Raw genomic sequence first — 72,089 nt, forward strand, 5'->3', positions numbered from 1 at the left:
GTGCATTATACTTTGTGGAGCACTGTGAGGAGTGTATTGTGGTATATGGAGGACTGAGGAGTATATTTTAATATATGGAGGACTATGAGGAGTGTATTATACTATATGGAGGATTATGAGGAGTGTATTATACATTTTACAATATAGAGGACTGTGGTGCACATTATAATATATGTAGGAGTATGGGGTGTATTATACTAAACAAGCAAAATGCAGCATATCCATTGGGTGATTAGATTGTTTATGCCGGAATAAAAATCCTTTTCCTCAGCAGCACATTGCCGGTGTAAACTGTAGGTGTGCTGCTGATAGCATGATACTGTATGGTGATCTGTTAGTGATCTATTAGTGATGGTTCTGTCCCCATCATTCTTTCTCAGATGGTGGAAAGAAACCAGAAAACAAACATCCAACGACTTTAGTAATGTCGATCACACTCGTTTAGCGGCCTGAGATCAGTGCATGTAAGTACAACCGAAATTCTTCTGTGTGATGTGCAATAAAACTGTAGTGAAACACTTGGGGGTTCAAAGTTCTCACAACACATCTAGATAAGTTCCTTGGGAGGTCTAGTTTCCAATATGGGGTCACTTGGGGGGTTTCTACTGTTAGGTATATCAGGGGCTCTGCAAATGCAATGTGATGCCTGCAGACCAATCCATCTAAGTCTGCATTCCAAATGGCACTCCTTCCCTTCCGAGCTCTGCCATGCGCCCAAACAGTGGTTTACCCCCACACCCACAGAACGGGTGTCAGCGTACTCAGGACAAATTGCACAACAACTTTTGGGGTCCAATTTCTTCTGTTACCCTTGGGAAAATAAAAAATTGGGGGCGAAAAATCATTTTTGTGAAAAAATATGATTTTTTTATTTTCACGGATCTGCATTATAAACTTCTGTGAAGCACTTGGAGGGTCGAAGTGCTCAGCACACATGTAGATAAGTTCCTTAGGGGGTCTACTTTCCAAAATGGTGTCACTTGTGGGGGTTTCAATGTTTAGGCACATCAAGGGCTCTCCAAATGCAACATGGCGTCCCATCTCAATTCCAGTCAATTTTGCTTTGAAAAGTCAAACGGTGCTCCTTCCCTTCCGAGCTCTGCCATGCGCCCAAACAGTGGTTTACCCCCACATATGGGGTATTGGAATACTCAGGACAAATTGCACAACAGTGTTTAGGGTCCAATTTCTTCTCTTACCCTTGGGAAAATAAAAAATTGGGGGTGAAAAAATCATTTTTGTGTAAAAATATGATTTTTTTTAAGGCTCTGCATTATAAACTTCTGTGAAACACTTGGTGGGTCAAAGTGCTCACCACACATCTAGATAAGTTCCTTAGGGGGTCTACTTTCCAAAATGGTGTCACTTGTGGGGGGTTTCAATGTTTAGGCACATCAGGGGCTCTCCAAACACAACATGGCGTCCCATCTCAATTCCAGTCAATTTTGCATTGAAAAGTCAAACGGCGCTCCTTCCCTTCTGAGCTTTGCCATGCGCCCAAACAGTGGTTTACCCCCACATATGGGGTATAGGAGTACTCAGAACAAATTGTACAACAACTTTTGTGGTCCATTTTCTCCTGTTAACCTTGGTAGAATAAAACAAATTGGAGCTGAAGTACATTTTTTGTGAAAAAAAGTTAAATGTTCATTTTTTTTAAACATTACAAAAATTCCTGTGAAACACCTGAAGGGTTAATAAACTTCTTGAATGTAATTTTGAGCACCTTGAGGGGTGCAGTTTTTACAATGGTGTCACACTTGGTTATTATCTATCATATAGACCCCTCAAAATGACTTCAAATGTGATGTGGTCCCTAAAAAAAATGGTGTTGTAAAAACGAGAAATTGCTGGTCAGCTTTTAACCCTTATAACTCCCTAAGAAAAAAAATTTGGCTCCAAAATTGTGCTGATGTAAAGTAGACGTGTGGGAAATGTTACTTATTAAGTATTTTGTGTGACATATCTCTGTGATTTAAGGGGATAAAAATTCAAATTTGGAAAATTTTCAAAATGTTCGCCAAATTTCTGTTTTTTTTTCACAAATAAACGCAGGTAATATCAAATAAATTTTACCACTATCATGAAGAACAATATGTCACAAGAAAACAGTGTCAGAATCATCAGGATCTGTTGTAGCGTTCCAGAGTTCTAACCTAATAAAGGGACAGTGGTCAGAATTGTAAAAATTGGCCTGGTCATTAACGTGCAAACCACTGTTGGGGGTAAAGCGGTTAACCCTTTACAGGAATTAATGGAATGTGGAAGGAAAAAATGAACATTCATCTGTTTTTCACAAAAAAAATTTACTTCAACCCAATTCTTTTATTTTCACAAGGATACAGGAGAAAAAGGACCCCAAAACTTGTTGTGCAATTTCTCCTAAGTATGCCGATACACCATATGTAGGGGAAAACCACTGTCTGAGCGCACAGCGGGGCTCAGAAGAGAAGGAGCACCATTTGACTTTTTCAACACAAACTTGGCTGAAATTGAGAGCAGATGCAATGTCGCGTTTGGAGAGCCACTTATGTGCCTCAACAGTGGAAACGTCCCAGAAGTGACCACATTTTGGAATTTAGACCCCTGAACTTATCTAGATGTGTTTTGAGCACCTTGAACTCCCAGGTGGTTCACAGAAGTTTATAACGTAGAGCCGTGAAAATAAAAAGTCACATTTTTTATTCAGATCTTTTAGCCAGAATTTTTTTTATTTTCACAAAAGTAACAGGAGAAAATGGACGCATAAAATTGTTGTGTGATTTCTCCTGAGTATGCCAATACTCCATATGTGGGGGAAGACCACTGTTTGGGTGCTTTGACTTTTTTAATGAAAAATTGTCTGGAATCGCGAGCAGATGCCATTTCGCGTTTGGAGATCCCCTGAAGTGCCTAAACAGTGTAAACTCCCTACAAGTGACCGAATTTTGGAGACTAGACCCCTCAAGGAACTTATTTAGATGTGTAGTGAGGACCTCAAACCCCAAAGTGCTTCCCAGAAATTTATAACGTTGAGACATGAAAATAAAAAAAAGACACTCTAATACGCTACCTAGATACCTATAAAACTACTCTGTATGATTATTTGTTTCTCTAAAGCAAAAATCGTACTTCAATAGCTGTTTGACATTCTCTACACTAATAGGATACCTTTGAAACTACACTGTACTAACTACTTTTTTTCTAAAACAAAATCGGACGTCACTAAAAGTGTGATGTCCGCTACTCTAATACACTACCTCGCTATCTATGAAACCATATGGTACTAACTACTATTACTTTTTTCCATAAAAATAAAATCGGACATCACTTGCACTACGACATTAACTACTCTAACTGAAAAAAGAAAAAGTCCCTTGGTGCAGACTCAGCAGCGATACTGATCAGAAAGCTGCGGCCATGTGAAGAGCACGGATGCTCAGCGCACACACAAAAAAAGCGCAACAAATTTATTTGGGAGGGCAGGGAGCGATGCGGGGGAATTTAACAGAGATTGAGGAAATGCTGCTGCTGTGATCACAGATCAGTCAAACAACAGTCAGCACACAGCACAGCAGACCGCAGCATTGGAGGTCTCAGGAGCAGGAGGCACAGATTGCAGGAAGATCACACTGGCCACCAATAAGTCTCTCTCTCTCAAGGTAACACAGGGGGTCTCACAACCACTCTGCATGCCAACTCTGAGGAAAAGATGATGTGCAGAGTGCGGATAGCTATTTTATTTTGACCCCTTTGGCGCTGATTGGTCAACAACTATTGCTTAGCCAATCAGCACCAAAGAGGTTAATCAGGAGAGGTGACATCGTGATCACCCCACCCATTGTGAATGCTGTGATTGGTGCAAAATATTTTAAAAAACTGCCCGTCACTTCCAAACAGAAAACACGTGTGAACAGGTGCTTACTAGTGATGAGCGAATATACTCGTTACTCGAAATTTCTTGAGCATGCTCGGGGGTCCTCCGAGTATTTTTTAGTGCTCGGAGATTTAGTTTTTTTTTTTAGTTATACTGTATAACCAACAAATAAAGTAGCACTCTGTAGCGCTATAGCATTAAAACATGAAATATATAACATTTGAACTGCATTAGTGCTCTAGAATATTAGAAAAATTGAGAATACTTAGCACATAAATTGGCCAATTCACCAGGCGCTAAGTATTCTATTTTTTGCAAAAGAGAGATGTCACTAACTGGATTCGCTGCAGAATTGAAAGCCAGTGAAAAGACTGAAATAGGGCAGAAGAAGAGGTGTAGTGAGGAGAGAGTTGGAGTAATTGGGCAGAAGCATTAAGGACAGCCTGGGGAGGTGCAAGCGTGCTAGTTGGGAGGCCACACATGAAGATATTGCAATAGTCGGAAAAGAAGATTATGAGGGTATGCACTAACATTTTAGCAGATTCTAGGTTGAGAAAAGGCTGAATTTCTGACACTTTTTGAGTTGAAAGTGGCAGGAGGTGGTAAGGACTTGGATGTGTGGTTTGAACGACAGGGCAGAGTCAATGGATACACCGAACTAGCAGATGTGTGATACAGGAGAAAGCGTGATGTCATTTATTTTTATAGATCAGCCTGGTAAAAGGTTGAGAGAGATGGAGGAAACGTTATGAGTTCAGTTTAGTTCACATTGAATTTTAGAAAACGTAATAGAACACATGCCCATTATATTACATATCAGTATTTTTTTGTCGTCTATGTTTCTGCTACATACTTCCTGAGACATATCTGTTTATTGGGTTTCAGTTAAAGTTTAAAATTACCCATAATAATCATTAAAAATCTGAATAATACTAATAATACATTTTATTCAGAGTGTAAAATAAAAAACAAGCTGGATTCAGTAAGATGTGCGTTTTTATTCATTCCAGCATCTAAACAAATTTCATAACGAAACATAAATTAAGTTAAAATTTCTCTGTAAACACAATTAAATGTATAGTCATTTTTGTCATTTTCAAAGATCTATCCTTGACTTCTAACAGGTACAATTTAATGTGTGGGGACAGGATTGTGTGTGGTAATGTGGTGGGGGGCGTGATTATGCGTGGTAATGTGATGGGGGCGGGATTATGCGTGGTAATGTGGAGGAGGTAGGATTATGTGTGGTAATGTGGTGGGTGGGATTATGTGTGGTAATGTAGTGGGGGGCAGGATTATGTGTGGTAATGTGGTGGGGGGGCAGGATTATGTGTGGTGATGTGGTGGGGCAGGATAATGTGTGGTAATGTGGTGGGGCGGGATTATGTGTGGTAATGTGGTGGGGGGATTATATGTGGTAATGTGGTGGGGGGATTATGTGTGGTAATGTGGTGGGGGGCAGGATTATGTGTGGCAATGTGGTTGGGGGGTGGGATTATGTGTGGTGATGTTGTGGGGCGGGATTATGTGTGGTAATGTGGTGGGGGTGGGATTATGTGTGGTAATATGGTGGGGGGAAGGGATTATCTGTGGTAATGTGGTGGGGGGCAGGATTATGTGTGGTAATATGGTGGGGGGAAGGGATTATCTGTGGTAATGTGGTGGGGGGCAGGATTATGTGTGGTAATGTGGTGGGGGGTGGGATTGTGTGGTAATGTGCTGGGGGGGCGGGATTCTTGGGTGATGTGGTGGGGGGCAGGATTGTGCGTGGTGATGTGGTGAGGGGCGGGATTATGGGTGGCAATGGGGTGGGGGGCAGGATTATAGTTGTAATGGGGTGGGGGGGCAGGATTATGGGTGGTAATGGGGTGGGGGGCAGGATTATGGGTGGTAATGGGGTGGGGGGCTAGATTATGGGTGATGATGGGGGCAGGATTATGGGTGGTCATGGGGTGGGGGCAGGATTATGGGTGGTGATGGGGTGGGTGGCGGGATTATGGGTGGTGATTTGGTGGGGGGCGGGATTATGGGTGGTGATGGGGTGGGGGGCAGGATAATGGGTGGTGATGAGGTGGGGGGCCGGATTATGGGTGGTGATGGGGTAGGGGGTGGGATTATGGGTGGTGATGGGGTGGGGGGTGGTATTATGTTGGTGATTTATTCAAAATTGAATGCATACTGAACCAGCATGGCTACCACAGCATCTTGCAGCGGCATGCTATTCCATCCGGTTTGCGTTTAATTGCACCATCATTTATTTTTCAACAGGACAATGACCCCAAATACACCTCCAGGCTGTGTAAGGGTTATTTGACCAAGAAGGAGAGTGATGGGGTGCTAGACCAGATGACCTGGCCGCCACAGTCACCAGACCTGAACCCAATCGAGATAGTTTGGGGTGAGCTGGACCGCAGAGTGAAGGCAAAAGGGCAAACAAGTGCTAAGCATCTCTGGGAAATCCTTCAAGATTGTTGGAAGACCATTCCCGGTGACTACCTCTTGAAGCTCATCAAGAGAATGCCAAGAGTGTGCAAAGCAGTCATCAAAGCAAAAGGTGGCTACTTTGAAGAACCTAGAATATAAGACATAATTTCAGTTGTTTCACACTTTTTTATTAAGTATATCATTCCACTTGGGTTGAGCGAAACGGGTCGGCAATTTTCAGAAGTCGCCGACTTTTGGCAAAGTCGGGTTTCATGAAACCCGACCCGACCCCTGTGTGGGGTCGGCCATGAAGTCGGCGATCTTCTGAATCTGGAATCGGAATTCCGATACCGATTCCAGATATGTTTAAGATATCGGGAATTGGTATCGGAATTCAGATTTAAGTGTAAAATAAAGAATAAAAATAAAAAATATCGCTATACTCACCCTCGGACGCGCCCTGGTAGTAACCGGGAACCTTCCTTCCTTCGAATCAGCGCTTCCAGGACCTTGCGGTGATGTCGCGGTGACGTCGCGGCTTGTGATTGGTCGCGCGACCGCCCATGTGACCGCTCGCGCGACCAATCAGAAGCCGTGACGTCACCGCAAGGTCCTGCAAGCGCTGATTCTTAGGAAGGAAGGCTGCCGGAAAGAAGCAGGGCGCGTCCGAGGGTGAGTATATACCTAATAGGAATATACTCACCCTCGGACGCGCTCTGCTTCTTTCCGGCAGCCTTCCTTCCTAAGAATCAGCGCTTGCAGGACCTTGCGGTGAAGTCACGGCTTCTGATTGGTCGCGCGAGCGGTCACATGGGCGGTCGCGTGACCAATCACAAGCCGCGACGTCACCGCAAGGTCCTGGAAGCTCTGATTCGAAGGAAGGAAGGTTCCCGGTTAGTACCAGGCCGCGTCCGAGGGTGAGTATAGCGATATTTTTTATTTTTATTCTTTATTTTACACTTAAATATGGATCGCAGGGCCTGAAGGAGAGTTTCCTCTCCTTCAGACCCTGGGAACCATTGGAAACCCAATGCACTGCATTGGGTTTCGAGTTTCGGCCGACCCCGACCCCAACGTTTTTATAGGATCAGCCGATTTCACTCGACCCGACTTTTGAAAAAGTTGGGTTTCGTGAAACCCGACCCGATCCTATAAAAGTAAAAGTCGCTCAACACTAAATTCCACATGTGTAAATTCATAGTTTTGGTGCCTTCAGTGTGAATGTACAATTTTCATAGTAATGAAAATACAGAAAAATCTTTAAATGAAAAGGTGTGTCCAAACTTTTGGTCTGTACTATATGTCAAAGAGAGTTAGGTAGCAGGATAGCCAATAATTCAATTGTCAGCGTCTGTACAATCATTGCAGAAGCCGACAGGATATGAGACATGGTTTACATGCAGTAAACCATTGCATATCCGTTAGATTTTTATATGTAATTCACTAATAATGTTAGTTGTGTGTGTGTAAATTTTTGGAGCTGTAGGTGTTAAATTAAAGGGGTAATTCACAGAAAAACTGTTGTGGGCTCCAGCGCAATTTTCTCCACCAGAGAGGGAAATCCAGTAACTGATAGTAGACATAAATTGCCTAGAGAAAGACCATGGTTATTGCCCCACCCTGGCTAAAAAAAATCTGCCCCCAATCACCCCAGAAATGGCACATCTATAAGATGTGCCTACACCGGCACTTAGCCTCTCTCTTCCCATTGTCCTGTGGTGTTGGCATATGGGGTAATGTTGTGAATTCTGTTGTCGAGCTCCCTCCTGTGGTCGTGAATGGTACTTCGGCGAGTTCTGTCTATGGGCTCCCTCTGGTGGCTATGAGTGAAGCTGCGGCTTCTGAGGTTCCTTACACAGGGGACGTGGTTTATCCTTTGGTTGGCTGCTCTATTTAACTCCTCTCAGATCGTTACTCCATGCCAGCTGTCAATGTTTTTGCATTTGTTCAGTTCGCTCCTGGATCTCTCTGGTGACCTGCCTTCTCCTGCAGAAGCTAAGTTCCTGATAGTCATTATTTGTTCTTTGTTTTCTTGTCCAGCTGGTTATCATGATTTTGTCTTGCTAGCTGGAAGCTCTGGGATGCAGAGTGGTCCCTCCGCACCGTGAGTCGGTGCGGAGGTCTTTTTTGCACACTCTGCGTGGTCTTTTGTAGGTTTTTGTGCTGATCGCAAAGTTACCTTTCCTATCCTCTGTCTATTTTGTAAGTCTGGCCTCCCTTTGCTGAAACCTGTTTCATTTCTGCGTTTGTGACTTTCATCTTTACTCACAGTCAATATATGTGGGGGGCTTCCTTTACCTTTGGGGAATTTCTCTGAGGCAAGGTAGGCTTTATTTTCCATCTCTAGGGCTAGATAGTTCTTAGGCTGTGACGAGGCGCCTAGGTCTGGTCAGGAGCGCTCCACGGCTATTTCTAGTGTGTGTGATAGGATTAGGGCTTGCGGTCAGCAGAGTTCCCACATCCCAGAGCTCGTCCTGTATGAGGTTTAACTATCAGGTCATTCCGGGTGCTCCTAACCACCAGGTCATAACAGAGTAATAAGGGGTTAATGTCACCTTGCTATTATAAGGTGACATTAAGCCTAGTTACTAATGGAAAGGTGTCAATAAGACACCTATCCATTATTACTCCAATAGAATGAAAGGGTTAAAAATGCACACACAAATCAAGAATAAAGTCTTTTAATTAAATAATGAAACACACAGGCTTAGCATGTTTATTGCACTCTCAATCCAAGCGAAGCTCTCATTGTTCTGTAAAAAAAATCCAAAAGAAACAACCAACAATATCCCATACCTGTCCGCCGTACAGTCTAGTCCCACGCTGCAATCCATCTCAAGGGCATAAATAGTTTACAACCCGGAGCAATGCTATTGCTACCGGCCGGGCTGTAAACTACAGAGGAATGAATGAAAAGCTGCCTGTGCAGCTTCCCCGCCTGACCGGACATGAATTCATTAGCGTGGGAAAGTTTCTGAACATTTTCGCTTGCTGTGAGTTCACCACGGGTCAGGCAGAGAGTCTGCGCAGCCTCAGTGATGTCAGCGGTAGTCACTGAGGCTGGCATACTCCCCGCCTGACCCGCGGTGAGCTGACAGCGTGGGAAAATGTTCAGAAACTCTCCCATGCTAATGCCGGTCAGGCAGGGAGGCTGCGCAGGCAGCCTTTCATTCATTCCTCCGTGGTTTACAGCCTGGCTGTTAGCATTAGCACAGCTCCAGGTTGTAAACTATTTCCTTGAGATAGATTGCAGCATGGGACTTGACTGTACGGCGGACAGGTATGGGATATTGTTGTTTTTTTTTTTTTATTTGGATTTTTTTACAGAAGAACAAGGGCTTAAACCTGTATGTAGAGCCTGTAGCTATTAAATTTAAGGGTTAAAGCGGGGAAAAAAGTGGCGTGGGTCCCGCGCAATTTTCTCCGCCAGAGTGGTAAAGCCAGTGACTGAGGGCAGATATTAATAGCCTAGAGAGGGTCCACGGTTATTGGCCCCCCTGGCTAAAAACATCTGCCCCAGCCACCCCAGAAAAGGCACATCTGGAAGATGCGCCTATTCTGGCACTTGGCCACTCTTTACCCACTCCCGTGTAGCGGTGGGATGTGGGGTAATGAAGAGTTAATGTCACCTTGCTATTGTAAGGTGACATTAAGCCAGATTAATAATGGAGAGGCGTCAATTATGACACCTATCCATTATTAATCCAATAGTATCAACCCATGTTGATATTGGGTCATGAGGTTATTCCTCTTCAGATACCCCAGTATAGCATCTCCTAGAATACCCTCCAGGATTTTACCCACAGTAGAGGTTAAGCTTACTGGCCTATCATTTCCCTGTTCAGTTTTTGTCCCCTTTTAGTGGCAGGAAAAAAATTAACATTTTACTTTTTTCACAAAAAATTTATTTTAAAACCAATTTTTTTTTTTCACAAGGGTATCAGGAGAAAATGAGCCACAAAATGTGTTGTGCAATTTCTCCTGAGTATGCCGATACCCCATATGTGGGGAAAAGCCACTGTTTGGGTGCATTGCGGGCTCAGAAGAAAGAGAGCAGTGTTTGACTTTTTGAACGCAAAATTGGCTGGAATCAATGGTGGCGCCATGTTGCGTGTGGAGACCCCCTGATGTACCTAAACAGTGGAAACCCCCAATTCTAACTCAAACCCTAACCCCAAAACACCCCTAACCCTAATCCCAACCCTAACCACAAACCTAACCCCAACACACCCCTAACCATAATCCCAACCCTAACCATAACCCTAACCACAAACCTAACCCTAATACACCCCTAACCCTTGAACTGCTCTGAAGCTGGCCAGATCAACGAAATGCAATTCCAGCCAGTTTCAGTGCCACTGTGCTCCTCTGATGCACCAGAGGCAAAACAGCTTAACATAGCGCATCAAAGAGTACACTGTTCAAGTCAGCCGTGCAAAAATTTTGCCGGTCCAGAATGTCAATCAAGCAGGAGCACACTGCCATACAGCAAGTAGAAAGTTGAGAGGTAGGGAAGGAAACAGTAATAACAGAAAACAGAAACAAAAATAATATGGTCGACTATTACAGAAGTTTTATTTCTTTTCTTTTTCTCTTTAAGTAGTTTTTCATCAGTTTTTCATTTTAGGTAACTTTCCCTAATAGATATGGGGTTTGAATTATTTTCATGCAGTGACTGAAAATTTAATAGAATCGGTTTTGTCTTGTTCTCAGAGCACATGTACACAGAAAACATGATGGGGATCTACCCATTATCATAGTTTTAAATTGAATTTCATTAAAAGCTAAAGCCGTTGTCTCAGATGGCATCATGCAAGCTCCAGTTACTTTTCAGAGCAGAAATAACTCCATCATGAACCATCTCAATGCTCAGGAGGCTTCATTTCATATCTCAAATGCATCTCAGTGTTATAGTGGTCAGTTAATTAAGGTTATACCGAAGCGATACCCTATTTTGATAGTAAAAATTGATACTGCAGCACAATGACTTCATAAAGCATATTTTCCTCTTTGAGTTCATGTCTACAATCTCAGCGCAAGAGATTACACATCCCTGTGGTGATTTGTGCAATATTTTGTCAATCTGATTGAAATGTGTGATGTCTGGTCCCCATAGTTTAATTTAGAACAATTAAGGTTCAGAGTACACGAGCCGGCAAAGCACATTACAAACAATGACTGCAGAATATACTGCAAATCAATCCCCACTAAATCACACTGAAAATCTCTGCTAACACAACAAAGACATTCAAAGGCTAGCTCCGTCAATATCATCTCTTCTGCTCCGCAGCATCCCAAGTGCTGTGTGCTCCAACACATATTAGGCTCAAATACTTTACTTCATAATAAATAAAGGTTATGGTAATTTCATATTTTTGAAAAAGAAGGTTAGATTGTGAAAATAGCGTGTCTCCCTCCGCCCGATTGTCACAGAGCATCTTGATTCATTGTGGATGTAGTATCCTGTATCGTAGATTAACCTGAAAAAAACAAATGTTCTTGTTAAAACATATTTATTCTAATCTAATCTATTTTATCCCCTTAAGGACAAAGGGTATTTCTGTTTTTGCGTTTCCATTTTTAGCTCCCCTTCTTCCCAGAGCCCACATTGCTTTGTTATTTTTCCCCAATATTGCTGTGTGAGGGCTTGTTTTTTGTGGGATGAATGTATGTTAAATGCCGCTGTCAGAGATTGACAGATGCATTTAACATGTTAACAGCCGCGGGTGGATCGCAATTCCACCCGCGGTTATTAGGGGCACATGACAGCTGATCGGATCAGCTGTCATGTGCCAGAATAGTTGCAAGTTCATCACCCTAGCCCGCACCAAAGAGGGGAAGGCATCTAATGTAGGATATATCTGTCAATGAGCATTAAGGGATTAAAGCGGATGCATCCGATAGGAGAGCATACTGCCTCTTACCTCCTTTTGGCTATTTTGGCTATCAGAAAATGACAAAATAAATTGTCGTTATCTAAACTAATACCATGATCACAACATTCATTGCTGAATGATAAACTTTTCTGTTGCTTAAAGATAACCCATGAGGACTTGGGAGTTGCCCTTTTTAGTTAATAAAAGAATGGGCAACTCCAGACTGGTGAATTTTCCAAACATAGCCATGTCGTTCATGGATGTAACACATACCCATTACAGTCTATGGTGCTAGTCACTTGTCCATATTGTTTCATAGACTGTGTGTCACATAGACATATCCGTTTTTCTCCAGTATCATGGATGACAAGGGCCAATACAAGCCTATGGATCCATGAAAAACACGTACATCTCACAGATGGTGTGCAGTCCGTGTTCTGTCGTGTGCTGTTCATATTTAATATTGCAAAGGATAGGAAGACCATACACTGATGCCAAACTGATCCAAAACACTGATGACCTTATGCTGGTACCATATTTTCACGGATGTGTTTAAACATAGACGTGTAAATAAGGCGTAAGGACTTTATTGATAAGGGGCAGAGTGCTATGGAAAGGATCATTATAAAGTCTTGGGACATTTTAGAAAGTCAGAGGCATCTGGTACACACTGGACCTTTTAAGAGAGATGTTTCATGCATGTAATACATGGCCAGAATGAGGGGAAAAGTGACAGCTTGAAGCAGGTAGCTGGGTGCCTCTATGGTGAGCCAATAAACTACTACAGCTCCAACCAGTATGAATCCAGTTTAAAGAGCAACAAAGCCTTGTAATTACTGATCAGCCTTTACAAAGTTCAGATTTTTTGTAACCTACCCATCATGCATCTGTATTCGATCCCTTCAGCCTGTGCTTGCTGGTTGGCTTCTCTGCCTGCCGAGTCACAGTAGATACACCCATTCTCAGAGTGTTTAATTTCTGTTTTCCTATCTTCAGTCTTTTTAGATTAACAGGTGTTTTCCTTTACACATTTGTCTGCCTTATCACCTTTCAGTGCAGCTTTATCTTTCACCCTGCTGGTACTTGCTGCTGGTGATAATCTCACTGGGATGTTCAGCCATAATGCTGTAGTTTCAGCCAGTCAGTGAAAGACCAGCTAAGGATTATCTCTCTGCTGTTTATGTTCTTTACCTGCAACTACCTTTTGTTTCTTTTTAGAAGTAGTCAGCATATACTTTAACAGTACGTACTTAATCCATTATTTTGTATATTGTGGTTTATTTTACTCACTCTTTCTATTTCAGCACACTTTCCCTTCTGTAGGTAATTTCCGCTCTTCTCTGCCCCCAGTTCTCTAGGAGGAATGTGAAGTGCTCGACAGCCTTTCAGGCAACATAAGTCCAAATTGCCATTATTTAGTCAGTGGTTAACACTATCTCAGCGTACGCAGGAACCACTAAAGACCATAGGGTCATGATCTTTAGTCTGCACAGGAAATAGCAGGGCTAGTTGCAGTTTTTAGTTTGATACCTATTTTTCTGAGTGAGTTACCACATTAGCATACCAATACCTCAATATTTTATTTTGCCTCATTCTCTCCCAAATACTATACTGTAGTACTGTTTTAACTGCCTAGTTGAAACTACTTAACAATCTATTTTCTATTCTTAGGGCTCGCTCACACAACCGTAAAAATCACATGAGTGCTATTTGGACCAATGTTTTTCAATGGAGCAGTGCTGATGACCGATCTATTTCAGACAGATTCACTGAATCTGTAAGTGAAAAAACAGCATGCTGCAATTTCACTCTGAAGAAATTGGATGAGAGTCACCCATTCAAGTCTATGGGTACGAGAAAAAAATTGGATACCGCAGTATGGCATCTGATTTTTACGGATACAATGTAATTTTGTAACATAGGAAATTGAAAATGGTCCTATAAGTGATTACTTCTAATGTAAAGTTGGATTGCACACGGACAGCACAAGGATGCAAACGGATGACAAGTGATAAAGAAATTCTGGATAAAAATGGGACAGATTTTTTTATATGCTTGTGTGACCCTTGTCAAACTATCCATGTCTGAGCCTCTCTGCTCCTCTCCTCCATACTCAAGCAGGAAAAGTTCCTAACACATATTGTTTGTAAATGAAGTACAGTTTCTTGCTGAGCAGCAGTTAAAAGCAGATTTTTATCTGCTTAATTAATTAATTTGCAAAAATGTAAAACTTTTCAAAAGCTGATAAAAAAAATGCTTAGTTAGGATCAGAGAGTAAATGAAGATGGATTGATAGGTGAAAAATGAAGCCATTTTGGTAATCACCCGGTTACCACTGGTCTGGCTATTGAATTTCCCAACAATCACCTTATTAGCAATTAGCTGTTCTAATTAAAGGAAGTTGCAAGTGGCCAACCATTTCCAGTGCAGTGACCAAAGCATTGAAATTTAATAGTACATTTAGGTTATTCACCAAATGAACCATAGTATAATATGTCATCTCTCCAAGTTTGCCCAAGTGTCTCTTCTTTCTAAGGAAGGGGGTCCCAAGGTGGATACAATTTCCTTAAAATGGATGATGAGCTATAGAGATTCATAGGCTATGGTCAGTATTGGGCTTTAAAATATTACTTCTTTCAAGTTTCATTTTAGTTAGTAAACCTATCTACAGATAAAATCCTTTGTAGTTACATTTTGCCTCAAGTACTTCTCCTGAAATATTGTCTTTCGTCTCAAAGACATTCATGTATGTTTCCTGTTATGATCAATACATAAAAAGGACTCCATGTGGACAGGCTGTATAGAAGAGGTGGTTACTAAAAGGCTCCACTTTACTTATAAGTGCAACAAGAAATGTGAGAGACTGAAAGCTTACTCCAGATGACGAACCCACAGCACAAGTTTACAGGGAGTAGATTTACATTAGAGTCGTATGTGGCCATTTGGAACCTTTCTGACTTTAAGAAACGAGCCCGGAGTATTGATCTTCTGTGGATTTGTGCAAAGCCTCCCTTTCAGCTTGATGACAATAAGCTATTCCTGACAATCACAGTTTGTAGGAAAAAAGAGTTTTGAGGTTGAGCTGAAGATATTAAGCCCTATGACTGCTTCTGACACATTTGGATTAACTTAACACAGAATTATTCTCAGCACTTAATAAATAAATGGAATTACAGTTTGGAGCGTCTTGCATATAAATGTATATCAGACCACCCACATGAAATAGAATGAAATAGAATGGCATATAATATACTATGTTGGATTATTTTGGTTTCTCTATGAAATTGATATTATATTAAGGTATTACAATCATTTATGCAAGCATCCAGTACTCAAAAATACATATTAAAATATTACTATGCAGATTTTTTGTCTTGGCAGATCAGGCACACTGGAAATTGAACAATTTTCTCGTCACTCATTGTTAGGGGTGTCTGCAGTCCCAAAGAGCACATTAACTACCCAACTAAATGACATACCTGTTACATGGGGAGTGTGACCATCAGAAATCTTGGTATAAAATTAAATAGTAATACCATGTTGTATAGCAATGTTATATGATTACTGTAAATAAGGAGCGGCTATTAGATCACAATATGCTGCAATAATCTCTGAATTTAAAGGAGTTGTCTGTAACTTTTATATTGATATGCTATCCTTAGCATATGACATCAATATCTGATAGGTGAGTTTGAGATTCGTGGCACCCTCAGCATTTCCTGTATTGTCAGAGGCCAGATTTGCTGAATTGCAGAGCTGCACAGTTACATCAACTGCATAGGGGCTGCTGCCAGATACTGCACATCTGCCACTATTAGGGAACACAGTCATGGCCACTATTCCATTGATGGAGCTGTGTAGCATATCCGGCTGCTGCTTGCATCAGGGACAGCTGATCAGCATGGGTGCTGGGTGTCACACTACCACCCATCAGGTAATGATTTTGTTCTATAAGTCCAAGCGCAAAATCGTCCAACTATATATTTATTTATATTAACTATAAAATTACCTAAATTCAGGAAGAGTATCAGGATGGCAGCATTCAGGATCATGTGGTTGCTACAGTAATAACTTCAGTTCCGGCATGAGTATAGCAAACATTAGTATATTAGAAACAAATTTACTTTTGCTGAATTAATAACTAGTTATGGCGTCAACATGTCAGTCATGGAAACCCCTTTAAATGGAAACAGAATCACATCATCTTCAAAATGCCTTGACATGTTCAGAAAACTAAAATCCAAAGTTTGCAACAAACAAAGGACACAGAGCTCTGCACACTGTGAAGACCAGAAGAAAATGGCACTGGAAAAAGGGCGGAGTTTTTTTAGGAGTTTTTTTTTATTGTTGTTCCATTATTGACAATTTCCTTGCTTTTTTTTTCAATTTTATTTACAATTTCCTTTTTTTCCCCCAACTTTTCAAAACCTATTCCAAACCAGAAAAACGGCAATCCAAGAAGATTTTTGGGGCCCGTTTTTGCGGCAGACCGTGAAAATTACGGCAATACGGCTAGCAAAAACAGGCCGCCAAAAAACACAGCAAGTGTAAAAAAAGCCTAAGACTGATTAATCCTGTAGTAAGTGGAGCTACATCCAGAAAGGAGTAATAGTAGCAGTCTACTTTGAACAGAAGAACTTGCAATATCCTGTCCTAATGGGAGCTATGAAACCTATGATAGGGATACTGTTATTGGGTTTGCAAACATCAAGTATGTCAAAATGGCACAATACGTTGCTCTTTCTTAAAGTGTGTTCCAGTTTTTCTTGTTTCCTAATCCTATATACCTGATGCCTTTTAGTCACCAATCAGTCACTTCTTAAATTTAAGAGAATGTATATGCTCTATGATCTGGCCAGTTCTTGACTACTGGTCTCCACAATTTGGACTATCTTCAACTTCCTCTAACCGTTGACAATCCATAACCTGCCCTATTAAAACAGATCCTAATGGATCCCATTAATTTAAACAGGATCCATCAGGTTTCCATTTTTTTGAGTAGAATAACACAGCAAAGTTCTATTCTTAATGACAAAAACATGGAAACTTGATAAAACATTCTCAAAGTACAACCAACTGATAGTTGTTAGGACTGGCGGAACGCACCAAGACAGATGATAAAGGTGCGTTCGCAGTCCGGGGTCCACCGTGCAGGTGAGAACCTGCTGCTAGCAATTAGCAGACAATATGGCGGTACACTAAAGTATACACGCGTGGGTTAAACCTCACCCAGCGTGAAGAAAGCGATCCTGTTAATTCACAGGACCGCAGTACCGCACTAGTGCGCGAGCAAGTGGTCAGCGGACTTAACCCCAGAAGGGATTGGAGCCCGATTAGACCCTTGCTGGCGTAACACCGCAACTGGGTGTGTAGAGAACCTTAAGCAATCTGTGCACAAGAGTGCGAGCGATGCCGCACTAACGGACGCCACTAACCACCCAGACTCGGGTATGGAAAGCGCAAGGCAGGCGCACGGCGCCGTACTGGCAGGCACAGCTACAGGACGCTGTGATGTGTGTTAGTGCTGTAGGCTAAGTCGGGCGCTAGGTAGCAGCCATACACCTTCCGCGAACAGACATTCAATAGGGTAGGGGTTTCCAAGGACGACTTGCACTCACAACATACACACATAAGCAATTGTAAAACAATACTAGCGCATGGCCGTGCGGTCATGCGCAGTTTATATAACAGCAGCACAGGAAGTGGCCACAGCACTTTTGCCCTTCTAGGACCTGCCAAGAGGACCAATGGAATGTGCTGCAGAGCCTGAGCACATGACCCTCGATCTCCAACGGGAGACCTTACGCTGGGCATGCTCAGTACATGCAGACAAGGACTTAGTCCCAGAGAAGTCCGCTCGCTGCTGACCAGCACTGACTTTAAAGGCAGAGACTGGAGAAGCAGCACTAACTCTCAGAACAGAGTGAGAATGAGCAAGACGCTGGGACCGACGTCCTTGCTGAGCAGGCTCCACTGCGGCTGGACAAGAATGGGAGACCGCAGCGGAAGTGGCTCGAGATTCCCCCTGTGCAGAAGCGGGAACTCGACCCCTAACATTACCCCCCCTCCTAGGGCCCCCCCCTCCTTGGGCCTCGCTACGTTCGAAGGCAGCAATGAGCTGCGGGGCCCGAATGTGCTCAACAGGTTCCCAGGACCTGTCCTCGGGGCCATAACCCTTCCAGTCCACCAAATAAAATTTTTTACCACGCACCACCTTGCACCCCAAAATAGCGTTCACCTCATAATCGTCCGTAGACGAACCCGATGTCCCAGCAGATGACTCGGAAAAGCGGGACATATACACGGGTTTCAAGAGGGACACATGAAAGGTGTCGGTGATACCCAGGCGTGGCAGAAGGGCCAAACGATAGACCACAGGATTAACCTGCTCGAGGACCTTGAATGGACCCAAGTAGCGAGGAGCAAATTTAGTGGACTCAACTCGCAGCCTGATGTTACGGGCGGAGAGCCACACCAAGTCGCCAGGAGCAAAGGTCGGGGCGGGGCGCCGATGAGCATCAGCGGAGGACCTCATTCTCTCCTTAGAGGCCCGAATGGCATCCTGAGTGCGGTCCCAAATATCCCGTGCCTCCACAGCCCAGTCTGCCACCCTGGAGTCGGCGGAAGACACGGGCATAGGCACAGGTACCCGTGGATGCTGACCATAGTTGAGGAGGAATGGGGTTTGTCCAGTGGAGTCGGCAACGGCGTTGTTCAGTGCAAACTCTGCCCATGATAGCAAGGATGCCCAGTCATCCTGCCTGGCTGAAACAAAATGTCGCAGGTATGTGACCAAGGTCTGGTTGGCCCTCTCTACCAACCCATTCGTCTCGGGATGATAAGCGGAAGAGAGATTCAACTCAATACTGAGAAGACGACAGAGCTCTCTCCAGAACCGAGACGCAAACTGGGGACCCCGGTCACTGACAATTTTGTCTGGCATACCATGTAGGCGGAAGATATGTCTGATGAACAACGCTGCCAAGGCCCGTGCAGAAGGTAACCGCGGCAGCGGCACCAAATGCACCATTTTTGAGAAATGATCGGTGATGACCCAAATGATGGTACAGCCGCGAGACTTGGGCAAACCCACAACAAAGTCCATCCCGACCATCTCCCAGGGCCTATCTGCCACCGGCAAGGGATAGAGCAAACCAGCTGGCCTTTGACGCGGAGATTTATTTTTGGCGCAGGAGACACACGCCAGAACGTAATCCCTGACATCCCGGACCATATGCGGCCACCAGTACGTCCTCGCCAGTAGCTCAGATGTCCTCTTTGTCCCAAAGTGTCCACCCACCCTGGACGAATGAGCCCAAGAGAGAACCTCCGGTCGCAAATTAATGGGCACAAAAGTCTTGCCCGGAGGCACAGACTCTAGCGATACCGGCGCCACGGTTCTCAGGCTCTCGGAAGGGACAATAAGCCGAGGCTCCTCTTCCTCCTCCTCAGTTGACATAAGGGAGCGAGAGAGAGCGTCAGCACGGATATTCTTCTCCCCGGCGAGATAATGCAGGGAAAAGTGGAACCGGGAGAAGAACAGGGACCATCTGGCCTGGCGAGAATTTAGCCGCTGGGCTGTCTGCAAATAGACCAAATTTTTGTGGTCCGTGTAAACTTGGAAGGGAAACCGCGCACCTTCCAGAAGGTGTCTCCACTCCGAAAAGGCCAACTTCATTGCTAGCAACTCCCTGTCCCCGATGGAGTAGTTCCTCTCCGCTGGCGTGAAGGTCTTGGAGAAGAAGAAGCATGGATGCTTCCGACCTTGAGCATCCTTTTGGTAGAGGACTGCTCCAGCACCAACGGACGAGGCATCCACCTCCAGTAGGAATGGCTTATCCACATCGGGACGATGTAAGATGGGAGCGCTAGCAAAGTGGGACTTAATAGAAGTGAAGGCCTTGGAGACCTCTTCCGACCACAATTTGGGATTCGCTCCCTTCTTGGTGAGGGCTACCAAGGGAGCCACCAGAGTTGAGAAGTGGGGAATGAACTGGCGGTAATAGTTTATGAACCCCATAAAGCGCTGCACCGCTTTAAGAGAATGGGGCTCTTGCCAGTCCATCACAGCCTGTAGTTTGGCAGGATCCATAGCCAATCCCTGGGCGGAGATGATATAGCCCAGGAAAGGTAAGGACTCCTGCTCAAACACACACTTCTCCAACTTTGCGTAAAGAGAGTTTGCCCGTAGGAGGTCGAAGACTCTGCCAACATCTCTCCAGTGGGAGTCAATATCTGGAGAAAAGATGAGAATATCATCCAGATAGACTACAACCGAGGTGGAAAGCATATCCCGGAAGATGTCGTTGACAAAGTCTTGAAAAACGGCAGGTGCATTACAGAGCCCGAAGGGCATCACCAGATACTCATAGTGCCCATCTCTGGTGTTAAATGCCGTTTTCCACTCGTCCCCCTCACGGATGCGAATCAGGTTGTAAGCACCCCGCAGATCTAGTTTCGTAAACACTCTAGCTCCCCGAAGCCTATCGAAAAGCTCAGATATCAACGGCAAAGGGTACTTGTTCTTAACTGTGATAGCATTAAGACCCCTGTAGTCTATGCATGGACGTAGTTCTCCATTCTTCTTCTGCACGAAGAAGAACCCTGCCCCAGCAGGTGACACTGACTTCCTAATGAACCCTCTTGCCAGATTCTCTTGTATGTACTGAGACATTGCCTCCGTTTCCGGGAGAGATAATGGGTAGACTCGACCCCGGGGAGGCTCAGCACCAGGCAAGAGATCGATAGGACAGTCATAGGGGCGATGGGGCGGAAGGGTCTCCGCCGCCTTCTTGGAGAACACGTCTGCATAAGACCAATATTGCTTGGGGAGAGAGGATAGATCTGCGGGTACCTCAGTAGTAGCAACCTGAACGCACTCTCGGTGACACCTACCCCCACATGATTCACCCCATCCCAGAATTCTGCCTGAGGACCACTCGATGTGAGGAGAGTGGTACCGTAGCCAAGGTATCCCCAACAGGACCTCATCAATACCCTCAGGAATGACGAGTAGAGAAATAATCTCCTGATGGGATGGCGACAGGGACAGAGTAACAGGGATGGTCTGATGTGTTATCTGTGCGGGGAGTGTCGACCCATTCACCACTCGTACCGTTACTGGTTGGGATAGCATAACCAGGGGTATTGCGTGATGTTGGGCGAAGGCAGAAGACATAAAATTGCCCTCCGCCCCAGAATCCACGCAGAGGTCTACCGAGTGGGAGGATGAGCCAAAGGTAATTGTCCCCTTAAAGGACAATTTGGAGGCAAACGTCGCAGTGTCTAGTGCACCTCCACCTACTACCACTAGACGCTGACGTTTCCTCGACCGCTGATGACATCTGGTGGCAAGATGTCCTGACTGTTGGCAAACCTGGCAACCCTGGAGTGCATGAGCAGTCTGGGACTTAGATCCCGCTCGTGACACCACCTTAGGTTCCTGAACCTCAGGAGCCTGAACTGGAGATTCCAAAGGTTTGGCGAAGGTGGGAGCCAGCCGAAACCTCTGCCTACACTGGGCTCGCTCTAACCTCCGCTCGTGAAAACGGCGGTCAATGCGAGTAGATACTGCTATTAACTCCTCCAGTGTGGCGGGAATCTCCCTAGTGGCCAGAGCGTCCTTAACGTGGTCAGCCAGCCCCCTCCAAAATATAGGGATAAGGGCTTTATCCGACCACTCCAGCTCAGATGCCAGAGTGCGGAAATGGACGGCAAAAAGGCTGACCAAGGATGAGCCCTGAGTCAGTGCCAACAGTTGGAGCGCCGTGTCATGGGTGACACGAGGTCCAAGAAAGACCTGTTTCAGAGTGCTCAGGAATAACGGAGCACTCTGCACCACATGATCGCCACGCTCCCACAGCGGCGTAGCCCACTGCAACGCCCTGTCCGACAATAAGGAAATTATAAAGCCCACCTTAGCCCGCTCTGTAGGGAAACGAGAGGCCAGAAGCTCGAGATGTATTGAGCACTGACTCACGAAACCCCTACAGGACTTACTGTCACCAGAAAATCTCTCTGGTAGCGGGAGGCGAGATAGCGTCGGTACAGAAGCGGCAGTGGACAAGGTAGCTGCAGCCACACTTGCAGCCTGAACAGCGACAGCAGTAACATCCACAGCTGAGGTTGAACGCTCAAAAGCCGCCAACCTTCCCTCCAGCTGCTGGATGTACCGCTGTAAACGCTGATCGTCCGCCATTTTACTAGCCAGACCCTGGCGCTAGTATTCTGTTAGGACTGGCGGAACGCACCAAGACAGATGATAAAGGTGCGTTCGCAGTCCGGGGTCCACCGTGCAGGTGAGAACCTGCTGCTAGCAATTAGCAGACAATATGGCGGTACACTAAAGTATACACGCGTGGGTTAAACCTCACCCAGCGTGAAGAAAGCGATCCTGTTAATTCACAGGACCGCAGTACCGCACTAGTGCGCGAGCAAGTGGTCAGCGGACTTAACCCCAGAAGGGATTGGAGCCCGATTAGACCCTTGCTGGCGTAACACCGCAACTGGGTGTGTAGAGAACCTTAAGCAATCTGTGCACAAGAGTGCGAGCGATGCCGCACTAACGGACGCCACTAACCACCCAGACTCGGGTATGGAAAGCGCAAGGCAGGCGCACGGCGCCGTACTGGCAGGCACAGCTACAGGACGCTGTGATGTGTGTTAGTGCTGTAGGCTAAGTCGGGCGCTAGGTAGCAGCCATACACCTTCCGCGAACAGACATTCAATAGGGTAGGGGTTTCCAAGGACGACTTGCACTCACAACATACACACATAAGCAATTGTAAAACAATACTAGCGCATGGCCGTGCGGTCATGCGCAGTTTATATAACAGCAGCACAGGAAGTGGCCACAGCACTTTTGCCCTTCTAGGACCTGCCAAGAGGACCAATGGAATGTGCTGCAGAGCCTGAGCACATGACCCTCGATCTCCAACGGGAGACCTTACGCTGGGCATGCTCAGTACATGCAGACAAGGACTTAGTCCCAGAGAAGTCCGCTCGCTGCTGACCAGCACTGACTTTAAAGGCAGAGACTGGAGAAGCAGCACTAACTCTCAGAACAGAGTGAGAATGAGCAAGACGCTGGGACCGACGTCCTTGCTGAGCAGGCTCCACTGCGGCTGGACAAGAATGGGAGACCGCAGCGGAAGTGGCTCGAGATTCCCCCTGTGCAGAAGCGGGAACTCGACCCCTAACAATAGTAAAGCAAAACAAATAGGGAGGATTTACTTGTGACTGATATGGAGTCACATTTTAATCTATTTCAAGCAATGAGTTTGATTACAGACTAATTAGACTGGCGCAGTGAAAGTCTCCAAATTTTCCTTCACTGGTGGCTTCATATGTCCTTGGTTATTGCCTTTTTTTTCAAATTATTTTCTGTGACATTGGAAGTGAATCTATCTGTACCAATAAAAGTCATTTTACTACTATTGACTGACATTTCTTCTCTAGCTGATAATTTATATGCTCACTGATTTGGACTGAGTCACAATCATTTTTTTCCATCAGCTTTCTTAGAAATTGTAGTATACTGCTGCTAATAAAACAGTACTTTGCCATTAGAAGGGGATTTTATGATGCATAACCCCATAATCCAAGTGGATCTGGTCCTTGGAAGTTGACCTTTCAGCAGCTGTCCACCTTGTAAAATCCCAATAACTGCACTCTTAACACCATTGCTGGTAAACACATTGCTCTTTAGTCCTAAAATTAGATAACTGCAAGGAAAGTAATTAATAGCTACATATATATTTAATTAGAGATGAGTGAATCTTTTGAATTTGTAAGCTTTGCCAAATTTTACCTAAATATATAAATTTGCCTCACATCTTAGCACTGCAAAGCCTCCAGTAGCTCAGAAAAGATATGTATAAGACTATGAAGTCTCCTAGTAATTTACTCTACCCTTTTGAGCTCTTCAATGAATGTGTTATAAAGGTGCAGTACTACACGCTTTAATTTTAATACATTTGTAATATACAGTACATGTTTTTTGCACAACATGCAATATTTGTTATCTTGTATGAAGAACTTTTTATAAATCTATGCCCAATCAAGTGAGTTTTCTATGATTTATCTAAGGCTGTCCAACAGTATATTTGTCAATTAATTGATAGTGTAATGTGCTGCTGCAGTGCAGTATAGAGCAACCTCCACCAGGGGGTGCTGATTAAGGAAAGGAGGCTGCACACACAGCACAGCAACACTGAACAACAACACAGGTGTCACAGGTAATGAAAGGGACATGAAACAAGCCAAGGTCATACACGGAGATAGCAGCGCAGTACAGAAGGGGCGAGCAGAGAATCGTCGGGGACAAGCAAGATGTCAGAACCTACCGGGAACGTGGTGACCAAAACGTGAGACGTAATACGGAGTCGGGGTACAGGCCAAAGGTCAGAACAAGTAACAAACGGGTGCAGGCAGTCAGAGGCAAAGAGGAACACTAGAACAGGGATCCAGGTCAGGAGCTCAAACAGTGCAGGATGAACTATAGCTGACACTGGCCCACAGGCTGCAGAGGACTTAAATAGCTCAGCCAGCTCCAGGGTGAGGCAGAGAGGATTAACTCCCACATGACCAGTCCAGAGACAAGAGAGCTGAACATAATCTCAGAACTGGATCATGACAGATAGTAGTAGTGCGTAGACAGTAGAGATTCATTAAAAGGTTTTATTACTCATAATTAAAGATAATTGTTCTGAATTGAACTTCATTCAAGTTTTATGAAACTTACTGGCCTCAGTGAATTCAAACAATTTGCGATTCCATTTGTGCGAATCAGCAAAAAAAAGTCTGCCAATTTTTTACACAATATAGGAGATTGCATCAGACATAGAAGGCTGACATGACCACAGGGATGACTGCGGGACCTAATCCATAGTGCCTTATAGCCATAGCATCACTTGGTACAGTGGGTACACAAAGTATTCAAACCCCTTTAAATTTTTCATTCTTTGTATGTATTGCAGCCATTTGGTAAATTCAAAAAAGTTCATTTTTTTCCTCATTACTGTACACTCTGCACCCCATCTTGACTGAAGAAAAACAGAACTGTAGTAATTTTTGCAAATTTTTAAAAAAAGAAAAACTGAAATATCTCATGGTCATAAGTATTCAGATCCTTTGCCCAGTATTGAGTAGAAGCACCTTTTTGAGCTAATACAGCCATGAGTCTTCTTGGAAATGATGCAACAAGTTTTTCACACCTGGATTTGGGGATCCTCTGCCATTGTTCCTTGCAGATCCTCTCTAGTTCCATTAGGTTAGATGGCCAACATTGGTGGACAGCCATTTTCAGGTCTCTCCAGAGATGCTCAATTGGGTTTAGGTCAGGGCCCAGGCTGGGCCAGTCAAGAATGGTCACAGAGTTGTTCTGAAGCCACTCCTTTGTTATCTTAGCTGTGTGCTTAGGGTCATTGTCGTGCTGGAAGGTGAACCTTAGGCCAAATCTGAGGTCCAGAGCACTCTGGAAGAGGTTTTCATCCAGGATATCTCTGTACTTGGCCACATTCATGTTTCCTTCAATGACAACCAGTTGTCCTGTCCCTGCCACTGAAAAACACTCCCATATCATGATGCTGCCACCACCATGTATTACTATTGGGATTGTATTGGGCAGGTGATGATCAGTGCCTGGTTTTCTCCACACATACTGCTTAGAATTATCACCAAAAAGGTCTATCTTCATCTCTTAGACAGAGAATCCTATTTCTCATAGTCTGGGAGTATTTTGTGTGTTTTTTAGCAAACTCTATGCGAGCTTTCATTTGGCTGCAGTGATAGTTGATTTTTTGGGACTTTCTCCTATCTTCCTAATGCATTTCTGGAGCTCAGCCACAGTGATCTTGGGGTTTCTCTTTACCTCTCTCACCAAGGCTCTTCTCCCATTATTGCTCAGTTTAGTTGGATGGCGAGTTCTAGGAAGACTTCTAGTGGTCCCCAAATTCTTCCATTTAAGGATTACGGAGGCCACTGTGCTCTTAGGAACCTTGAGTACTGCATAAATTCTTTTGTAACCTTGGCCAGATCTGTGCCTTGCCACAATTCTGTCTCTGAGCTCCGTGGCCAGTTCCTTTGACCTCATGATTCTCATTTGGTCTGACATGCACTGTGAGCTGTGAGGTCTTACATAGACAGGTGTGTGCCTTTCCAAATCAAGTCCTATCAGTTTAATTAAACACAGCTGGACTCCAATGAAGGAGTAGAACCATCTCAAGGAGGATCACTAGGAAATGGATATCATGTGACTTAAATATGAGTGTCTGAGCAAAGGGTCTGAATACTTATAACCATGTGATATTTCAGTTTTTCTTTTTTATTAAATTTGCAAAAATTTCTAAATTTATGTTTTTTTCAGTCAAGATGGGGTGCAGAGTGTATATTAATGTGAAAAAAATAACTTTTTTGAATTTACTAAATGGCTGCAATGAAACAAAGAGTGAAAAATTTAAAGGGGTCTGAATACTTTCTGTACCCACTGTACAATGCAGTAAATCAGGAAGTCCACAAAAAAGCCTTGGCAGGGAATGCAGCAGCTAGAAAAAAAACAAATAAAAAAAAAGGTATACATTTAACCATGTACATTTGTTTTTGCACAATTGTTTTAATAGTCTAATTTTACACAATAAACACCACACCTATAGTGGTGAAAATACTTCTACTGTGAGAAGACTGTATGGCTTAAATATGTGCAAAAGAAATAGTTAAGTTTCTTTTAGTTATCATCTGTTTTTGTTATATCTTTGTTTTACAGTTTTGGCTTGAGAGAGTGGAAGTTTGGTTGGACCAAGTGGAGATAAAATTACCTTTTGGTTGAAAACGTCTATGTCTACACCTAAATTTCAGTTTTCAGTTCTGTCTGGGACGCAGTTCAGGCATCATAAAGTCTGTACATCATATCACGCGTATTTTTGATAAATCATTGTTTTTTACCAATAATTACGGAACTATTATGAAACATATTAGGCAACCTCTTATGCAACCAAAAATCCTATACAAAGGTGGGTCTTTGCCATAACAAACAAGACTCTCTGTAGAACAACCTGGTGTGAACGTCTTTGCTCCTTGATGGAAGACTCGGGTATACCTTATGCCGATCTGCCTGATGGATGTCAAACAGTCTTTTGCACATGCTAACATGGCATGTTTATCACTGGACTTTTCTCCCAACATGCACATCTGGGACTTCATTGGTCGTCAATTGCAAAGGGAGTTGCCAGCAACAGATCTTGATGATTTTTTTGGCCAAGTGAATTCAGTGTTGCAGAACATTCCTCACACACCCATTAATAACCTCACAGATAGCAAGCCAAGGTGTGTAAATGCATGTATTTCTGCTTGTGATGCTCGTACTTGATACTGAATAAATCAAGATGTTTTGAAAATTTTGCTTCCATTTTCTATCATTTTCATATCATTAAGATGTCTATCAATATTGTGATTTCCATAATTCCACGACTTTTCCTTCTTGGTGCTGCAATTTAAATGTTGAGGAGTGTTAAATGTTGAGGAGCGTATGAACTTCAGACCTCACTGGAGTCCCACAGATCCTGAGAATGAATGGACTGCATTGATGATGCAGCATTTCACCCCCTCCAGTGTTTTCCTTTAACAACATTTCTAAATAAGCACTGTGGCTCCTTATTTCTCAGGATCAGTAGAGTCTGATCTCTGGAACATAAAGTAATGGCATAATTTTATAAGATATTGAAAGCCATCTAAAGAGCATCTCCACCAAGTAAACATTATGCATGAATGCAATCAATATCCATATGCACAGGATATAAATTTCTAATAGGCAGAGGTTCCAGAGCTGGTTTCTTGACTCCCATTTCAATCAAGAAGGGATATATTCAAAAACTTGTTTGTGTAACTATCATTAACATGAGTGGAGAGAACCTGGTACATGCACTGTCACCTTCTCATTCAATCATCACCTAACCTGGAAGAATAGGGGTCCAAGGATCCAAGATGTCCTGATATCCCATGCCATATTAATAGAATATTTTATGTACTAGATAGTGGCCCGGTTCTAACGCATCGGGTATTCTAGAATATGTATTTATGTATGTATATAGCAGCCACATAGTATATAGCACAGGCCAAGTAGTATATAGGAGCCATGTAGTATATAGCAGACAAATACTACGTGGCCTGTGCTATATACTATGTGGCTGCTATAATCATACATGTTGTAGAATACCCGATGCATTAATACAGGCCACACAATATATACCAGTGGCCATGCAGTATATAACACAGCCATGTACTATATAACACAGCCCACACAGTATATAGCAGCCACGCAGTATATAACACAGGCGATGTAGTATATGACACAGGCCACGCAGTATATAACACTGGCCACGTAAGATATAGCACAGCCCACGCAGTATATAACAGGCGACGTGGTATATAACACAGGCCACGCAGTATATAACACTGCCCACGCAGTATATAGCAGCCGCGTAGTATATAACACAGGCCACGCAGTATATAACACTGCCCACGTAGTATATAGCAGCCACGCAGTATATAACACAGGCAACATAGTATATAACACAGGCCACGCAGTATATAACACTGGCCACGTAATACATCGCGCAGCCACACATTATATAGCACAGGCCACGTAGTATATAGGAGCCATGTAGTATATAGCAGACAAATACTACGTGGCCTGTGCTATATACTATGTGGCTGCTATAATCATACATATTGTAGAATACCCGATGCATTAATACAGGCCAAACAATATATACCAGTGGCCACGCACTATATAACACAGCCCACGCAGTATATAGCAGCCACGCAGTATATAACACAGGTGACGTAGTATATGACACAGGCCACGCAGTATATAACACTGGCCACGTAAGATATAGCACAGCCCACGCAGTATATAACAGGCGACGTAGTATATAACACAGGCCACGCGGTATATAACACTGCACATGCAGTATATAGCAGCCGCGTAGTATATAACACAGGCCACGCAGTATATAACACTGCCCACGTAGTATATAGCAGCCACGCAGTATATAACACAGGCGACGTAGTATATAACACAGGCCACGCAGTATATAATACTGGCCACGTAATACATAGCGCAGCCCACACAGCATATAGCAGCCACGTAGTATATAACACTGGCCACGTAGTACAGAGCATGCAGTATAGAACATAGCCCACATAGTATAGAGCACAGCCACGTAGTATATAACACTGCCCACGTAATATATAGCACAGCCCACGCAGTACATAACACAGCCCACATAGTATGTAACACTGCCTATGTAGTATATAGCAGCCACGCGGTATCTAACACAGCCCACGTAGTATACAGCAGTGTGGGCACCATATCCCTGTTAAAAAAATAATTAAAATAAAAAATAGTTATATACTCACCCTCTATGATCCACTGAAGCTCCGGAGATACGCGCGCGGCTGCTGCCATCTTCCGTTCCCAGGATGCATTGCAAAATTACCCAGATGACTTAGCGGTCTCGTGAGACCGCTAAGTCTTCTGGGTAATTTTGCAATGCATCGCCGGGAACGGAAGATGGCAGCAGGTGCGAGCGGCTCAGCGGACTACGAGGGTGATAATAGAAGGTTTTTTGTTTTTTTATTTTTTTTAACATTACATTTTTTTACTATTGATGCCGCATAGGCAGCATCAATAGTAAAAAGTTGGGGACACACAGGGTTAATAGCAGCGGTTACGGAGTGCGTTACCCACGGCATAACGCGGTCCATTACCGCCGGCATTAACCCTGTGTGAGCGGTGACTGGAGGGGAGTATGCGGGCTCCGGGCACTGACTGCGGGGAGTAAGGAGCGGCCATTTTCTTCCGCACTGTGCCCGTTGCTGATTGGTCATGGCTGTTCAGCAACTTGGATTTCCATGACAGACTGAGGCCGCGACAAATGAATATCCGTGACAGACAGACAGAAGGACATACGGAAGTGACCCTTAGACATTTATATAGTAGATGATGGAAATACCTATTTAAGGACATGTTTTCATGGTTATTCAATTTTGAAATGTTATGTTTTCCTGCACGTAACCAACAAACAAAGGCAAACTGCTCTCTTCATTTCTCATATAGAGCTTACATAACATTCTAGAGGTTCAATGAACCTAATTGTCATGTCTGAAAATGGGCACGTCTGGCGGATGGCACAACATATAGGTACAACTAAATGACAAAGGGAGAGGAAGGCCCTAATGGTAGGGAGCAAGGGATGGGACACCTCCTGACACCAACCTGTGTCTGTCCCTAAACTCCCCCTAATGGCCCTTGTGGGTCCTTCCCCGCCGCCATCACGTGCCTAGTCCCTGGCTGTCACCTCTACTAACCCTAGCTAGTGCACTGACCAGCAAAGATGCTAGACTTGTCACTGCAGGTAATATACAGGGAAGGAGACAAACAAGAGACTGACAGAATGAATACAACTTAGCTCAGAATCTGCTGCTAAGCTCCACAGCAGCAACATAAATGGCACCAGATAAATAGGACTCCAACAGCGGCAATACCACAGTCACAAAAGCGCTCCACACCCCTAGCTGGTCTGCATAGAAGTAACTCCATAACCGACGATTATCTGATGGGTCATGTGACTATTTAAAGGGAGGTGGGAGTGGTTACCAACGAACATCAGCTGACTAGCCTAAAAGAAGCTCTCAGCAAGAGACTGACATTAACTCTTCCTGGACAAAAGAAAAATCTACATTTAAATTCAAGCAGACCCAGAGCTGCAACGAATCCCATAATGATTCGTGACAGTAATAGACATATTAGACCAGTAATAAACCTTTTTTGTATAAAAGTTGCTGATCTGCCTTCATCTATTAGGTTGCAATATCTGAGGAAACTATTAGGAAATGTTATGTTATTATGTTTAGGCGATGACATGAATCTGTACTTAAAAAACACTAATTCAGTTGTAGATTTATTGAAAACAATCTACTTTGGATTGAGTTATGATGTTATTATGAACTGTTCTGCGTGTGAGCTCCAAGACTGGGCACACTGCCACAAAGAACATTTTCCAAAACACAGTTCTGAACCTAGAAATGTCCTTTGCCAAAAGTAACTCACTTATAAGGCTAAAACAACATCCTATACAACATTTTATGTTCAACAAATAACTAAAAGAATGATTATTGTCATGTATAGAATTAACAATACATAACCTCTCAAAGGACAACCTGAAAACCACTGAATGTGAACAGTAAAAGAGTAGACATATCATGTACTAAGTTACATTACCAAACACTGAAACCATTGGTGTATGACGCAGCGTAACTTCTCAAACCCATGCCATGAGACGGGATAGTCAGGAGTCAGAAGTCAAAAGCCAGGGAGGTAAGTCATAAACAGAAGAAAGATACAAAGGTGTAGTCAGGTAACATTCCAAGGTCAGAATACCAGGAGGATAACAGATTAGAGCAGAAGGGGTTAAACATACGGATGGTCAGAATGAGGTCCAAGGTCAGGCAATGAAAGATCTACAAAAAGAACTCAAGGTACAGAGAGACAAACCACGCAGTAGCTTAATAGACATCTGGCAGAAGTCTGGTAGTAACAGCCCAGTTAACCTCTTCACCCAAAAGCCTGTTTTCACCTTCTTGACCAGGCCAAATTTTACAATTCTGACCGGTGTCACTTTATGTGGTAGTTTACAATTCTGACTAGTGTCACTTTATGTGGCAATAACTCTTGAACACTTTAACGGATCCCACCGATTCTGAGAATGTTTCTTCATGATGTATTGTACTTCATGATAGTGGTAAAATTTGTTCGATATGACTTGCATTTATTTGTAAAAATTTTGGAAATTTGGCAAACATTTTGAAAATGTTGCAAATTTTTCTTCCCTTACCGACATCGGACATACATTTACACCGATTTTGTAATGTGTACTCCAGTGGTGAACCCACATCTTTCCGGGGACATGTCAGCTGTTTTGAACAGTGATCCACCCACGGCTATTAACAAATTAAATGCCGCTGTCAAACTCTGTTTTACATAACATTTGGGATCACTTTTATCTGATGCTTTGTGCTGAGCACTTACATGAGGGTTTACATCTAAATCATCAACTGATGTGATTCAGATGAAACCCTCTGGCAGCACCTCACACTCCTCTTCCATATACAATTGGAAACACTTGATCCCGAGAGAAATTGCACTAATTGCAATAAAGCGTATCGTATGCACTGCATCACACTACTCTCCTTTAAACCTTGCTGAGGATCGGCGGGTCCACGAAGTCTGCAGTGGAGCCGTGCAGAGCCTTATGGAGTGTAGCTGCAGTTGCAGCAAGAGGTTCCGCAGCAGCCAGAGCTGCACTGGCAGCAGCAACGGCTTGTGATCGGCAGTCGGAGGTGCCGGTGGTTTGTAGCTGCAGCAGGAGCCATGGCAGTACCAGCAGGAGCTGGTGAAGTGACATAAAAAAAATTGTGCTTCAAGTCGTGCAGACTCTTAAAGGCTCAGTGCAAGCCCAGAGACATTTTTTTGTGTGTGTGAACTGGTGTCTGAGAGTACCGTTGGGGAGTCCACGGGGTGTCCCTAAAAGGGGTGGTGTCCCTAAAAGGGGGTGGTGACCCAACCAGGGATGGTTGCCCAAAAGGGGCGGTAACCCGAACAGGGATAGTTGCCCAAAAGGAGTGGAATCCCAAAAGGGGGCTGTAACCCAAACAGGAATGATTGACCAAAAAAGGGTGGAGTCCCAAAAAGGGGCAGTAACCCAAACAGGGATGGTGTCCCAAAAAGGGTGGAGTCCCAGGGAATGGTAAATTCTCAAAAGGGAAGGAGCGTCCTGTAGGGGTGCCGCAGACGGACTGTTGCCCGGGGCCAATGAATTATGTGTGTCCAGTCTGCTGTGTGAGCTATCTACCTGGCGAGAGTTTACGGGGATGTGCCCTGCGGATGCATGAGATGGAAATGTGCAGACTGGTAGATTCTGGGAGCCCGGTGACTCTAGTGAGGGTTGCACCAGAGGGATTTGAAATACCCAATAGGAGGGTCAGGGTCACCTGCATCCACGGGCACACTAAAGACTATCCAGTGGCCAGGGTGGTCCTCGAGATGGCCAGGGACAGTGCGATCCATGATGTCGCCATAGTTGCAAACTTACCCTGTCAAGTGATAATTGGTCGTGACTCTGGGCTGTTCATAGACTTGTGGGAGAGGGAAGCTTCTCTACAGCAAGAGAATGGAGGGCTCTCAGCTGGTGGGGTTGCGTACCTTAAGGCAGTAATACCTCCCAAAATTGACACGTCAGACGTAAGGGTGACCGGAACAAAGGTTGCGCCTGCCCAATTTACTGACCTGACGTCACCTGAGGGATACCCCAAGATGACTGTTAGAGATGTGGAATATAAAACCTGTGGAGCTGACACCCGGTTAGAAAGCAACTGGAGGGTTCACCATGTTGGGGGGTGTGACACAGACTCTAAGGCTGACTTAGATACAAGTGGCAAGTCTTTCTCCAGTCGCTGGAGACATAAAAAAGGCAAAGGGGTTAAACCAGTTGCACCTTGTAAAGTTTGTGACGGAAGATGGTGAAGGCTCCATAAAACCTGGTGCTGATGACCTGGAGTGTGTAAAGTACTTTGGAGTCCCAGAGAAATGGGATAAGCTAAAGATGTTGCCGCTGGGACCCAAGAGAGGGCTGAAGGTGACAGTGCTGAGTCCAAGGGTGCAGAGGTGGAGGAAGCCACCAAAGGTGTGAGGCCTGACGCAGATACCTTCTCGAGTGATGGAAACTCAACCCAACCAGAGGATAGGAGAAGCGAGTTAAGGAGGATCCAGGAAGCAGTAGAAACCCGGTTGAAGCAAGAGGAGCTTCGGCAACAAGCTGCTGAGTGCCGAGTGGGTGCCTCAGAGAAGGAGGTGTCTGAGCTCAAAGGTCACCTGTCAACATGGAAAACTGTGACCAAAGCCCTAAGAGAAGATGTGGAAGTGCTCATAGAAGCACTAAAAGATGGTGGCTTGAGGATGTAAATGTTGACCGGCGGGGGCGGGAAAACTATAACAAGGGTATGATGATAAGGGATGCTCAAACCCGACTGAGAGGGTCCTCTCGACTGGTAGGGCAAGGTGATTTGGGTACCCGGTCTCGAGTTCCCTGGTGTCTGACAAATGTTAAACCCCACAGGATTGAACAGAGGGGGAGTTATGTGATGCACTGGGTGAGGGTGCTCAATGTGCCCTGATAAAGGACAGTTACTGAACTGTGCAGTCACCCGGTGACTGGAGAGATACAGGTGTGACTATGTGTGTGCTTGGCTCCAGAGCGAGCATGATTATTGGTCTCTACCAAGTGTGTATGTTTCAAAAACCTGACCGGCACATCCAAACATAGACTAAGTGTGAACAGGTGCTGAACCTAGAGTCGCCAACTCGTATATAGTTAAGTAAATAAGGCAGCACACTGCAGCGCTAAAACATGCAAACTTGAAAACACGAAATTTTAACTGCATTACTGCACTAGAAATATGAAAAATGAGAGCTTTTAGCGCATAAAAATGGCCAATTTTATGTGTACCTGGTAGCCCCTTTACGGCATCTCTCTTATACCAGGTCCTAAACTTCCCTTACCTCACTGAGAATAAACGTCTCCATCTGAATGGGTACATGCGAAACCTCTTCTTAGACTAAAATTCTCTCTCTCTGTGGAGGGGTATTGGACCTGCTGTAATTAAAACACCTGAAGCTAGGAGGCGGAGTGCACAATCAGAAGGCTAAAGAATACATTTCAAAAACCTGACCGGCACATCCAAACATAGACTAAGTGTGAACAGGTGCTGAACCTAGAGTCGCCAACTCGTATATAATTAAGTAAATAAGGCAGCACACTGCAGCGCTAAAACATGTAAACTTGAAAACACGAAATTTGAACTGCATTACTGCACTAGAAATATGAAAAATGAGAGCTTTTAGTGCATAAAAATGGCCAATTTTATGTGTACCTGGTAGCCCCTTTACGGCATCTCTCTTATACCAGGTCCTAAACTTGCCTTACCTCGCTGAGAATAAACGTCTCCATCTGAATGGGTACATGCGAAACCTCTTCTTAGACTAAAATTCTCTCTCTCTGTGGAGGGGTATTGGACCTGCTGTTATTAAAACACCTGAAGCTAGGAGGCGGAGTGCACGATCAGAAGGCTAAAGAATACATTTCAAAAACCTGACCGTCACATCCAAACATAGACTAAGTGTGAACAGGTGCTGAACCTAGAGTCGCCAACTCGTATATAGTTAAGTAAATAAGGCAGCACACTGCAGCGCTAAAACATGTAAACTTGAAAACAAGAAATTTGAACTGCATTACTGCACTATAAATATGAAAAATGAGAGCTTTTAGCGCATAAAAATGGCCAATTTTATTTATGTGTACCTGGTAGCCCCTTTACGGCATCTCTCTTATACCAGGTCCTAAACTTGCCTTACCTCGCTGAGAATAAACGTCTCCATCTGAATGGGTACATGCGAAACCTCTTCTTAGACTAAAATTCTCTCTCTCTGTGGAGGGGTATTGGACCTGCTGTAATTAAAACACCTGAAGCTAGGAGGCGGAGTGCACGATCAGAAGGCTAAAGAATACATTTCAAAAACCTGACCGGCACATCCAAACATAGACTAAGTGTGAACAGGTGCTGAACCTAGAGTCGCCAACTCGTATATAGTTAAGTAAATAAGGCAGCACACTGCAGCGCTAAAACATGTAAACTTGAAAACACGAAATTTTAACTGCATTACTGCACTAGAAATATGAAAAATGAGAGCTTTTAGCGCATAAAAATGGCCAATTTTATGTGTACCTGGTAGCCCCTTTACGGCATCTCTCTTATACCAGGTCCTAAACTTGCCTTACCTCGCTGAGAATAAACGTCTCCATCTGAATGGGTACATGCGAAACCTCTTCTTAGACTAAAATTCTCCCTCTCTGTGGATGGGTATTGGACCTGCTGTAATTAAAACACCTGAAGCTAGGAGGCGGAGTGCACGACCAGAAGGCTAAAGAATACATTTCAAAAACCTGACCGGCACATCCAAACATAGACTAAGTCTGAACAGGTGCTGAACCTAGAGTTGCCAACTCGTATATAGTTAAGTAAATAAGGCAGCACACTGCAGCGCTAAAACATGTAAACTTGAAAACACGAAATTTGAACTGCATTACTGCACTATAAATATGAAAAATGAGAGCTTTTTGCGCATAAAAATGGCCAATTTTATGTGTACCTGGTAGCCCCTTTACGGCATCTCTCTTATACCAGGTCCTAAACTTGCCTTACCTCGCTGAGAATAAACGTCTCCATCTGAATGGGTACATGCGAAACCTCTTCTTAGACTAAAATTCTCTCTCTCTGTGGAGGGGTATTGGATCTGCTGTAATTAAAACACCTGAAGCTAGGAGGCGGAGTGCACGATCAGAAGGCTAAAGAATACATTTCAAAAACCTGACCATTACATCTAAACATAGACTAAGTGTGAACGGGTTTAGGACCTGGTATAAGAGAGATGCCGTAAAGTAATTATGGAGTAATAAAACCCAGCTGAACTCTTTGAAGAAAATACGGTCTGGCTGTGTGTTAAATACCGTACCCGTGTACACTTATATCGCTGCCAAGTGAGTATTACCCAATGCGTTAGTGAGCGCTATCTCACAGTACAGAAAGTATTCATGCCTCTTTACATTTTTCACTCTTTGTTTCATTGCAGCCATTTGGCAAATTCAAAAAATTTCACTTTTGTTCTCATTAGTGTACACTCTGCACCCCATCTTGACTGAAAAAAAAATGTAGTAATTTTTGCAAATTTCTTAAAAAAGAAATACTGAAATATCACATGATCATAAGTATTCAAACCCTTTGCTCAGTATTGAATGGAAGCACCCTTTTGACCTAGTATAGATATGAGTCTTCTTGGGAATGATACAAGTTTTTCACTCCTGGATTTGGGGATCATCTGCCTTTCTTCCTTGCAGAACTTCTCCAGTTCCATCAGGTTGGATTATGACCATTGGGGTACAGCCATTTTCAGGTCTCTCCAGAGATGCTCAATTGGGATTCGGTCAGGGCTCTGGCTGGGCCAGTCAAGAATGGTCATAGAGTTGTTCTGAAGCCACTCCTCTGTTATTTTAGCTGTGTGCTTAGAGTCATTGTCTTGTTGGAAGGTAAACCTTTGGCCAAGTCTGAGGTCCAGAGCACTCTGGAAGAGGTTTTCATCCATGATATTTCTGTACTTGGCCACATTCATGTTTCCTTCAATAACAACCAGTTGTCCTGTCCCTGCAGCTGAAAAACACCCCCATAGCATGATGCCCCCACCACAATGTTTCACTGTTGGGATTGTATTGGGCAGGTGATGAGCAGTACCTGGTTTTCTCCACACATTTTGCTTAGAATTATCCCCAAAAAGGTCTATCTTCATCTCATCAGGCCACATAATCTTTTTTCTTATAATCTGGGAGTCCTTCATGTGTTTTTTAACAAACTATGCGGGTTTTCATATGTCTTGCACTGAGGAGAGGCTTCCGTCGGGCGACTCTGCCATAACGGCCAGACTGGTGGAGGGCTGCAGTGATAGTTAAGTTTGTGGAACTTTTTTCCATCTCCCTACTGCATCTCTGGAGCTCAGCCACAGCGATCTTGGGGTTCTTCTTTACCTCTCTCACCAATCCTCTTCTCCCACGATTGCTCAGTTTGGCAGGATGACCAGGTCTAGGAGACTTCTGGTGGTCCCAAACTTCTTCCAATTAAGGATTATAGAGGCCACTGTGCTCTTAGGAACCTTGAGTACTGTAGAAATTCTGTTGTAGCCTTGGCCAAATCTGTGTCTTGCCACAATTCTGTCTCTGAGCTCCTTGACCAATTCCTTTGACCTTATGATTCTCAATTGGTCTGACATGCACTGTGAGCTGTGAAAAAATATGAACTTTTTTGAATTTACCAAATGGCTGCAATGAAACAAAGAATGAAAAATTTTAAGGGGTCTGAATACTTTCCGTACTCACTGTATATAGATTAGATAACTTTATTCTTCGGGTTGGTGCAATTACAGTGATACCAGATTTATATCAGGCTTTTTATGTTTGGCTGCTATCACATATTAAAAGATGTTTTTTATTGCAAAAACAATTTTTTGCATTGCCATATTTTGATAAGTATAACTTTTCCATATTTAGGCTGACAGACTCGTGCATGGGCTTGTTTTTTGCTGTCAGTCACATGCCCCCCTGGTCACTATATGCCCCCCTGTGCTGCTGGCCAACACATGCCCCCCCTGGGTCACTATATGTGCCCCTGTGCTGCTGGCAGGAACATGCCCCCCTGGTCACAATATGTCCCCTTGTGCTGCTGGCAGGGACATGCCCCCCTGGTTCACTTTATGCCCCACCTGTGCTGCTGGCAGGCACTTGTCCCCCTTGTTCACTATATGCCCCCCTGTGCTGCTGGCAGGCACATGCCCCCCTGGTTCACTATATGCCCCCCTGTGCTGGCAGGCACATGCCCCCCGGTCACAATATGCCCCCTTGTGCTGGCAGGGATATGCCCCCCTGTGCTGCTGGCAGACACGTGCCCCCTGTGTTGCTGGCAGACACATGCCCCCCGTGCTGCTGGCAGACACATGCCCCCCTGTACTGCTGGCAGACACATGCCCCCTTGTGCTGCTGGCAGACACATGCCCCCCTGTGCTGCTGGCAGACACATGCCCCCCCTGTTCTGCTGGCAGACACATGCCCCCCCTGTGCTGCTGGCAGACACATGTCCCCCTGTGCTGCTGGCAGACACATGCCCTCCTGTGCTGCTGGCAGACACATGCCCCCCCTGTACTGCTGGCAGACACATGCCCCCCTGTACTGCTGGCAGACACATGCCCCCCCCCCCTGTACTGCTGGCAGACACATGCCCCCCTGTGCTGCGCTGCTGACAGACACATGCCCCCTCTGTGCTGCTGGCAGACACATGCCCCCCTGTACTGCTGGCAGACACATGCCCCCCCTGTACTGCTGGAAGACACATCCCCCCTGTACTGCTGGCAGACACATGCCCCCCTGTGCTGCTGGCAGACACATGCCCCCCTGTGCTGCGCTGCTGACAGACACATGCCCCCTCTGTGCTGCTGGAAGACACATGCCCCCCCTGTGCTGCTGGGAGACACATGATAAAATAACAAACACTTAACTCACCTTCTGATGATGGCTCCGTGCTCACAGCTCCTCGGTTGTGCTTCCTGTTTCCCAGGCATCGGATCATGTGACCTGGGCACACAGTGATGTCATCACAGTGCTGTGCCGATCACATGATCGGATGTCAGCACAGACACAGGTAGCACAACCGAGGAGCTGTGAGCACGGAGCCATCATCAGAAGGTGAGTTAAAGGGACTCTGTCACCTGAATTTGGAGGGAACAATCTTCAGCCATAGGGGCGGGGTTTTCGGGTGTTTGATTCACCCTTTCCTTACCCGCTGGCTGCATGCTGGCTGCAATATTGGATTGAAGTTCATTCTCTGTCCTCCATAGTACACGCCTGCACTAAAATTTGGGGGAACAAAAGTGCGTCTTATAATCCGAAAAATACGGTAATTAGCATAAAAAGTATCTCCGGTGATCAGAGAACTATAATTATTACTCTTGTGTATCAAAATTTTAGGTCTCTGATCACGTAAGATACTTTTTATGTTAATCATTTTTTGGAATTATGGCAGCTCTGTAGTCTGTTTGTTACAGTGTAGCAACCTACAGTATGTTGGAAGAACTATTCAAGGTTTGAGAATGAGGATGAACAAATATATGGAAAATGTAAATAATAAATTATATTTTATTGAAACATGAGTGTTTGAAATTAAAAATACTAGAACAGATCTCCGGACCCCATCGATAATAATATGAGAAGCTCATTAATAGGAAATATTACTGGATTTTCAAACTAGGCACTTTGGCTACAGAGGGGTTAAGCAAAGTAGCAAACAAGACATGATTGTGATACATTTTGATATGGCAGGTAATTATAATGAATATTTTTTTCTATTAGGATTATTGAGATTTGCAAGTTGTTGCGATAACACGTATGTTTGTCATATATTTTTATATATTATATTTTTCTATATACATTCATTTGTAGAAAATTTGGGTAGGTTAAGTGGTCATCATGTCATACAGGTGGATCTAATAAAGCTGTCTAATTGATGTCCTCCCTATGCCTGAGGAAGAAGTGAGATCAACTTCTAAACACATTGCTTTTGATAAAGGAGTTTTTTCCATTTTTTCATTACTCCATGGCTTTCACGTGACAGTGCTCACTGCACCGCATTTTTTCTATTGCATTTAATCACATTTTTAGCAACTAGAGAGTTCAGGGGCATTGTTATTGTATTGGGATAGAAGGTCGTAAGGAAATTATTACTGTGTGGAGCAAAAAAGGAGCAATTATTGCACTACAGAGAGGTGTAAAGGAAGATGTTTGTACTGTGTGAGTCAATAAATGGAGTAGTATTGCTGTGTAGGGGACTAAAATGGGCAATTTTTCCTCTTTGGAGAACAATCTTAAAAAATACCTGTTTTATTTTTCAGACACAAATGATCTGCCACTTCTGTTTATGGGAGTTGGCAATGGTGGCACTACTGTACACTATTTTCTGGTAGGTAATTAAAGCTTTGGCACACTTAATTCTAAACTACATTATTAGAGGGCACTGTACATCATAGCCAGCATAGTAATAGATGAAACTGGGCCATCAACAGCACAGAATGGGGTTGCTGAAGTTTGGGGAAATGTGGATGTTTCCCTCTAAATTGAATTCATTTTATTCCTAATAGAAATTTCAAAATTTGAGGCCCCACGTTTCATTTTGTCCAGAACCACACTTTATTTAAAACTATCCCTATGTTTTACCTTTATGACGTTATTTGGCAATGACTATACTCAGCAGTGTGATCAGTGCATTTTCCACCATTATAACTTTATTTTATCTGTTTATATGATCACTGTCTTTATGTTTCCGTGTGTTTATGTCATTCACTGCTGAGTTAGTTAATGGTAGTTAATATTCACAGACCAATTTGTACAGGAGAAAAAAAATGTTAAAAATGTAAAACTTCAAAAACACAAGCTATAAAAGGGCTCAGACAAGTTGGAAATAATTAAAGAAGCACACAAAAGCCTATCAAAAAATATAGACAGGCTGCAAGAATGTAGAGTTCAAAAAATGGGTAATTTTATTTATACAAATATTAAAATCAACATGGTATAAAACCAATCAATATAAAAGGTACCTCCGATCAAAATAACAACAGGTATCATGGAGATAACACCGTAATGCCTAAAACCACAATAATATTAGGCAAAAACACTAAATGGTAAATAGCCTGATGGCACAGGTAATGACGTCTGAGGGAATAAACCTATAGGTGTTGCGCTATTATCATATATGTGTGTAGACTTACAAGTGTTGCGTTATTGACATAAGCGTATATAATCAAGCAACTAGACTGAGTGGGCTTAAATCTGGCTAAACCATAGTACTGGTAATATGTCATATAACCGTACCATATGCCAGTTAAAAATGCTTCCACAGCAAGTTTACACGTAGATAGCTCTACATATGTAATCAAACACATAGACTGAGTGAGCTAAATCTGGCTAACCTGTAGTATTGATAACATATCATGTCAATGTGCCCATATGCCAGGTAAAGAAAGCTGCCACAACAGATCCACAAGTAGATAAGTAGAGCTAAAGGAAAACACCTCAGAGCATAATTACCCCAGTGAAAGCTGCATGAGATCTGCTAAGTCCCCTACGCGCGTTTCGATAGAATTCTTCTTCCGGGGGCGTGTAGTTAGGAGGAAGATGGGGGTGTATATAAATGAAATTCAGCCAATCAGATGTAACTATCCAGCCGAGATGAGTAATAGACGTGTGACATCACTAAACCTACGTGGGGTCGTTGCCAGAAAACACAGCAACATTATCCAGATGCCGACTCAAGGAAACACTGCGCAATAGCGGAAGTGCCCAGTCGTGTCATGACGGATGTTACCATAATTACGTATCATACATGTATACAGAGCTAATAAAAGTTGCCATGATAAACGTTAATAACAAACAATAATGTGGTATACGCACACGGAGCCGTGGCGGGCAAATATGTGATCTGAAACAGGATATAGCGGCGCATGCGCTGTCGGACCCATGAACCAAAAAGGGATCCTCCCACCAGCGGCGGTGATGAGTCGGCGTACTGGCCAGGCAAAAGCCGGGCGAGGTCGCACGGCTGATCTGTGCCGCCAGGAGGAGGGTCCGGCCGTGAAGCCAAGGTGCATGCGCACCTCCTGTGAATGTGAAGGTGCCGTTATGTGTATAGACCTAAGCAGAGCAATACCACACCAGGCGGAACTAAACCAAGGCCTACTGCTAGATTGTGGTGCTCCTATTAAACTGCATGACAACATTAAAAATACAATTTGTGCACAAAAACACTTAGTGACGTGATACATGCATGAAATACCGATATCATACACTGAATAACAATAAATACATAACATAAATAGAATATATACGATGTGTAGATGCTCTTGAAAACTTGAAAACATTGTCCAGTGGCCATACAACTACAGGTTAGCCAGATTTAGCTCACTCAGTCTATGTGTTTGATTACATATGTAGAGCTATCTACGTGTAGACTTGCTGTGGAAGCATTTTTAACTGGCATATGGTACGGTTACATGACATATTACCAGTACTATGGTTTAGCCAGATTTAAGCCCACTCAGTCTACAGGTCCTTCTCAAAAAATTAGCATATAGTGTTAAATTTCATTATTTACCATAATGTAATGATTACAATTAAACTTTCATATATTATAGATTCATTATCCACCAACTGAAATTTGTCACGTCTTTTATTGTTTTAATACTGATGATTTTGGCATACAACTCCTGATAACCCAAAAAACCTGTCTCAATAAATTAGCATATTTCACCCATCCAATCAAATAAAAGTGTTTTTTAATAACAAACAAAAAAACCATCAAATAATAATGTTCAGTTATGCACTCAATACTTGGTCGGGAATCCTTTGGCAGAAATGACTGCTTCAATGCGGCGTGGCATGGAGGCAATCAGCCTGTGACACTGCTGAGATGTTATGGAGGCCCAGGATGCTTCAATAGCGGCCTTAAGCTCATCCAGAGTGTTGGGTCTTGCGTCTCTCAACTTTCTCTTCACAATATCCCACAGATTCTCTATGGGGTTCAGGTCAGGAGAGTTGGCAGGCCAATTGAGCACAGTAATACCATGGTCAGTAAACCATTTACCAGTGGTTTTGGCACTGTGAGCAGGTGCCAGGTCGTGCTGAAAAATGAAATCTTCATCTCCATAAAGCATTTCAGCCGATGGAAGCATGAAGTGCTCCAAAATCTCCTGATAGCTAGCTGCATTGACCCTGCCCTTGATGAAACACAGTGGACCAACACCAGCAGCTGACATGGCACCCCACACCATCACTGACTGTGGGTACTTGACACTGGACTTCAGGCATTTTGGCATTTCCTTCTCCCCAGTCTTCCTCCAGACTCTGGCACCTTGATTTCCGAATGACATGCAAAATTTGCTTTCATCAGAAAAAAGTACTTGGGACCACTTAGCAACAGTCCAGTGCTGCTTCTCTGTAGCCCAGGTCAGGCGCCTCTGCCGCTGTTTATGGTTCACAAGTGGCTTTACCTGGGGAATGTGGCACCTGTAGCCCATTTCCTGCACACGCCTGTGCACGGTGGCTCTGGATGTTTCCACACCAGACTCAGTCCACTGCTTCCTCAGGTTCCCCAAGGTCTGGAATCGGTCCTTCTCCACAATCTTCCTCAGGGTCCAGTCTCCTCTTCTCGTTGTACAGCGTTTTCTGCCACATTGTTTCCTTCCAACAGACTTACCATTGAGGTGCCTTGATACAGCACTCTGGGAACAGCCTATTTGTTGAGAAATTTCTTTCTGGGTCTTACCCTCTTGCTTGAGGGTGTCAATGATGGCCTTCTTGACATCTGTCAGGTCGCTAGTCTTACCCATGATGGGGGTTTTGAGTAATGAACCAGGCAGGGAGTTTATAAAAGCCTCAGGTATCTTTTGCATGTGTTTAGAGTTAATTAGTTGATTCAGAAGATTAGGGTAATAGGTCGTTTAGAGAACCTTTTCTTGATATGCTAATTTATTGAGACAGGTTTTTTGGGTTATCAGGAGTTGTATGCCAAAATCATCAGTATTAAAACAATAAAAGACCTGACAAATTTCAGTTGGTGGATAATGAATCTATAATATATGAAAGTTTAATTGTAATCATTACATTATGGTAAATAATGAAATTTAACACTATATGCTAATTTTTTGAGAAGGACCTGTAGTTGCTTGATTATATACGTTTATGTCAATAACGCAACACTTGTAGGTCTACACACATATATGATAATAGTGCAACATCTATAGGTTTATTCCCTCAGACGTCATTACCTGTGCCATCAGGCTATTTACCATTTAGTGTTTTCGCCTATTATTGTGGTTTTAGGCATTACGGTGTTATCTGCATGATACCTGTTGTTATTTTGATCGGAGGTACCTTTTATATTGATTGGTTTTATACCATGTTGATTTTAATATTTGTATAAATAAAATTACCCATTTTTTGAACTCTACATTCTTGCAGCCTGTCTATATTTTTCGATAGGCTTTTGTGTGCTTATGTTATCTTAAATGTGTTCATTCACATATGGGCTAATATGTATACAAATAATTAAAGAAGCATTACTCACACTTAAAGGGAATTGGTCAGCATAATTTCACACCCAAAATTAATTAGCTGTGAATGTACAGTAGCTCTTTCAAGGACAAGCAATACCTTTACATGGCCAGTCCCTTCCTCTGTTACCTAGAAATCAGTGTTTAAATTTATATGAAAATGAGGCTGAAGAAGAATTTGTAGTTCTGAAGTCTCTGTCACTAAAGCTCTATTCGCCGCCCACTGCTGCCTCCTCCTGCTTGACTGATGACTCCTTTACCTGAAGTAATAATAATAATAATTATAATTATTACCTGAAGTAACATATAAGCACCATCAATTAAGCAGGACAAGGCTGCACTGGGTGGGGAATGGAGCTGGAATGACTGAGGTTTCAGACCTACAATTAGCTCTTCAATGTCATTTGCATATTAATTCATACTCTGATTTCTCACTAACGGGGAAAAGGTATTGTTGGTTTTGTCTTTGAAAGAGCTACAAGCACATATAAATAGTTTGGGGGGTGAAATCCTGATGACAGTTTCCCTTTTATGGTGTATTGAGACAATACAAGAAAAAAAAATCAGCTGTGGCTGTAGAAAGAGAACAAGAACTGCATGGAGCTGTTAAGGATGAAAATTACTTTTTTAATTGATGTAAAATAATCTGAGACATTTTAGGAATAGGTAATTTCAGCTGGAAAATAATATGGAAGTGACACTAATGTGGCACCCAAGGAGTCCGCTTGCCACAGTGGCATTACCTCCCTCACAGGGAGTAACGTCATGCCTGGAAGCAAGGAGGGGTCCCCTTACCAGGTGTCAGTAGGAGAGAAGTAGAGCAGAACCTGGGGAGTGGAGCTGTGATTAAACTCGCCCCAGAGCTGAGCGCTAGGAACCAGATAACGGAGTCCGTGGTTGTGTGGTTACTGAAGTCCCGGCAGCTAAATCCAGAGGGCAAGGGACTGCAGGTCTCGTGGCCCGATCTAACACCCGGTGGCACAGCAACATACCAGAGCCTGGAGCTAACACAAACGAGCGGCACCTGTGATAGGCTTGAGCTGCCTGCCATGCGGGCAACGGTGAGTTTTTAAAAATAGAGAGAGACAGTTCGCAGCAAAAGAGTGAGAGGTGAGCTGTTAGGCAGCAAGGAAAAAGGAAGGACAGCACAGAAGGAAGGCCTTCGTACCTACCTGGCAAGGTGTATCCAAAAATTGCTTCCAGGCTGCCCGGCTCTCCATTACGATCTGTTACCAGTAGCCCAATCTGTACTATCAACCATCAAGTAAAGGAAAAGAAAACTACAGCCCTGTTGTCATCCAATTATCTCTTGCACCCTGAGTCCTGCACCACAAGTACACAAAGCCTGACATAAACGGGACCGGTAGCCCCGGGGCTCTGCTCTACCTGTGGGGAGCAGAACCATCCCAGCAGTGTCACCATCAGCCCCAGTGGTCTCATGTAGCAGCGTCGGCCATCCGTTGCTGAACACCACAGTTGGCGTCAAGTTAAATCCCATATACATATTCCCCATTTTACAGCACTACCAGAGCCACGGAGCCGGGTCAAGGCCCCGTGACTTCCCCAAAGAACTGTCCGAACCGGTTCTGAGTACCCCACAGCCCTGGTGGGCATGTCACTAATACTAAAAATACATGGACAATTATGATTGCAGTGATAATAATACTAGCATCCAATAGCTAGGCTTAGTATTTAAAGGGGTATTCTCATCTCTAAGGTCCTATCCCAAAATGTAGTAGGTGAAATAATAATAATATTAGCAAATGCATCCAATTAGAAATCTGCTATGATTGTTCTGATTCGCTATGTCTCTTTCCTCATGTAAGGGCACTGCAGGACCTTAGATATCTATGGTTATGATCATTAACAACAACTTAACTAACTGCTACTTTATCAGTGGTTGTAACCATGGATACCTAAGGTTCTTCAACGCCTGCACATGAGGAAAGAGACATAGTGAATCAGGAAAACTATACTACATTTTTAATTGGAGGTATTTGCTAATGTTATTAAAATTTCACCGATTATATATTGGCATAGGATCTTGCACCTGGATTAGCCCTTTAAGTTTTGAAGTACCAGAAAACTTCAGAACGAGCACTGGAGCAGGCAGGAAGTGACCCATATTTAGAAAACAAATGTGGATAATGTTCAAAGAGAGGGGAGGATTTATTAAGCTAAAAGTGCTAGAATTTTGATGCAATTTGCACCCCAAATAATTGCCTTTCATTACTTTCTGATGCCTTTTTGACACTTTCTGTATCTTGTCTTCCAAAGGAGTTGTGGCTTCACTGAAACGGGTGTAACTTAGCTGAAAGGGATGTAGTCTATCATGCAACATCATACATAAAAATTTTGGCACATATTTCTGGTACAAAGTAGTTGTAAGCTTACACAAGACAGTCTAAAGAGGTGCCAGATTTACAAACAACATGAAGTATGTTAAAGTACATGATCTAGTTTAAGTTAACACTAAGATTGAGATATTATTCCTAAATATGGTTCATTTCCTACATAATAACAGCAAAACATCTATGAAAAGAATACGATAGAACAAATTACCTACTATATTTAACATAATGAGAATCTATATATATAATCACCAGTTGGGACTCTCAGCCGCTGTCCCCGAATCCCATAAGTCACCGCGGCAGTGTCACTTGCGCAGGCACAGTTCTTGGCCACAGGGCCATAAACTGTGTGAAATTCACGTCACTGCTATTCCCGCGCATGTGCAGTAACAGCCACAGTTGTAAGGCTGGGTTCACATTACGTTATAGGCAGTCCGTTAACGCTGCCATTAAGCCCTATTTCAGACGCATCGCTAGCACACACCCAAAATGGGTGTGCGCTAGTGATGTGCCGTCATTGAGTGACGGACCCTGGGACGGGGGCTGCAGCGTTTCCGGGTCAGTCACCGCTAGCGTAGATAGAGCATCTGCTAGCTCTATCTGCGCTAGTGTGATCACATTTCGGCACTTGCGATAATATAGCCCATGTAACGCATGTGTTGAATGGGCTGCTTTAACACAATGTGAACTTAGCCTAAGATATGTGGGAAAGCGCAAATGGTATGAGACAGGTCCGCTGCTCCTGTCAGCACCACTAAGCATACACAGATGTTAATTTCACCACACTCCCGAGGCGATAGCATTGGGCCTATTTCTAGTAAAACCATAAGGGCAGCATGTTGGATTAGCAGTTAGCCACTCTTGTCTTGCAGTATTGGGATCAAATCTAACTAAATACAACATCTGTATAGAATTTTAGTGTTCTCCTAATTTTTGTATGTGGTTCCTCCAGTTTTCTCCAACAGTCTGCAAAATGTATCATATGTTCACAAGGAGTTTATTTACATGGATTTTTCTAACTGAAAAAAAGTTTAAATATATCAGTATATATATTGATCTTAGTACATCATGTGAATGTATCCTACTATAGATCACCAATGGTAAAGGACTTTCAGTCACGTACTCAAGCAATTAAATAGCACCTAAATACACACCAATTAGTATGGCCCACATGTAAGAGGCTTGGAAAAGTTCCAGTCAACTTGATGTTCTTACAGATTAGTCAGTCCATGTTTCATTTATGCAGCCCCCCCAGCCTGCCCATGAGTTCATGATTGCATTTTATTTTATACTGTACAATGTTCAGATGTTTTAGCGCTATGCTAATTTGTAACACAGGGTATAGTCTGTCTGAATGCCCTTAAATGGCTATATGTGTGGTAACCAAGTAGGAGAGAAAGGGTGGGAAAAACCACAAAACTATTGATTCTGTTGTGGAAGTAATTATTCTTGTGTGTGTTTAGGGGTGATACATGCTGCTAGAATCCCTGTGTAGGAAGGTCAGGTCCACGTGTGAGCAGAGATGTTACAGGTCCAAGCTTCTCATTCTTAGTCACAGTAGACATGTGAGCAAGTGTGAGGTTGCCCTCATAAGTGTCCATGATGTAGTGAGTTGGGAGACTGGTCCACTTGCCATTAGCTACCAACCCTAGATTACAAATCTTGTTCTGGACAAGAGAATTGGTGTTTGCCCATTATTAGGAAGTGAATATTTCTTCTCTTTAATAATGGGCACATGTGATCACCCAGCTGCTGCAGGAGCCAGCAGGTGCGGCTAACAGTTTGCCACTATTAACCCCTTCATGACCCAGCCTATTTTGACCTTAAAGACCTTGCCGTTTTTGGCAATTCTGACCAGTGTCCCTTTATGAGGTAATAACTCAGGAACGCTTCAACGGATCCTAGCGGTTCTGAGATTGTTTTTTCGTGACATATTGGGCTTCATGTTAGTGGTAAATTTAGGTCAATAAATTCTGCGTTTATTTGTGATAAAAACGGAAATTTGGCGACAATTTTGAAAATTTCGCAATTTTCACATTTTGAATTTTTATTCTGTTAAACCAGAGAGAGTTATGTGACACACAATAGTTAATAAATAACATTTCCCACATGTATACTTTACATCAGCACAATTTTGGAAACAAAATTTTTTTTTTGCTAGGAAGTTATAAGGGTTAAAATTTGACCAGCAATTTCTCATTTTTACAACGAAATTTACAAAACCATTTTTTTTAGGGACCACCTCACATTTGAAGTCAGTTTTAGGGGTCTATATGGCTGAAAATACCCAAAAGTGACACCATTCTAAAAAATGCACCCCTCAAGGTACTCAAAACCACATTCAAGAAGTTTATTAACCCTTCAGGTACTTCACAGCAGCAGAAGCAACATGGAAGGAAAAAATGAACATTTAACTTTTTAGTCACAAAAATTATCTTTTAGCAACAATTTTTTTATTTTCCCAATGGTAAAAGGAGAAACTGAACCACGAAAGTTGTTGTGCAATTTTTCCTGAGTACACTGATGCCTCATGTGTTGGGGTAAACCACTGTTTGGGCGCACGGCAGGGCTTGGAAGGGAAGGAGCGCCATTTGACTTTTTGAATGAAAAATTGGCTCCACTCTTTAGCGGACACCATGTCACGTTTGGAGAGCCCCCGTGTGCCTAAAAATTGGAGCTCCCCCACAAGTGACCCCATTTTGGAAACTAGACGCCCCAAGGAACTTATCTAGATGCATAGTGAGCACTTTGAACTCCCAGGTGCTTCACAAATTGATCCGTAAAAATGAAAAAGTACTTTTTTTTCACAAAAAAAATTTTTAGCCTCAATTTTTTCATTTTCACATGGGCAACAGGATAAAATGGATCCTAAAATTTGTTGGGCAATTTCTCCCGAGTACGCCGATACCTCATATGTGGGGGTAAACCACTGTTTGGGCACACGGCAGGGCTCGGAAGGGAAGGCGTGCCATTTGACTTTTTGAATGGAAAATTAGCTCCAATTGTTAGCGGACACCATGTCGCGTTTGGAGAGCCCCTGTGTGCCTAAACATTGGAGCTCCCCCACAAGTGACCCCATTTTGGAAACTAGACCCCCCAAGGAACTTATCTAGATGCATTTTGAGCACTTTAAAGCCCCAGGTGCTTCACAGAAGTTTATAACGCAGAGCCATGAAAATAAAAAATAATTTTTCTCTCCTCAAAAATGATTTTTAGCCTGGAATTTCCTATTTTGCCAAGGGTAATAGGAGAAATTGGACCCTAAATGTTCTTGTCCAGTTTGTCCTGAGTATGCTGATACCCCATATGTGGGGGTAAACCACTGTTTGGGCGCACGGCAGGGCTCGGAAGGGAAGGCACGCCATTTGGCTTTTTAAATGGAAAATTAGCTCCAATCATTAGCGGACACCATGTCACGTTTAGAGAGCCCCTGTATGCCTAAACATTGGAGATCCCCCACAAATGACCACATTTTGGAAACTAGACCCCCAAAGGAACTAATCTAGATGTGTGGTGAGGACTTTGAACCCCCAAGTGCTTCACAGAAGTTTATAACGCAGAGCCATGAAAAAAAAAAAAATTATTTTCTCAAAAATGATCTTTTAGCCTGCAATTTTTTATTTTCCCAAGGGTAACAGGAGAAATTTCACCCCAAACGTTGTTGCCCAGTTTCTCCTCAGTACGCTGATACCCCATATGTGGGGGTAAACCACTGTTTGGGCACATGCCGGGGCTCGGAAGTGAAGTAGTGATGTTTTGAAATGCAGACTTTGATGGAATGCTCTGTGGGCGTCACGTTGCATTTGCAGAGCCCCTGATGTGGCTAAACAGTAGAAACCCCCCACAAGTGAACCCATTTTGGAAACTAGACCCCGAAAGGAACTTATCTAAATGTGTGGTGAGGACTTTGAACCCCCAAGTGCTTCACAAAAGTTTATAACGCAGAGCCATGAAAATAAAAAATAAAAATTATTTTCTCAAAAATGATCTTTTAGCCTGCAATTTTTTATTTTCCCAAGGGTAACAGGAGAAATTTCACCCCAAAAGTTGTTGTCCAGTTTCTCCTGAGTACGCTGATACCCCATATGTGGGGGTAAACCACTGTTTGGGCACACGCCGGGGCTCGGAAGTGAAGTAGTGACGTTTTGAAATGCAGACTTTGATGGAATGCTCTGCGGGCGTCACATTGCGTTTGCAGAGCCCCTGATGTGGCTAAACAGTAGAAACCCCCAAGTGACCCCATTTTGGAAACTAGACCCCGAAAGGAACTTATCTAGATGTGTGTTGAGCACTTTGAACCCCCAAGTGCTTCACAGAAGTTTACAACGCAGAGCCGTGAAAATAATAAATACGTTTTCTTTCCTCAAAAATAATAATTTAGCCCAGAATTTTTTATTTTCCCAAGGGTTACAGGAGAAATTGGACCCCAAAAGTTGTTGTCCAGTTTCTCCTGAGTACGCTGATACCCCATGTGTGGGGGTAAACCACTGTTTGGGCACACGGCGGGGCCTTTCAATACTTCAGGGACTAAGCAATATAATTCACAACAACTTATTTCTATTTTTTTATTGGATGAGATATAGAGTCAGCATTTTAACTTGGATGAGATGCAGGTGGTTGACGTGGAGGAAATTATTCAAGCACCTAGCTGTGTTGGTGGCACTGGCAACCATGGTTGTATGGTCCCTGGCAGTGGTAGCCAAACAGTCAAGGCAAATTTAGTGGTGGGGATCAGTAGGGGTGGCAAGGAACTCAATATGCTTCCCATTCCCCATACCGAAACAACTGTCAGATGAGTCAGGTATGATGATTACTATGATGATGAATGACTGGAAAAACCATGGAAAGTCTACTTCTAAAGCAGATAGATGAAGCTGCAACCCATAATGAGGTCCTGGTTATGGGGGACTTTAACTACCCGGATATTAACTGGGAAACAGAAACCTGTGAAACCCATAAAGGCAACAGGTTTCTGCTAATAACCAAGAAAAATTATCTTTCACAATTGGTGCAGAATCCAACCAGAGGAGCAGCACTTTTAGACCTAATACTATCTAATAGACCTGACAGAATAACAAATCTGCAGGTAGTTGGGCATTTAGGAAATAGCGACCACAATATTGTGCAGTTTCACCTGTCTTTCACTAGGGGGACTTGTCAGGGAGTCACAAAAACATTGAACTTTAGGAAGGCAAAGTTTGAACAGCTTAGAGATGCCCTTAATCTGGTAGACTGGGACAATATCCTCAGAAATGAGAATACAGATAATAAATGGGAAATGTTTAAGAACATCCTAAATAGGCAGTGTAAGCGGTTTATACCTTGTGGGAATAAAAGGACTAGAAATAGGAAAAACCCAATGTGGCTAAACAAAGAAGTAAGACAGGCAATTAACAGTAAAAAGAAAGCATTTGCACTACTAAAGCAGGATGGCACCATTGAAGCTCTAAAAAACTATAGGGAGAAAAATACTTTATCTAAAAAACTAATTAAAGCTGCCAAAAAGGAAACAGAGAAGCACATTGCTAAGGAGAGTAAAACTAATCCCAAACTGTTCTTCAACTATATCAATAGTAAAAGAATAAAAACTGAAAATGTAGGCCCCTTAAAAAATAGTGAGGAAAGAATGGTTGTAGATGACGAGGAAAAAGCTAACATATTAAACACCTTCTTCTCCACGGTATTCACGGTGGAAAATGAAATGCTAGGTGAAATCCCAAGAAACAATGAAAACCCTATATTAAGGGTCACCAATCTAACCCAAGAAGAGGTGCGAAACCGGCTAAATAAGATTAAAATAGATAAATCTCCGGGTCCGGATGGCATACACCCACGAGTACTAAGAGAACTAAGTAATGTAATAGATAAACCATTATTTCTTATTTTTAGTGACTCTATAGCAACAGGGTCTGTTCCGCAGGACTGGCGCATAGCAAATGTGGTGCCAATATTCAAAAAGGGCTCTAAAAGTGAACCTGGAAATTATAGGCCAGTAAGTCTAACCTCTATTGTTGGTAAAATATTTGAAGGGTTTCTGAGGGATGTTATTCTGGATTATCTCAATGAGAATAACTGTTTAACTCCATTTCAGCATGGGTTTATGAGAAATCGCTCCTGTCAAACCTATCTAATCAGTTTTTATGAAGAGGTAAGCTATAGACTGGACCACGGTGAGTCATTGGACGTGGTATATCTCGATTTTTCCAAAGCGTTTGATACCGTGCCGCACAAGAGGTTGGTACACAAAATGAGAATGCTTGGTCTGGGGGAAAATGTGTGTAAATGGGTTAGTAACTGGCTTAGTGATAGAAAGCAGAGGGTGGTTATAAATGGTATAGTCTCTAACTGGGTCGCTGTGACCAGTGGGGTACCGCAGGGGTCAGTATTGGGACCTGTTCTCTTCAACATATTCATTAATGATCTGGTAGAAGGTTTACACAGTAAAATATCGATATTTGCAGATGATACAAAACTATGTAAAGCAGTTAATACAAGAGAAGATAGTATTCTGCTACAGATGGATCTGGATAAGTTGGAAACTTGGGCTGAAAGGTGGCAGATGAGGTTTAACAATGATAAATGTAAGGTTATACACATGGGAAGAGGGAATCAATATCACCATTACACACTGAACGGGAAACCACTGGGTAAATCTGACAGGGAGAAGGACTTGGGGATCCTAGTTAATGATAAACTTACCTGGAGCAGCCAGTGCCAGGCAGCAGCTGCCAAGGCAAACAGGATCATGGGGTGCATTAAAAGAGGTCTGGATACACATGATGAGAGCATTATACTGCCTCTGTACAAATCCCTAGTTAGACCGCACATGGAGTACTGTGTCCAGTTTTGGGCACCGGTGCTCAGGAAGGATATAATGGAACTAGAGAGAGTACAAAGGAGGGCAACAAAATTAATAAAGGGGATGGGAGAACTACAATACCCAGATAGATTAGCGAAATTAGGATTATTTAGTCTAGAAAAAAGACGACTGAGGGGCGATCTAATAACCATGTATAAGTATATAAGGGGACAATACAAATATCTCGCTGAGGATCTGTTTATACCAAGGAAGGTGACGGGCACAAGGGGGCATTCTTTGCGTCTGGAGGAGAGAAGGTTTTTCCACCAACATAGAAGAGGATTCTTTACTGTTAGGGCAGTGAGAATCTGGAATTGCTTGCCTGAGGAGGTGGTGATGGCGAACTCAGTCGAGGGGTTCAAGAGAGGCCTGGATGTCTTCCTGGAGCAGAACAATATTGTATCATACAATTATTAGGTTCTGTAGAAGGACGTAGATCTGGGTATTTATTATGATGGAATATAGGCTGAACTGGATGGACAAATGTCTTTTTTCGGCCTTACTAACTATGTTACTATGTTACTATGTTACTATGACTGTGTGGTGGAAGGAACTGAGAACCATATTGGAGTGATGAGGAAGTGATGTCATTAGAGGGCAATGGTAGAGCAGCAGCATTCAGCTAAAAGATCTCCCGGGGGCAGATCTACTTCTTCTGCAATCAGGTCAAGAGCAGGTGAGGCCTGCTGCTGCTGCTGGATAAGGCTCAACAGCATCTGAAAGCTGTTGTCATGGTGGTTGCATATTCTGTGTGCGGGCATCTTGGGTGTGGGAATTCTTTTCTGGAGGACCAATCTACTGCAATGTGCAGGCTATGCAGTAAAAAAATAAGCTTGAACATCCCAGCCAAAAAAACGTGGACAGTGTGTCCATTTCCTTGTGCAATCACCAACATCATCCACTGCTTTCTGTACCCTTCTTTATCTTTCTCCATTGTATCCTCAATTACACATGTGCTCACCTAGGAACCATGCGTTTAGTTAAACGTTTCAACTCTCACATGTGCCATTTCATCGCAATCTCTGTCATATCAGCTTGATTGTAGTACTGTTATTTGTGAAATGATGGCATATGCTCAGCTTTGATGGAGAACACCAAACCATCATTATTTCTTGACTTAAAATATCTTTTCTTTCTACTGTGGCGGAGACAGTGGGCAGTTCCTTGTAATTATTGTTGTGCAGCAAATTGCACTCCACCAGAGTATCAGTTACACCTGGGGACTTCAAATGTCTTTCATTGCCCATTGAATCAATATTTTAAACTGCAACTATGCACAACTGTAAACTGGACAAGTATTGTTTCACACCAAATACTTATAGAACTTCACAACATCCTTCTCAATGGACATCTCTGGATCAACATGTAAGGGTATAGTTTGAACTTGATGGACTGAAGTCTACCTTCAATCTTATAACTATAACTATCTCCCCTCCCCTAAGAAGAGAACCGTGCTAAGTTAAGCAAATCCCAAATAATGTCTTGTGGGTGAGCTAATTATTTACTTATTCTTTTTTACTGAGCTCCTCGTAATTTACGATAATGCAGTGTAATTGAATTTGATTCTACAAATACTGAAACATTTGTAGGAGAGGTGACTGATTATAACATGGAGCAGAGAACCTAATGCTTGTATTACCTGGAGATCTGTTATTTACAGGTGATGAGGGATGCATGTAACTTTCTGAGGGCTTTCAAATTTAAAAAAAATGGTAGTGATGAGATCAGTGTATTCCATCAGTGTGTCATCCGTGTATCCATGGTTGCCATCAGTGTAACATCCATATGTCTGTGTTTACCATCAGTGTATCATCAGTGTTTTTCTGGTATGGCTAAAGAAAGAATTAATTTCCAAAGCTCCCCCTATACGTTACAATGTTAAACACATATAAGCACATGCAGCACACGGATGGCACAGATATGTGTGGTATCCGTGCAAAAAATGGATGTCCCACGTATTGGGAACACACACATGTGGAACTGCAAGGGATCATATGAGAGGTAGTATAGAAAACTTTTATATTAACAGAATTAATTAAATCGTCTAGGGGGACAGCAAGTGATGAATTGGGAGTGGGGGTGGGGAGAGAAAATGCTGAATTTTGGATGAGGAAAGCAAAGGATGAATTGGAAGTGGGGGGCGGGGGAGAAAATTATGAATTGGGAGTAGGGGTGGGGATAGCAAATGATGAATTGTGGGTGGGGAGAGAAAATTATGAATTGAGGGTGGGAGAAAGCAAATGATGAATTGAAGGTGGGGTTGGGGAGAACAAATGATAATGAATTGAAAGTGAGAGGAGAGCAAATGATAATAAATTGAGGGTGGACAGGAGCACAAATGATGAATTGAGTGTGGAGGACAACAAATTATGAATTGGTGGTGAGAGAGAGTAAATGATGACAAATAGATGCTGGGGGAGGGAGAGAAAGGGGACATGACATCATGAATTGGGGTGGAGGGGGACATGTAAATATAATGAATCAGGGGAGCAGAAGGTACAGAGTGAGGGGTTTTGAGGATGACAGAGTGTGACTGGTAATGAATTGGGGGAAAGAGTACAGATGCTAATTAATTTATATATTTATTGGTTTTGGAAAGTGGATATTTATAGTTGGTGGGGGCACAGTGGTGGATTGCAATTTGTATTTGGAATGATGGGTTGCATAATTTATTATATATTAATTAGGTGCACATCTGTATTCAGCTGCATTGCATAGACATTGGAAAATGTGCTCTGGAAGCGGTGCTCTAGATAACTGTGTGCTATTTCATGTAAGGATGAGTCTTTACTGGCAAAAGTGATTGGCAGTCTGTGTCAGATGAATGACTTCAACAAGAGAAATCACTGGTGAGTCAGTGTGTTATGCGTACACTGACACTATACATTATGCACTGTGTATAGAGATCCTTTGTATAATGTAACCGGTGATCACTGTTTTACCTGTACACTATATACAGAGCTCCTGTGTCTAATGTCACTGATGATCACAGTATTACCTGTACACTGACACTATATACCGAGCTCCTGTATATAATGTCACTGGTGACCACTGTATTTCCTGTACACTTACACTATACACTATACTCCTGTGTATAATAGCATTTATAATAATATAAATATTGTGGGTTTTTTTATTAATGATCAGTATTGTAGTATTCGGTAACTATATGGTGGTAGTATGTGGTCTGGTCAATGTGTGGCTAATTTGTTCCTTGCATGTGGTATTATGCTGTCACTGTGTGGTGGTGATATGTGGTCTGGTCATGGTGTGGCAGTATTTGTCCCTTGCATGTATTATTATTCAGTCACTATGTGGTGATAATATGTGGTCTGGTCATGGTGTGGCGTTATTTGTCCCTTGTATGTGGTATTATTTGGTCTCTATGTGGTGGTAATATGTAGTCTGGTCATAGAGTGACAGTATTTGTCCCTTGTATGTGGTATTATTGGTAGTTAAAAAAAAATGTATGTGACACATTCCCTTAAAGAAAAATAAATAAAAAGCTGCTGGCTGTTTATGTTATATAGTTATATATAGTGTTCGATGGGAACTGGTAATGTGTGATTGGTGAGGACGTGGTGCTACAGTGGAGTTTTTCCAAGAGTGAGCAGTAGAACTGTGGAAGATTCAAAGGGTGGAGGTGGAGATGGGGTGGAGCCTGGGTGGAGTCTCAAGAGGGCTGTAAATTTTGCCAGTATGAGGCCCTGAAATTCCTAGTGGCAGCCCTGTCAGGCACTGACTGCGAGATTGAAGTACCGTATATACTCGAGAATAAGCCAAGATTTTCAGCCCACTTTTTTGGGCTGAAAGTCCCCGTCTCGGCTTATACTCGAGTCATACCCAGGGGTCAGCAGGGGAGGGGGAGCGAGGGCTGTCTAATTATACTCACCTACTCCTGGCGTGGTCCCTGCAGGTCCCTGGCTTCCCCGGCGCTGGCAGCTTCTTCCTGTTCTGAGTGGTCACATGGTACCGCTCATTACAGTAATGAATATGCGGCTCCACCTCCCATAGAGGTGGAGCCACATATTCATTACTGAAATGAGCTGTAATGGTGACCGCTCAGTACAGGATGAAGCTGCGGCATCGGGGAAGCAGGGACTGCACAGCGCTAGGAGCATAAAAAGGGAGGGGGAGCGCTGCACTGCGTGATATTCACCTGCTCCCCGTTCCGGGCACCGCTCTGTCTTCAGCAGTGATGCTCAGGTCAGAGGGCGCGGGGACGTGGTTAGTGCTCGTCCTCTGCCTGTAAGTCAGTGCAGAAGACGCTGAAGATGGAGTAGCGCCGGAACAAGGAGCGAGTGACTATTGAAAGTGCCGGGGGCCTGAGCGACGGAGAGGTGAATATGTGATTTATTATTTTTTATCACAGCAACAGCAAATGGGGCAAGTGTCTGTATGGAACATCTATGGGGCCATAACGTTTGTGCAGCACTATATGGGGCCATAACGTTTGTGCAGCACTAAATGGGGCAAGTGTTTGTATGAAGCATCTATGGGACCATAACGTTTTTGCAGCACTATATGGGGCCATAACGTTTGTGCAGCACTATATGGGGCCATAACGTTTGTGCAGCATTATATGGGGCAAGTGTCTGTATGGGGCATCTTATAGGGCCATAATCAAGGTTTGTGCCGCACTATATGGGGCAAATATCTCTATGGAGCATCTTATGGGGCCATAATCAGCATTTGTGCAGCATTATATTGGGCAAATGTGTCTATGGAGCATCTTATGGGGCCATTATTAACTTTTATGCAGGATTATATGGGACATATTTTAATATGGAGCATCTTATGGGGCCCATCATAAACTTTAAGGAGCATTATATGGGGCTCCTGATTCAATATGGATATTCACAAACACTTAACCTACTGATGTCTCAATTAATTTTACTTTTATTGGTATCTATTTTTACTTTTGACATTTACCGATAGCTGCTTCATTTCCCACCTTAGGCTTATACTCGAGTCATTAAGTTTTCCCATTTTTTTGTGGCAAAATTAGGGGGGTCGGCTTATACTCGGGTCGACTTATACTTGAGTATATACGGTAAATAATATTTTACTTTGAAACTGCAGCATTTCAGAGAAAGCTTATTTTGCACAGCTAATTGGGGACTATATGTCTCAGCTGACTATTCCGAGCTTGGTCCTTGCCCTGGCTTTTTCCCACCCCTATCCTTTTGAAGTACAAATCTCTGCTTATGTGCACACATAGAAAGAGTCCTGTTAGTTAACTGGAATGGGACGAAGAGTAGCAGTAGCTGAGACAAATAGTCCACGGCCAGCCTTTTAAAGTATATTTTTTCTGAAACTACAGCATTGATGACAGGTTCCTTCTAATACCTCCTGTGGTGTGCTGATTTGCAAAGAAAAAAAGTTTGTCACAGCAGATAAGCCAATGCTTTCCTACCACTTATTTACCATCATCTTAATTGTTTGAGAATATGAGGACTTTTTGCGTTTTAGCTGGTGTGAATTCCCCTGGAGTGAAAGGACTCTGCGCAGAATTGGGCCAATGCACAGGACTAGGCAGAACAGGCAGAAATCTTTAAAAAAAATCATGAGCCTCCATTACTAAAAATGTTTAAATCATCATTCTCATAAGAAAAATTGTATTTTCTGAGCATTGACTGGTGTATATTTTCGTGAGAGGATCCAGTAAATTATTAGGCCCCTGAGAAGGACTGGTATAAAAGGCTAAACATTTTTAAAAATTCATGATTAGTACCATCCTCATTTTTTTAAAACTTGAAGATTTTTTAGAGACTTGAATGGTGTGAATTCTCCCATAAGCCCATGCACAGGATTGAGCCTTCATCAGGACCGTGATCATCAATGGCTTCTATACTGATATTTTTCATCATTACCTGGTTGGGAAGGGTAATTAAACTGACATTAAGTTAGCAATGGTCTGAATACATACCAAATTGATAGGGTAAGCAGACAGTGACACCTAAATGTACAGTCATCATAATGTCTTGTACATTATGTATTTATTTTCTTGCTTATCTAGCGCCATTTATTCATCAGTGCTTTACGGAATCGTCATCACTGTCCCTACTGAGACTCACAATCTAAGTTCCGTATCAGTAGGTCTTTGGAGTGTAGGAGGAAACCGAGGTACCTGAAGGAAACCTATGCACACATTGTTTAAAAAATGTATGATCAAACAAGGTTTGGAATGGACCACAGGCCTAAAGCGGTGAATTCTTACTAGGTCCTTGCACAATAAATTTTAATTCTTATAGATAAAATGGTCTACCTGATCACAATAGAGGGAACATTTTGGGGTCAATTGTTAATTTTTAAAAGCAGGAAAAGTCTGCCAGTGCAGTGCATTATTAATCATGTTATTTACTGCCAATTACTATCTATTTACACATAGCCATTTACTGTATGTTGGAGGTTCTTTGACATCACTGTGAGTGGTTGCGTCTGTAAGAAGTTTGAAGTGTTGCCCACGTCTCCCCTGAAAGACATGTGTGCTGTTGTAATGTATTTAAATGTGCAATCTGTATTGTGACATGCGTTATTAGTGTTGGTGTTGTAATCTGCCCAGCCATAGGGAGAGTTACAGCTAATAGCTGGGGCTATCAGAGAGTGGGAGGAGTTTAATTGAAGGGACAATGCCAATTTCCTGTTAGGACATCAAATAATGCTCAGCGTACAACAGAAGCAAACCTTTGGTCTGACTAGTCAGCAGAGCCACTTGACGTGGGTGGCCCTGACCTGAGTGGAGGACAAGACTGTGGATAGTATGTCCAGAGTAGATACTAGGAAAAGCACTAGAGAGACAGAGTGGGGCACTGGAGATGGGTCCTGAGACAGAACGCATAGCCAGTAAGGCTCTGAGTCCGCAAGCCAGAGATGTAATGGGCCACTATGGAACAGGGGACATGAGATGAAGAGAGTGCCTCAGGAGGGGATGGAGCAAACGGAAGCTAAGTAAAGGCCATCAAGTTGATGTTTAGCAAAAGACTGTTTCTGTTTAAATGGTTGTCTCCCTCATTGAGCTTTTCACAATCTGGTTCTAGCCAGTCTAAGTCACTAGCATCATGCGGCCTGCAAGAGCGTAGCACCATTGTAGACAAAGTCCACACACCCAGCCAGGACCCCTAATTTCACGTAGCATGTCGGGGTGTGAATGATGAGTTCAGCACCCACAGCTATTGCCCCGTGCCAGGTAGCACATCTGTGGTTGCATTGAAAAGCTTGTAAGGGTTTGGCCACAGTCCTAGGTGACCTCAGAGTTTTACACATGTTTTTTCAGGGCAATTGAAGACTTTGCAGTATTGCGATTTGCTTCAAATCAAATTTGGGGAAAATATTTGCATTTCAAATTATTCACTCATATCTCATAGTCATCATTTGCTTTGTATCTTATACAAACCCATCATGGAGGAGTGTGTACCATTTTGCTGGTTACCTAATGAGTTGGATTTTATTACTTCATTCTCCCAGTTGCTGTCATTGGTTTTTGCAGGATTTATTTTGTGTTGTGTTGTGCTGAAGAAAAGGGAAAACATGGATCAATAAGAGTGCAAATAAAAACACAGGAAAATCAGTTTATGTTATGTAGGTGAATTGCAGCAGTAAAGTCATTGCAGTTTGACTTTCTACAAAAAGGATCATTGAACAGAAGGTCAAGCAGATGGCTATTTCCATTTCAAAGATGCTATCAAAAGGCCAAGAGTCAGTTGATCCAGCAGCCCTTTAGCAAACACGATTTGCTGCCTGCCCGTTTAAGATATATTTTGTATGCTAAAATACTTTTCAGAGCACTCTTAGTCCATTACCTATCTTTCCATAAGTAGTTTAAGTGGGCGTGACAAAATGCCCTAACTGAAAAGGCAAGGATCAAGCTGTCTTTTGGTCCATTTTATTAAATTCGGAGATATTGCCTTCTCACCGTTAAGTGATTGAAATGTCATGGTTAACAACATAGGTATCAGTTCTATTTGCTTTTAAGGAAAGCATTTACAGTTTTTTAAAGTCTGGTTTGAATTTGAACATCTATTATAAATTATAAATTACAAAAATTTGTTGTCATTTGTATCAAATTTTGAAAACACCATTTATCTATTGTATGTGTTATCTCAAATGCTAAAAAATAGAAAAACAATTACAAACTGATGATTTGTTGTACAAATTTTCACATTTACCGGAATTAAATTTTGAAAAATTCATACAGATTCTGCAGAAACAATCGCATTAACATTTCTGGAACAATATTTTAGTCACAAAACAATTCTGTCACATTTGAAAATACTCTAAGGAAATAGCTTTTCTCTAAATTTTTGCCACCTAAATTTCTCAATTTATGAGAAGGATCAATTTGGGTAAAAGAAACGTTACCAACACTATGAGCAGAATTCAGAAGTCATGTACAGTAGAGAGGGGTTGCTGTAGAATTATATCTTGGTACACATCAGTACATTTTAAACTGAGAGGTTCTCTCAGGTATTAGAGGGAGCTCAACTACATAAATACTAGTGATGATTGAGTAGTGAAATATTCGGATTCAGGAAAATCAGCACAAATAATTTTTAATATCCGTGTATTCTTACTGAATAAAGAATCCAATGCAGGTCAATGGAAAAGCCGAATATTTTCCTGCTGGACCCAACAAACAGGTCTGAGGGGGCTGAGAAAAAACAGAAATGGACGGGAATGAGCTAAAACTAAATGGGAATAGCATAGAAAAGATGCCTGCATGTCTTTCTGACTCACATATGGTATCTGGGAATAAAGTTGCCAGACTATTGCGCCGGTTTTACGGATTTATAAAAAGACCTACCAAACCAAATTTTTTTTAAAAGGAAAATGCTAAGAAGCATTTTTTCCTTCATAATTATATATATATATATATATATATATATATATATATATATCTATATATAATGCAAAATAAACATTTAAAAAATTTTTTAAAAAATTATACCTCCCCTTTAGCATCTGTTCGCATGGAGCGTTTTGACTTTAGTTTTTCCTTTAACATTTGTGAGGGCTCTCACTTCTACATTTGGGAGGTCCCTCCCTTATGCCAAATAGTTAGCAAGATAGTGAAATACATATTCCCTCTTCCTTTACAATGCCATTTCAAACATGCCCATTTTCATTTTGGGCTTCGCCTGCCACCACAACCATTTCCACCGCCATGTAGTTATGCTGTATGGTGCCCTCACTTCATATTTGCTGAGTGCCAGCAGGTGCCGTGAAACCTGAGTTTGGTAAGGGCCCTCAGGTGGCCCTGTATCATACATTTGTGAGGGGTGTCACTTCTACATTTGGGAGGTCCCTCCCTCATGTCAAATAGTTAGCAAGATAGTGAAATACATATTCCCGATCGCCTTACAATGCCATTTCAAACATGCCCATTTGAATTTTGGGATTCGCAGCCACCACCACCATGTCCACCATCATGTCATTATGTGACCCTCGCTTCGAATTTTTAGAGGGCCAACAGGTGCTGTGAGACCTGTATTTTGTAAGTTCCACACAGTGGCATACCGCCAATGGTGGCAGGACACATAACGGCAATAGTTAAAAGCCACCAGCCAATCAGAGGCTGGCAGTTGACATCAGTGTGCATGTCGCCGGCGTATGATGTCTTTGTCATTCCCCAGCGAGTGCGCGCTTGAACGTCATGGAGGGATCATTGCTGCAGGAGCGCGACCAGGTAAGGCTACTTTCACACTTGCGTTTTTCAGCTTCCGTCACAATCAGTCGTTTTTTGAGAATGCAGGATCCTGCAAAAAAATTTGCAGGATCCTGCATTTTCCCAGAGACTTGTATTAGTGACAGATTGTGACGGATGGCCATCCATCGCGTCCGTCGTGCACTGGAAGCGTCGTGTTTTGGCGGACCATCGGCAAGAAAAAAGTTCAATGTAACGTATTTTCGTACGTTGGATCCACCATTTCCTAGTGAGCATGCACAGCTGGAACTCCGCCCTCTCCTCCCCGGGACTTTACAATGGACAGCGGATGCGTTGAAAAACTGCATCCGCTGCCCACGTTGTTCCAAATTTTCACAGCGTGCGTCGGTACGTCACGCCGATGCTTAGATACAGACCTGTACTGACGCAAGTGTGAAAGTAGCCTAAGGAGAAAGGTTTTTTTTTTTTTATTGAAAGCAATACATGTGGCAGAATGGGAGACACAGGTGGCAGGATGGGAGACACAGTGGCAGGATGGGAGACACAGTGGCAGGATGGGAAACATATTGGCAGGATGGGAGACACGGTGGCAGGATGGGATACAGGGTGGCAGGATGGGAGACACATTGGCAGGATGGGAGACACGGTGGCAGGATGGGAGACGCAGGGGGCAGGATGGGTGACACAGGGGGCAGAATGGGAGACACAGGGGGCAGAATGGGAGACACAGGTGGTAGGATGGGAGACACAGGTGACAGGATCATGGAGAAGGATGGAGACAGATGGTGCAGCATCACGAGGCAGGATGGAGACAGATGGGGCAGGATCATGGGGCAGGATGGAGACAGAAGTGGCAGGATCATGGGGCAGGATGGAGACAGATGGGCCAGGATGTACACAGATGGGGCAGGATCACGAGGCAGTATGGAGACACATGGTGCAGGATCATGGTCCAGGATGGAGACACATGGTGCAGGATGGATACAATGGAGACAGATGAGCAGGATCATGGGGCAGGATCATGGGACAGATGGGGCAGGATCATGGGGCAGATGGGGCAGGGTCATGGGACAGATGGGGTAGGATCATGTGACAATATTAGTATTGTGTTTTTTTATTAATGATCAGTATTGTAGTATTCAGTCACTATGTGGTGGTGATATGTTGTCTGGCCATGGTGTGGCGGTATTTGTTCATTTCATGTGCCATTTGGTCACTATGTGGTGGTAATATGTGGTCTGATCATGGTGCCGTGGTATTTGTCCCTTGTATGTGATATTATTCAGTAGCTGTGGTGGTAATATGTCATCTGGACATGGTGTGGTGGCATTTGTTCCTTGTATGTGGTATTATAAGGGGAGCGGCCTGGGCCGCGACGGCAAGTGGGCCCCTCTGATGGTCAAGGGCCATGTCTTTGACTGTGGTGGTGGTGGTCTTGCGCTACCACATGCCTGAGGAGCTGGATGGGACACACACAGGATGGGGGCAAGTGAGCGAGGCTTGTTGCAAGCTTCCCCAATCCCCATATTAAAAATATTTCTAAAGTGTGTGTGTGCGCATGTATGATGTGAATATTTATGTATGTCAGTGTGTATGACTGTGTTCAAATATGTGTGTATGTCTGTATGGGCACGTATCTGTGTATATCTGTCTTCAATTTCAAGGCAATCTCTTTCTTGGACAATGTTTGGCCTATATCTATAACATGCATTCTTGGAGTTAAGAGCACCTGTTGATTATTTTTGGGGGGGGACCCCATTCAGACTTTTGCTATGGGGCCCCATGATTTTTATGTGTACCCCTGATTCCACAGTTCATTTTTGCCACCGGATCCCAATAGAACAGCTGTCATAGCATAACAGAGGTATTATATCGAATTTCCATTTATAAAGGGATGTGTGGGTAAGATTTTCAAGCTAGCAGTATATCTATATATATAATTGTCTAAGGGTTTTTCTGTCTGCCTGTCTGTCTGTCTTTCTGTCTGTCCTGGAAATCCCGCGTCTCTGATTGGTCGAGGCCGCCAGGCCTCGACCAATCAGCGACGGGCACAGTATCGACGTAGACATCCCGCGTCTTTAATTGGTCGAGGCCACCAGGCCTCGACCAATCAGCAACGGGCACAGCGACGATGATGTCATAAAGGACGTAGAAATCCCACGTTTTTGATTCAGCGACGGGCACAGTATCGACGTAGATGTCATAATGGTTGCCATGGCGTCGATGATGTCATAATGGTTGCCTCGACCAATCAGAGACGGGCACAGTCTGCCGCGAATTCTGGAATCATCATTGTCCATATACTACGGGGACATGCATATTCTAGAATACCCGATGCGTTAGAATCGGGCCACAATCTAGTATATATATATATATATAGAGAGAGAGAGAGCATGTTTCATTTCTCATATTATGATTCTGTTTAAGGCTGAAACCTGAAGAATTGTGTGGAGCATATTAATGTATTCATGTTCCAAAATGTCCAAGTGCAGACCCAAAAAACAACATAAGGCTACCTGATACACTCGTAAAGAGACCATGAGAAGGGCAACACATTAAACATCGCGTGTAGGGTCAGGCACGCACATTTCTGCAGCAAAGCATTACGCAGCTAAGCATAAAGATGCTGCAGTTATTTCAATGGCCGGGAATTAACATCCATCTACTCTCTTCATACAAATACAAACATCTCTACTCGCTGTTATCTGCTGCCTACCATCCTGCAACCTTGCCTTTAATGTACTTGCTGAATGTTTGATAAATTCATTTGTTGCATTGTATTACTTACTGCTGTACATCCATGCTGGGGTCACAGGAGATATTATTTTTTCACGGTGTTAGAGCATATGGTTGCAGCCAGGCAAAGTGCCTTTGATCATGTAACCTCCCCTGGGGTGTTGGCCAATTGCTAATTTATCCCAAATAAGGACCCACAATCCCTCTCACCTGATCCTTTACTCAGTCCTATAAATTTAGTAGCATCTTAAGGGGTGCACGCATGTGGGGTCAGGCACGTGCATTTCTGCAGCAAAGCATTATGCAGCTAAGCATAAAGACGCCGCAGTTATTTCAACAGCAGTTAGTCACGGCAGGAGTCAGGACCCCACTCTATGTCGCTGTCTCTTTTGGGTATGTCTGCTGAGTAAGCACTTCTTATTACTTGGATCTAGCTTTTCTATTAACCCATCTTACTCCTTCAGCATGTTTACCTAAGTCCTTACAGTTTTTGCTCCACTAATCCTCTCTCTCCTTCACTATCACAAACCTCAGCACTCTCTAACCTAATAATCATCTCCCCTTCCCTCTAACCTCCCACCTGTCCTCCCCTGCTGACCTGCTCCTCAACCTCAAATCGGTCCTAATAAAACATAAAACAAGTCGGCCACTCTCTTTCTCCCACCTGCTCTCCCTTTCTCTGCTTTCCCTCACTGCTGGAGACATATCAACCAACCCGGGACCCCCACAGCTCATACCTCCCACTACCCCCTCCTATTGCTCCCTATGTAATATGAACTACCACAATCTTTCCAACATAAAACTCGTGCCCCTGACGCCCACCCCCCTGCTCCCTCTCTCTGGAGCAATCTGGAATGCCCACTCAATCTGCAATAAGATTCACATGATTCACAACCTTTTTCTCTCTCGCAATCTTGCCTTCCTTGGCCTCACAGAAACATGGCTAACACCCTCTGACACCGCCTCTCCTGCTGCGCTGTGTTACAGAGGCCTCCACTTCACCCACACCCCTCGACCAGGCAACAAACATGTTGGAGGAGTGGGTCTTCTCTTTTCTTCTAACTGCACCTTCAACCCAATTCCATCTCCACCCTCTCTTATCCTCCCCTCTTTTGAAGTCCATTCTGTCCGCATCTACTCTCCCTCCAACCTACAAGGGGCCGTCATATACCGACCTCCGGGCCCAGCCACTGCCTTTATTGACCAATTCTCCACCTGGCTTCTTCACTTTCTCTCTGCTGACATTCCCACCATCATCATGGGTGACTTCAACATCCCCATTGACACACTTCAGTCAACAGCCTCCAAACTTCTGTCCCTTACCTCATCCTTTGGACTTACTCAGTGGTCCTCCGCAGCTACCCACACAGACAGACATACATTAGACCTGGTATTCACCCGTCTCTGCTCTCTATCTAACTTCACCACCTCCCCTCTCCCTCTATCCGACCACCACCTGCTCACCTTCTCATCCCTGTCCTCCTCACCAGTAATCCATGTCCAGCAAAATGCGCACACCCACAGAAACCTTGCACACCTAGACACCCACACACTCTCTGACTCTATCCTACCACTGGCATCCATATCCTCACTCCACGACACAGACAGTGCCACTGCTTTCTACAATGCCACTCTTGCATCAGCTATTGACACAGTTGCCCCTCTTGTCCATGGCAGAGTACGATGTATCAATAGACAACCCTGGTACAATAAACCACTAAAAAGCTCCGGCAAGTGTCCAGGGTTGCAGAGCGGCGTTGAAGAAAACACACTTGCAAGATGACTTCACTGCAGTCAAATATGCAACACTGGCTTTTAAATCTGCTCTCACCTCTGCTAAACAGGCCTACTTTACAACCCTTGTATCTTCCCTATCCTACAACCCCAAACAGTTATTCAAAACCTTAAACTCCCTCCTTCACCCCCCACTGCCCCCTCCAACCTCCCTCATCTCTGCTAAGGACTTTGCCACACACTTTAAAAATAAGATTGACCAAACAATTCAAGTCTTCATTGTTCAACCACCACAACCCCTTCGTATACCAGACCAATGCCCAAACCCCATAACATCCCTATTCAACATCACTGAAGGGGGGCTTAATTGTCTCCTCTCCAAATTGCACCTCACCACCTGTGCGCTCGACCCCATCCCATCCCACCTCCTCCTCAACCTCACCACCACACTTATCCCATCCCTAACCCACCTCTTCAACCTATCACTATCTTCTGGCACCTTCCCTTCTGCTTTCAAACATGCCACAATCACGCCTATCCTTAAAAAGCCAACGCTTGATTCAACTGCTATGCCCAGCTATCGCCCAATATCACTGCTCCCATTCGCTTTCAAACTCCTGGAGCAGCACGTCCACTCTGAACTTTCCTCCCACCTCTCATTTAACTTGCTCAAACTCAATGTGGACAAATCTGAACTCATCATCTTTCCTCCATCCCATAGATCTTCCTTACCTGACCTATCTATTGCAATCAATGACATCATGCTTTCCCCCATACCGGAAGTCTGCTGCCTCGGAGTAACCTTCGAGTAACCTTCGACTCTGCCCTATCCTTCAAACCGCACATCCAAGCTCTTTCCACCTCCTGTCGCCTCCAGCTCAAAAATATCTCCAGAATCCGTCCTTTCCTCAACCGTCAATCTGCTAAAATGCTTGTGCATGCCCTCATCATCTCCCGCCTTGACTACTGCAACATCCTTTTATGCGGCCTCCCTGCTAACACCCTTGCACCTCTCCAGTCCATCATTAACTCTGCTGCCCGACTAATTCATCTCTCTCCTCACTACTCCTCTGCTTCCCCCTCTGCAAATCTCTTCACTGGCTTCCATTCCCTCAGCGTATCCAGTACAAATTACTAATACTGACCTACAAAGCCATCCATAACCTGTCTCCTCCATATATCTCTGAACTAATCTCCCGATATCTTCCCTCACGTAATCTCTGGTCCTCCCAAGACCTCCTTCTCTCCTCCACACTTATTCGCTCCTCATCCAATCGCCTCCAAGACTTCTCCCGAATATCCCCATCCTCTGGAATTCTTTGCCCCAACACGTCCGACTATCAACCACATTCGGATACTTCAGACGGAACCTGAAAACCCATCTCTTCAGGAAAGCCTACAGCCTGCACTGACCCCGCTGCCTCCTCATCACTACCGAAGCTTCCGCCTCACCAACACCGGAGCTCCTGTAACCCTCAACCTACTGTCTCCTTCCTCATAATCCCGTAGAGTATAACCCCAAAAGGGCAGGGTCCTCGTCCCTCTGTATCAGTCTGTCATTGTTAGTTCGTTTACTGTAAGTGATATCTGTAACTTGTATGTAACCCCTTCTAATGTACAGCAACATGGAATCAATGGTGCTATAAATAATAAAAATAAAAAAATATAGAGAGATTGAGCGTAGAAATTTGACCTTTGCAAAATGTACAACTGTTTTCAAAAATTGATGGGCAGAATGCCTAGGTTAAAAATTTGTGTCTAATGATAATAATAATAATCTTTATTTTTATATAGCGCTAACATATTCCGCAGCGCTTTACAGTTTTGCACACATTATCATCACTGTCCCCGATTGGGCTCACAATCTAGAATTCCTATCAGTATGTCTTTGGAATGTGGGAGGAAACCGGAGTGCCCGGAGGAAACCCACGCAAACACGGAGAGAACATACAAACTCTTTGCAGATGTTGTCCTGAGTGGGATTAGAACCCAGGACCCCAGCGCTGCAAGGCTGTAGTGCTAACCACTGCGCCACCGTGCTGCCCCTTCCCCTGTGTTACAGCCTTCCCAATCTCTATGAAGCAGGCGCTGATGCCTCCTGCTCACAGCCTGCAGTTGCACAGGCACAACAGTCAGCAACCACATCCAGTTTGTTGTCCCAGCGCAGCATTCAGTAGTCACTGCCTTAAACATTTAACAGAAAGAAGAAATGTCCACCCACCCACAGGCCCAAACGCTAAACACCCACATTGCCAGATTGCTAGCCCTGTTGCCATTTTGACTTCTGGGAGCTGAGTCTTTCTGCGACCTCTTGGTGGTTGTCGTCCCACGATACACGATTCCCGGCAGACACCACTGTTTTTCCCAGTGCGCCTCCTCACGTTACATAAATACGTGTTACACAATATCAGATGTGCTCTGGCCAATGCAGTCACAGGGAAGGTCCACCTAATCACAGACACGTGGACAAGTTCTTGTGGACAGGGATGCTCCATTTCCCTGATGGCACACTGGGTTAACCTGGTGGAGTCTGGGACAGAATCAGATGCTGGTACATCACACATCTTACCCACACCAAGAATACCAGTTCTAACCTTCCATCAGGGTTCCAGTCTCCTCCTATTCCAGTTCCAGTCTCTCCTCCTCCTCATCCTCAAAGGACTAACCTCCCCATCACTCCCCGGCTGGGAGGTCTGCAGCACTGCCTTGGCGAAGAGGCAGCACGCTCTGTTGAAGCTCATCTGTTTAGGCGATTATTCTCACAACGCAAGCGAGCTGTTGAAAGGGATACAAGAACAGACCTATCAGTGGCTCTCCCTGCTGAACCTTCAACCAGGTCTGGTTGTGTGCGATAATGGGCATAACTTGGAAGCTTTAGGGCTTGGCAAGCTGGTACATGTTCTATGCATAGCCCACGTGCTAAACTTGGTTGTACAGTAGTTTTTAAAAACTTACCCTGACTTGACAGACCTACTTGCCAAGGTACGCTGTGTTAACACACATTTTCTAAAGTCATCTCAGACTTTTGGCAGTCTAGCTTTGCTACTGCAGTGCTTTAATTTGCCTCCTCATCAACTGATTTGTGACCTGCCCACACGCTGGAATTCGACCTTTCATATCTTGGCAAGGCTTAGGAAGCAGCAGAGGGCTGTGTCTGAATTCCAGCTTCTCAATGCCCGTCAGAGTAACACTCAGCCCAACTGCCAAGTGGGTGTGAATCGCTGACATATGTTTAGGTCCTTGAAAACTTTGAGTGCTGCACCAAGATGGTGAGCGCTGATGATGCTATCATCAGCGCAACCATCCCACTGCTCTGTCTATTAAAACGTTTGCTGTAGAATCTCAAAGAGGAAGCTTTGAATGCCAAGCAGGTGGTTATGGAGCAAAATTTTTTTTATAACTGTAAATTTTTATTAGAATTTTACAAATTTTAACAAATGGACATAGGTCCGAACACACAAGTACAATCAGAGGCATATGAAATAAAAAGGTTACAGTGACAAGGCAATGTGGGACACCATAGATGAAGCAACTCCCTAGTACAATAAGACGCTTGTATAATGATTATAAAATGGGTCAATCATACCCATAATCTCGAGCGAGTCCTGATACCAAAAATCCCCCATTATACCTTAATTAAAAAGTTACAACAAAAAGTTTACACAGAAAAAAACAAAAGGGGATTATTATGAGAAAATCCTCATATATAGGGACAAGACATGACACCTACAACAAGGAAGTGAAGGAAGGGGAAGAATATAACATTTGAGAAGAGGGAGG

The sequence above is a fragment of the Ranitomeya imitator genome, chromosome 4 (genome assembly GCF_032444005.1).
Source record: "Ranitomeya imitator isolate aRanImi1 chromosome 4, aRanImi1.pri, whole genome shotgun sequence".
In the NCBI taxonomy this organism is placed as follows: domain Eukaryota; kingdom Metazoa; phylum Chordata; class Amphibia; order Anura; family Dendrobatidae; genus Ranitomeya; species Ranitomeya imitator.